Consider the following 72,089-nt stretch of genomic DNA (forward strand, 5'->3'; position numbering starts at 1 on the left):
GCTGGGCCTGAAAGCCAGGCATTTTCATCTTCCCTGGTTGGTTCTGAATCAGTTGTGCAAAATTCTTCTTGACTTTGGCTGATGAAAATCTTCTCTTCAATTAATTCCAAATGATGATCTGAACTCAATTAAAGTCAATTATAGGATCTGTTGAATTGTCATTAATTTCAATACAAATATCCTCTGAAATAATTTGTTTCTCCACTGAGTTTGTTACCAACCACTTTTTGAAACAGTTTTGCAGTTTCTCGTCACTTTCTTGGCGCTGTTTTCTTTTCTTCTTAAATTCAGCACCAGATAACTTTTGGGTTCGACTCATAATAGAATTATAATGCTCAAAAATTATCAAAGGTATATTAGTGTTATAGGGCGCTTTTTTATTCAGTATATGAGCTTTAATATTTAAGAGTTTATGTTAAGAAGCGGAATTTTAATTAATTTTCTTATCAACAGCAGCGACGCCGTAAAAATTAGTTTCATAAACTAATTTTGGTACGGCTCTGTTACCCAAGATGTTTCAGTCACTGACATTTGTTCAGTGATAGTAAGATATGTTTCTTCAGAATATAAAACTGGGTTAGAATCTACTATACATGAAAGAGTATTATCGTTTTTAAATCAAAAAAAAACTTCTGGTCAAGCATTATGTGATTTGGTGTCAAATAATTTATCAGAAAATATGATAGATGTAAAATAATGTGTTGGTTCTTTCACAGCTGGGTCATCAAATATGATTGGACAATATAATGGTTTTTCTAAATAGTCAGAAAAAGAATCTCCGATTCAACTTCATATGCGGTGTTATATACACATTTCCTTAATTTGGTTATCATGGAAGCTACGGCGGTTTTAACTCCAGCTATTTCTTTGTTTGGTCTGTTAAATAGTTGTGATGTATCTTTTAGAGATTCACACAAACGAATGGACTTATGGCGTGATATAACAACAGATTGTCGAGTGTAGAGCCTAATTGGACAAACAAGATTGTGGGCTAAAGATCATGTATTAAAAAAGATGTTTGGTTCATTTATAGAACCGTCTAATTCGTTGTATGTTACTATGATAAAAATTTTGTCAATTATTTCTTCTAATAGTGAAGATTTGATTGTAGATGTACTCAACGATGTTATTACAGTCTCTTATAAAGTTTGAAACAATTCTTACTGCACAATTATATCTGAAAATATTTCAGTAAACATCTTTATCTTTTGCAGACGGACAGCATATATATTTTGCTAGCCCAACAGATGGCAAGTTCGGCGTTAGAGTATCTAAGAAGTGAAGCCTGAAATTTTGAAGATGTTTTAACAGCTGCTAAAAGTTTTGGTTCTTGGGCTTGATTGAAATTGAAAATGATACTGATGTTGTTATTCAAGATTCTCTTCCAAATGCCTGTGTAGGTAAAAGGAAAACAATGGATGGTGAAAATAGTAACAATAATGCATAAAATACAGCTATTGACTTATATAAGTTTAATGTTCATAACACAGTTATGGATACAGTTATTTGGAAATCTGAGCAACGTTTTGCTATACATTTAGAAACATACTCAGATTTTTCTTGTTTACATCCTCATCAGTTTTCTAAAAATTACCAAAAAATGCTCTTTTTAAAATTAGTAAAGTACTTAGGTTTGAAAATTCCACGGTTTTAAGAGATGAATTTGAAGATTTTACTAAAAATTGGAATAAACTTTAATTACATTTACCTGAAATTTATGCAAGTTATAACACTAATGAAGACACTTAGCTACCAAAGTTACATTTGGAAGAAAATGAATTTGAACAAGAAAACTGCAAAACAAAAACTAGCTGTTTTGATTGTTTTCTTTGTTGTTTCAATGTTTTGTTTCAGTACAGATTCTTTCAAATCTATGTAAAAGTCGTCGCGCTAAACTAAAAATACCAAAGCAAACAACGAAGTTTAAATGCTGTATATACTATATATTAGTTTTATATTCAAAAATTTTTGACGGCCCTGAAAATTGGTTTAATCTAGGGCCCCCAAGGGTTTTAATCCGGCCCTAAATGGAATGTAGGAAAATATTACATTGGCTTATTTGACGTGTAACCCAAAATTTTAAAATAACTTCCAAAAAATAGAATTTTGGATCCTATTTTAAAATTTGAAATAATAATTTAAAAGATCGTTCTAGCAATATTTTTAGTTTCATTTTTAGGCTTCGCGTATTTGTTTTAACTTGTAATACGAGCGCGTTGTTTTTTTAAATGCATGAATAAATAAGATTAAATTGTGTCTGTCAAATATTTAAACACATAATAAAAATTCTTTTATATATAAACAAAAAACTCTTTTTAGCAATATAGAAAAGTTTAATGTTATAACATTTTAAAAACAATATAGAGTTTTTGCGTAAAGCATTTTCTATAAATAGCAGATTCAATAATGGATATATAATTATATAAATAGCAGATTCAATTTTGGATATATAATTATATAAATAGCAGATTCAATCTTGGATATATAATTATATAAATATCAGATTTAATCTTGGATATATAACTATATAAATAGCAGATTCAATTTTGGATATATAACTATATAAACATCAGATTCAATCTTGGATATATAATTATATAAATATCAGATTTAATCTTGGATATATAACTATATAAATAGCAGATTCAATCTTGGATATATAATTATATAAACATCAGATTTAATCTTGGATACATAATTATATAAATAGCAGATTCAATCTTGGATATATAATTATATAAATGGCAGATTCAATCTTGGATATATAGTTATATAAATAGCAGATTATGATTGGTTATATAATTATATAAATGGCAGATTTTGATTGGTTATGATAATTACTTAACTTTATTAATAATAGTAACTTATCTTTCTAGGAGCAAATGGAACGTCTTGATTATCATATTAAACTTGCCGGTCGTTTTAGCTGCGTAGAAATTGTTCTTTGTGTTGTTGTTTCTATTCCTTACTTCATACTTTCACAAAAAGCATATTTATTGTACCAAAAATTGGTTTTTTGGCCAGTAGTTTTAGTAAGCTGTTTTTATTATTGTTGATGTTCATTGTTTTGTTTTAGTCTTTATATAAAAACAACTTTTGTGTTTGCTTTTTTGTAGTGTCTTGTTTCTGGCATATATGGAGTTATAATAGCTAACTTCACGTATAAAGTAAATGCTTTCAAAAAAAAACGTCTTGTTGTAAGTCTTTTATTTTTTGAAAGTTATTCTTTTTAGTTCAATCTTTTTTAAAAATAAACTAAAAAATATGTTCAAGTTTTTTCAATTGACTCACAATACAAATTGTTTATTGCATCTTTTTATTGCATTATTTTATAGCACATTATTGGTTTTCTCAGATCTAATTGTGAGATTGAGTTCTGTTCAGAAACTTCTGTTCTCAATTTTACACAACAGTTTTTGATGGGCTTTAAACCAAGTGATTTGTCTGACCACAGGGTAAGAACATAAATTGCAATTTCTAGAAGCCATGTCATGACAATTTTTGCCTTTTTGACAAGTTGACCCTTTGTGCATGAAAACATCAAATTTTAAAATTTGAAGCCAATTAAAAACACTGTTATTTGGAATTTTCAAAAAACTGTGGGTATTGACAGTCTCACTTTGTTGTAAAAAATACAGACCAGCATATCTTTAGGCAGTCTTTGGACTCTAATTCATAATTTCTAGATATTGCTTCATAAACGGTGCAAAACAATTTTGAAAAAAACCTTTGTCGCCTTAATATACTTATATATAATATAATATATTATATGGTGGGCAAAATAGGCATTACGTTGAATTACGGGATCTAATATTATTTTAAGCTGTGCGGGTAGATATCGAGAACATTTAAATAATTTCTAATAGTTCTTAAACCCATCATTGCAAATTGGATTTGTTTTTAGTTAAAACCATACTTGAGCATATACTTTAACACAATATTCAGCTAGTAGTTTTAATTTATTTGATGGATTTGGTGTAGAACTATATAACTGTGATATTCTATTTGCTTTTGTTTACCATCGGGCACGGGACATCTTACCTGGGGATCTTTTACTCAAATCATCAGCGCGTTTGCCACTAATAACTGTTATTGTTATTTAATATAAGTATTTATAATCTGTGCTCAGATGTTCTAATTTAACTTCTAGAAGTTTGCTTTGTATTTTTTCATAGTTTATTATTGGTAATTTTTCATAATTTTCTAATGATTTGCCAATAGAACCAGCATGTGAGGATGGGCCAGTGGTAACAGCGTGTAATTGGATAAATAGATGTCTCAAAGGCAACTCGTTTAAATGTAGCATGCAAATAATCCACTGTGAGGGGCGTTGAAGCCTTTTCTCGAAGGTTCTAATCACGCCATTGAACTTTTCTGTGTTAGTAACAGTACCATTGCAACCAATAGCCATCAAATCATCTAGATTAATTTTTTGTAACAAGAGAAGCCCATCAATTGATGTTTCAATACTTTTGGCAGTACCTCGAACTGGCGTAGTATAACCAATATAAACTGAATCTGGTTCTATAACAATAGATATATGCTCCTCAATCACTGTTTGACTATACCTTTTTGCTCCTTTCTTCGCAATATTTAGCGTCTTGTCTTTTCTATCAAACCATTAAAGTATAAAGCAGGTAAACGAAGCTGCATTTGTAGTTTATATAATTCATTACGTTCTTTTTTCTTTTTCCGCCGTATTTTTGATTTATCGACTACTTTAATATTTAAAGATATATCGTGCAATACTGAAGAAACAATCGCAGCGGCTGCTCTGTCGGAAATACCGTAAAGGTGGCAGGTTTTTGAAAACAAAGGCAAATTTTTAACTGTATTGTTTGTCATTTTCTTTATTTGTGATATGGAAGGTAACTATCAGGCGAAGAAATATTGCCCACAGACTCATTTGAAGACGACACCAACTCCTGCTGTTCAATATTACACTACTCTTGAACTTTTTTTGGTACCTTTTTTTCTCTTGGACAACAACAAAGTTGAATTTGTTTACATTTACATGAACAAATGTCAAATAGAACTCTGTTATGCTGTATAAAATCAATTTTTTGATCAGTAGATAATCTTATTAAAGATTTGATGAGGTTTTTGTACTTTAAACCATAAGCTTTTAAAAGCTGAATTACTATATAACAATATGTCTTGTACACTCCCGAATATAGGGCGCTTATAACTTTGTCTTTGTAGTTTCCATAATGATTTATTAGTTAGTGTAGAGAAAATTATGTAATGAATGTAAGCGCACACACAACTGTATTCTTATGATACTTTTGTCGCACTAAAACCAAACTAAACAATTATGCTATAAAATGACACAATACGTACGCGACCATTTTTAAGTACGCACTTAAAGTAATAAAAACAAAACTATTTGTAAACAAGGTGAGCTCAATAACTCTATATCACTTATCAGTAACACAATAGTATGCGTTTAGTTTACAAAGTAAATTTTTAAAAAGGTGTACGCTGTAGTGGCTTCAAACCACTTTTTTAAAAGTTTATATCAAACTTCGGTATCGATGCGCGGGCTTTTACACTAAAAAAAAAATTAATAGTATTCAACAGATTTGTAACTGAACTAATAAGACCGCATATTTTCATTATTACAACTGGATTGGAAAAAAAAAATTTTTTTTACTCAGTCTAATATATATATATATATATATATATATATATATATATATATATATATATATATATATATATATATATATATATATATATATATATATACATATATATATATATATATATATATATATATATATATATATATATATATATATTTATATATATATATATATATATATATATATATATATATATATATATATATATATATATATATATATATATATATATATATATATATATATATATATATATATATATATATATATATATATACATACAGTGGCGGCGTTAGGGTTGGGCCTGGTTGGGCAATGGCCCAGGGCGCCGAATATAAAGGGGCGAAACTAATTGGTTATTTTACCCTTTGCCTTTTTTTTGAATGGGGTTAAATTGAGCTAAGGGCGCCGTAAAAATCTCGCCCAGGGCGCTGTATATAAAAATCCGCCCCTTTAAATAATGTATTTATTTAAAGGGGCGGATGCAGCATTTTTTGATGTATGAGCTTCCAGAGATAAAGCAAACGCCAAACATTTATTGGTTTATACTTATATCAAATATATTTGACTTAAGTATAAATATCCTTATAAGATGCCCCAAGTGAAAGCAACAAGTTGATAATTTTTTTTCTACCGTTTTTAAAGTTATCAATACATTTTAAATTTTATAGAATAATCTCTTAGCGCAAAAAAACTATGACCACATAAAGTTTAAAACCTCGTAAATTTGAGGTGATCACATAAATATACATCTTTAATGTTTTTTCCGTGTCTGGAAGTTAGCTAAAGTCATTGCCAAAAATAAAACAGTCAAAACATTTTTAGTTTTTTTTACAAACTTTCTGATTAAAATAAACACATTTAATAAGTGATTTTATTTAAAAATATCATTATTTATAAGTCATATTTATTTATCTCATTTTTATAGTTTTTAATTAATTTATTTACAAGTATCAACTTATATAGATAAAGAAGTATTAATTAAATATATTCATATTGAAAAAAAATAATTAAAAAATAACTAAATTGTTTTTTAAAGAAACTTAACTTTTAAAAAACATATTTCTAATGTAGTGTTGTAGTAATGTAGTGTTGCTTTAATAACTAACATTATTAAATGGTTATTATATTATCAAGTCTCTTTCTGGGATACAAACTTTTTTCAAGTCTCTCTTTGGGATACAGCTCTCTCTGGGATACAACTCTCTCTGGGATGCAACTCTCTCTGGGATACAACTCTCCCTGGAATACAACTCTCTCTGGGATACAACTCTCTCTGGGATACAACTCTCTCTGGGATACAAACTTTTTTAAATTAGTACTTAGTCGCAGCACCTTTTGCAGCAAGGACTGCTTTGATTCTCCGAAGCATACTATCATCAAGCCTTGTTAATAACTACGGTTCTAAGCTATCCCGTGCTTCTATAAGGCAATTGAACCATAGGTTTTCAATTAGATTTAGGTTTAGTGATTTACTAGGTCACCAATTCAAGATTATCACGTTTTTCTCAACATATGCTTTTGATACTTTTTGCAGTTTACTTAGAATTATTATAGAATTATCTCAACTTGAGTTGAAGTTTGAGATGTGATATTATACTATGAGAAGTTCATGATATCACTATCACGTCAAATTGAAATCACACAATGTTGTCATTCCGAACCTGAATTTTGAAATCGGACTATGACGTATCTAATAAAAAATATATTATTTTTTATCTTTTTTATGCAATTTCTAATCAAATTATACCCAGATTAAGTTTACGTATATATGGTAATTATAATTACAAAATTAAAATAAATATTATTATATTTATTCCAATGACAATTATGTTTGAATATATAACAAAATGTATTTGTTGCAATCATAATTTCAGTTTATGTTATAATTAATCTAAGAAAAATTTGATTGAAATAGTTTATACAGAAATATATATCAATTTTAATCTATGCATATAGAATTACAATCCCAGCATATTATAAATACATTGCAGTTGTAATGCAATATTAATTTATATATAACATTTTGCTATTAGTATGTTCAAACCATATATTAAAATAACAGGAGGGTATCAAAAATTGAGAGGAAAAATAAATGATTATGATTTCACGATCTTTATATTATATATGCAACTTCAAATATACTATTTCAATTCATAGAATTGTATTGCCATATTTTTACTACTTCTTCTCGTGATACAATTTATTTTAATCAGGATAAAGCCACGTCTTCTTGTAATACAATGTGTGAAAATTAAATTATATGGTTTTTTTTTTTTCCTTCTCTTGTCATAACTTTTATTTATTTAACTTTTATTTATAATTAGAGTTTTTATTAAAAATTAAATAATTTAAATAAAAATTAAAGTACAATTTCCTTGGATATTTCCACACATCCATATGGAATATGGTTGTGTTTCATAAATCTCTTGGAATTCACTAACTGTGAATTCCAAGAGATTTATGAAACACAACCATATTGCATATTATCAATAATGTTATGAAAAATTATAAACAAATCCACTGTTTATACATACATCCATCAACATAAAGACTGCAACTTTTCATCAAAAAGAATGACCAATGCAGTCATTAAGCCAGGACCACAGGAAGATCAGAAGCAGTTGCAATTTTTGCCTTATCCAATGATTGCTTTTTTTAGGTGTTCATTTGTAGATCCACAACTGAATAAAAATGCTGCTAATTTTTGATCAGCTAATGAAGTTGTTAACTTTTCACTGATTTTTAACCCACCTATCAACACATCAAAGTGATTCAGTAATCCGCTCACCTAAACATATAATTTAGTTATTACCTTTATTCAATAATATCAGAAGTTATACAAGTTATACAAGTACAAGTAACCTGTCCGAATAAAACAAAATTGTTAACAAAACACTTCAGTAACTAATTTGATGTAAGTATATGGAATTGAGATAGATAAAACAGCATTAAGAATTACCGTAAACAGCTCTGGAAACTGTTGCATCAATTCTGAAGGCAGTATTCTTTAATATTATTAAATAACACTTCGCTGCAACCTGTACAACTTTTCATCTGAAATAGACTGTGAGCTTAGTAGTACTTCACATTCCCAATTAATACATCCATAACTGTCTTGCTTTGTTCACCTGTTTCTAGTTTTTCAATTGTTTTCTTTTCTATTATTTCCCACGGTACATTAAATGACATGCACCAATCATAAGGTCTGAAATAATTCGATGTCGCTACAATTCAATTTAATGAAAATGAGATACAACTTAATTTGTAATTTGAAATAATCATTTCAGTTAAGATTACATTTAACATTTATTATAAAATTAACTTTCATAAAATGAAATATGGAAAGTGATTGTAAATATGTAAGTTACTTACCAGAAGATTTTCTTTCTGCTGCTATAGTTTCATTAGAAGGAATACACATGGTGATGACAAAGTCATCAATGCTGGTATCAACATTTTGGAATCAGCTGTAATGAAACAGTCACAATAATCACTAATTTAAAATGTAATAATAATTTAATAATTACAAAAATAATTTAATCTGCTTAAACTTGGCATGAATCAGGAATAAGTATGTAACAAATATTCAGTACTGTAGTTATTAGCAACTTTAAGCTCATCAGCAATGCTTTGAATGCATGATACTGGTAAAATGTGTTTGACTTTTTAAATTTCCTTCACTGGACCTTCACTGGTCAAAAACCATGACAGTCTCTACTATGTGAATCAAAATGTAAAACAAAATTATCAAGTTTATATATTGCAACAAAACTATCTTTTATACATAAAAGACATGTCGAGGACAGCGTCTTCAATTGATTTGGTACTGAATAAGTTAATATCATTTTCTAATTGCACTAACACATTACCAATTCCTATGTCAGAAATCTTGAGCAAATTTTTTTTTCCACAACAAATTACATGATCAGGCAAATCACTCGGCAATAAATAATCTGTTTCTATTCCATTATCTCGAATACTCAGGTAAAAACTCCTTGCTTCAAAATATTTTTCAAATCAATACTTTTTATACCATAATTTATTTTTATTTTACTCAATGTATATCACAGAAACATAACTGAATTTGTTAAACATTGTTTTCCTTGTCAAAACTCTGAAAAACTAACAACACCTTGATGTGGAGCTGCAGAAAGACAAATTATTTTTAGATAATTATGTCCAAATTGGTCCAGTAAAAAGAGAAGGTAATGACATTTTATGATTAATACATCTTTACAAAAATATAATACTAATCATTTTATTTCACTTTATAAAGTAAAAACAAAGCTTAGCCACAAACAGTTGAGTAACTGACATAAACGTGATAACCTACAAATATTCACTGTAAATTTACACAATATATAATATAATTGGTACTTGTAATAAATGATAATAATAATAACAACAATAATATTAGAATACTAATATTATATTAGTAAAAAAAAACAACAGAAAAAGACAAAAACAATAACACTAAAAATAATACAAAACAATTATATAGAGCAATATCAATATTATCAGTAACAAGGACATCAAGAATAGCAAAAAAAGGCAAAAACTTTGAGTTATAAAAGATAAGGTTAAAATGACGCGAAAATTAATTATAGAGATCAATAAGACAACAAAAACTTTGCTTATTGTTTTTATCTTGGATAAATTCTTTAACTTTTTGATGAAGAGAGCTCTACTTTTTTGTTTGATATGTTGTCTTGATTTTAGAGGGAAGATGTTTTTATGATTTAATTGATTGATATTTAATGAAACTAATGGCATACTCAAGTGTTTGCTTTATTAAAATTCAATATTAACAATATTATAAATATTAATAGCTGTTGCAACACGTTGAAAATAGTTAATTGCACAAAAGTTCTTTTATTAAATTTAGAAATTAGAATTAGAAAAAAATAATAAATTACAAAACACATTTTATTAAAATATGTTTTGTAATTTATTATTTTTTTTATTCTCTTAAAATTTTTAAGAGAATAAAAATCATAAGAGAATAAAATCGAAAGAGAATAAAAAATTAGTTTTTAAATAACTAAAGTAATAATAATAACTAAATAACATTGAAACGCAATCATAATTTAATTACAGTGTTATGTTATCATGTGATTAACATGCTAGCATATGAAATACTGAAAATATATGTAAAAAAAAACGTTAACAAATTTAAATCTTTATTTTTCGTATAAGTGCCATTTTTTGTATAGTGGAAGATCACGGTGATACCGTGATACTACAATAGCGGTATAATGCCGTTAAAGTTACGGTATAATGCTGTGAAAACGCTTTTACGGTACTATATCGTAAAATGTCGGTAAAATACCGTAAATTTCACGGTAAAGTTTTACAGTGTAGAATGTAATAAATATTTGTGATTTGGCAGTGTAATTTGGTAGTGTGAAAAAAACGATTTGGTAGTGTGAAAAAAACAGTTTAAATTGCGTATAGTAATACTTATTTATTTTTATAATTTTTTTCTTTTTTTTTATAATATTTGTATATCACAAAAATAAAAAAGCTATTTATATTTTATGATTATGAATATTATGCAGGCAATTAACCTCAAAGTTATTGCAAATAATTGTTTAACGCAAAAAGTAAAGCCGGCGTAAGTTTTGCGTTAAACAATTGCATGATAAGTTATGTAAAAACTACTCTGTTAAAGCTGTAGTTGTCTTAAGTATTGTAAACTTATCATGCAGAAAAAAGCAGCCAGGAATATTAAATTTCTACTGAAAAATTCACAAACATTCACATCTTTTAATGCATTACATATTGCAAAGACATTATAAAAATTAAAAGTTGTTTATTTATAACCAGCTGCCTTGGCAAAAACCTGCCCTCTTTACTTAATCAGTGATCTACTCTAGATGCACTAAGTATGCAAACATGTAATACAAAATCCTAAAGGAAACACTCCTATAAATACTCTGCATTAATGGACAGGAATCAACTTCAAGTAAAACAAAAAACAATCCCTTTTTGCAATGTTAAAATGTTCTCAAAACTAAATCAAAATTCTACTTCTTACGTCAAAATAAATAGAAACAATAATTGTATGATTGGTGATAATAAATTTACATGAGGTATGATAATGAATGTTGACCTTCTGTGCGTGCATTGCCTACTTAAGACACGGCCGGATATATTACATAAATAGGCTGAAAATTAGAAAGCCAGTTTTTCAAAATTATAAATTTAAGGTTTTAATTTAAAACGATTATTATAGTAAAATTGTATCTTTCCGAACATTTCAAAGTTGAAAGTTTATTAGTTTTTTCTGATTTTAAATTTTTAGATTGATTTTATTAAAAACCTTGTATTTTTTGTAAAATTTGTAAAACTGAACTTTGCATTTCAATTTTAATAATTTTTATAATCGCTAACAATAGCATTAAAATATAACATATTCCCAACGATCACAGTTTTTGTTTTTGTGGAGCTTTTATACAAAAATTAAAAAAAAAAAATAATATTAGCAGGTTTATTACAAACTTTTATACAAAATATATCTATATATCTATTCATCTATACAATCTCTCTCTCTCTAAACATAAACTACATATATATTCACATAAACTACATATCTTTTTTTTTCCTATTTCCTTTGTCCACTTTTAAAAGATAATACTGCATCTTTACGCTTTCCGTTACTTAAAATATTTTGCTCATTGTAAAAAAAAATATCCATTATTGTTCAAATAACAAGAGAAAGGCCTCATTCTAGATGATTCTCACATACAAAGCAAATTATTCAAATTATTCAATTGTATTCATTTAAAGCATAATTTCAAACTTTTCTTATGTCAAGTATATCGAAGTTAAGTAAACTTTTTATTTACTGCATCAAGCATAGCAAAACAATTTAATAACAAGATTTGTCGGTCATTTTGCGGGAGCTATGAAACCTCTTATGGATTGTAATTCAATATATTCTGTATTTACATCAATTATATCACTTTTTAGCAACAAAGATCATGATTCACATTTAACTTTTTTAAGTAATTTTTTTGCATATATATCCAATAATAAAAATAGAAACTTCTTTACTGTTTTCATTTAACTCTCATTCACATTCTTGAATATCACCCAGGAAAAAAAGTTCTTTAGAATTTCTATAAACTTTTGGAACATATGGCCTATGTAAATTATATAGAAATGGTATAAAATTTCTATAGAATGTCTATTAATTTCTATAGAAATTGCTATAAAACTTTTTTTCTATAAAATAAAAAGTAAAAAAAAAGTTCTATTGGAATTTCTATAGAAATTAAGAGAGGTTCTATAGAAATATACAGAATTCTAAAGAATTTCTAAAGACCATATGTTTCAAAAGTTTATAGAAATTCAATAAAACTTTTTTTCCTGGGCATTAACAAAAAGTTCCGATATTGAATTTAGATTCGCAACTGAGTTAAAGGTTTTAAATCCATTTTCTAAAAACCAAAGTTTTCTTTAAACAATGATATAATTTCAAAACATTCTCACAATTATTTACTTCTTGTCGTTCAACAAGAAACCTGCCACAATTAGTGATGCAAATTTTCCGGTAAAATTTGATTTAAAATTTACCGGTAAATTTTAAATGGGAGAGGGTAAATTTCCCTTAAAACAATTTTTTTTTAAATAAAAAAAAGCAAGTAAACCAGGTTTTTACCGGAAAATTTACCAGGCGGTAAATTTTCCGGTAAATTTTACCTTCGCAACACTAGCACTCACTCACTTGACGGTACTTTAAAAAATGTCGTTTTAATGGATCACTTTGGAAACTAGAGATAAGGACATAATTTTATCCTTCAAATAAAAGATCTTTAATTAAACTAAAAGTACTTTGCAAACACAACTAGTGTTTCAAAAGTCTAAGTTGTAAGGCAATATCTATCAGTGGAACTGTATTGCAAATTTTGCCACAGTTCAACCTAGTAAGCAAATGCACGCAAAATTTGTGGCTTATCATCCCCCATTACATATGCATTACCAAATTTATGATTAGAGTACTTAATATTAGAATTCGATATTACCCACCATATATTAATGAGTTTTAAAAATTCAGATATTGAATATTCATTAGAAAAATAACTTTGAATAGCTGCTGAAGTTGTTTCATTGAATGTATTTAACACTAGGTTGACATCTAGTTTATTAATATCTGAAATGTTTTTTCGCCTAGTTTTTATGCCTTTTTTAAGTTTATTAAATAAGTTTCATCTTTTTTATGTACTCTATGAAGCAAACCCCCCAAAATATATCTCCTGTTGACACATTTATATTAAAATTGTAATCAGTTAACTGAAATGGTGAAAAAATAAACTTTTTGGTACTATTGAAGTTATTCCTTATGTTTTTAAGCAAATGTTGACTGTCATACATTAAACAAATTATATTTTCTTTAAGTGATAAAGAAATTTTCTTCTGGTTTATTTGGTTTATCCATAAATGGTTTGAATATGTTGCAGTTTTGAATATGCTAGCTCATTAGTTGGATGGTTATCAGCAATCAATACGCAAATGTTAAAACTAGCAGGTCTTAATATATTTAAACTTTCTTCTATTTCATCTGTAATGAAATCTTCAGTTACACTAGTCTCTGGGATAGCTTTAACTACATAAGGGGTTGATTTTTTGAGACCAACAATCATAAACACAATTATTCCTTTGTAGAGATTACCCTTAGTATATTGTCGAAATAAACTACCAATGTGGTATTCACAAGACTGCTGTTTTGTTCAAAATGTTTTGTCCCTATTTAAGGCTCAAACATACCAACTAGAAAGCAAAGTTTTGTACACCATTTTTAGCACTGTCAGTTTCCATCAAAGTGTTACAAAGAGCATCACAACTTTTAAAACAGTTCAAAAGGTTTTCAATAGAAAAAGGAATGGAGCAATTATTTTTTCATTTGATGTATTTAAGGAGGCTTCAAAGTGAGGCAGGTAGAGGAATCGTTTTTACTGTTTGCGAAGAAACTAATTTTAATTCTTTCAACTTTTGATAATTTTTGTGGTATTTTTTGTTTAATAAGGTCATAAGGATACAAAAATAAGGGGAAAATGAGAACTAAGGTTGTCTACTGGTTTATTCTTTGTGTTTTTATATAACTGCCTTTCTTATATATAGTAAAAATTAAGTCATAATAAAGCATCATGAAAAGTTTAATTTTTTCCTTCTGATCATAATTTTTTTAAAGAATAAGTGTAAAATTCTTTCTTGACTAATACTTTTACAAGGAAACAGGTTTCAAATTGTTTGAAACAAAGCACACTTTACAAAATAAGTAATTCAAATTTTACATGAAAAGTAATCAAAAATAAACAAAAATTTGAACCAAAGATCATTTTCTTTTTTAGCCTTTAATCTAAAGATAATTATTGTTGTAGTCTAGCACGCTGTCAAACAACTGCTTCCCAGTTGTTTGACAGCGTGCCTGTTCATATTTGCATTAAAAACAATCAATCCCCAGTTTTTGAGGTTCAGATCAATGCATTTCAAGAATGCTACATGACACTGCTGGTCACAGTGACTTCAAAAGTTCACGTTATTTTCCACCGCATCAAATAGTTCATCAAAGTTCACAACACTAGAAGAGGTAGAAACGGTAGAAGAACCGTTTTTACTGCTTTTAAAGAAAATATTCTAAATTCTTTTAGCCTTTGATAACTTTTGTGCTTTGTAAATGTATTTTTTGCCGAAAGTCCAACCGCGTTTTTCAGTTCTGATAACAATAAATTTGAATGTAATTTAAAGACTTTTTAAAAAAAGATATTTTTGGTAAATACTTAATATATATCTATAACAGTTCTAAAACGAGCCTCTTATTCAAGCAGAGGATGCTTCTAAAGTTGTCTTGGAAGTTATTTCTTCAATGGAACTCCACCTTGTGCTTGGAGCGGAAATTCAAAATTTTCGAAAATATATTTTGAAAACGTTTATTTGTTTGAATTTTTTTAGTCGTTGCTTATAAACGATGGAAAGTTTGCTGGAAATAATTGCAAAAAGGTTGTCAGCCATACAGATCTTTTGAGTGAGCTAGTGACCAAACATCAAGTTGCTCCAGCCATAAATTTTGTCAGGGCTTTCAAACAATTTTGAACTGGGCTTGGTCCCACTATGCAAGATACAAAAAAAGTATTGACAACCCTAACTGTCAATACTTTTTTTGTATCTTGCATTTTTGTTTATTTTTGATTACTTTTCATGTAAAATTTGAATTACTTATTTTGTAAAGTGTGCTTTGTTTCAAACAATTTGAAACCTGTTTCCTTGTAAAAGTATTAGTCAAGAAAGAATTTTACACATATTCTTTAAAAAAATTATGATCAGAAGGAAAAAATTAAACTTTTCATGATGCTTTATTATGACTTAATTTTTACTATATATAAGAAAGGCAGTTAGGCTTGGTCCCACTATGCAAGATACAAAAAAAGTATTGACAGTTGGGGTTGTCAATACTTTTTTTGTATCTTGCATAGTGGGACCAAGCCCAGTTCAAAATTGTTTGAAAGCCCTGACAAAATTTATGGCTGGAGCAACTTGATGTTTGGTCACTAGCTCACTCAAAAGATCTGTATGGCTGACAACCTTTTTGCAATTATTTCCAGCAAACTCTCCATCGTTTATAAGCAACGACTAAAAAAAATCAAACAAAAAAACGTTTTCAAAATATATTTTCGAAAATTTTGAATTTCCGCTCCAAGCACAAGGTGGAGTTCCATTGAAGAAATAACTTCCAAGACAACTTTAGAAGCATCCTCTGCTTGAATAAGAGGCTCGTTTTAGAACTGTTATAGATATATATTAAGTATTTACCAAAAATATCTTTTTTTAAAAAGTCTTTAAATTACATTCAAATTTATTGTTATCAGAACTGAAAAACGCGGTTGGACTTTCGGCAAAAAATACATTTACAAAGCACAAAAGTTATCAAAGGCTAAAAGAATTTAGAATATTTTCTTTAAAAGCAGTAAAAACGGTTCCTCTACCGTAAAAACGGTTCCTCTACCCGCCTCACTTTGAAGCCTTGTAAGTCAGCCAAATGAATAGATAGCTGCTCCATTCTTTTTCTACTGAAAATCTTTTGAATACTCTGTGTCCTTACAATGCTTTAAAAGTTGTGATGCTCTTTGTAAAGTTTTGATAAAAAATGACAGTGCTAACTACGGTGTAAAAAGCTTTGCAATCTAGTTGGTATGTTTTTTCTCGAACATGCTCTATTGAAATAATACGAGCGACAAGCCTTGAGTTTAAATAACTTCTAATTGACAATTATTTGACATTAGTTTTCATTATTTAAATTCAAACGTGGTTAGGACAGTCTCAATAGTTTTTTAAAGACATGACAAAGTTTTAAATCTATTAACTTTGTATTCTGTTTTAAAATATTTACTTTTTTTTCATTGCTTTTATGTTTTGCCGAATAAATATATAAACACAATTAATGATTCAATATAAATACAGATTGCTGGGGCACGAAGAAGACGCAATTTTTCTTATCGCCAAGCTTCGTCATAACGTTTCTTTTGAGAAAATAAAATAAATAGTCTCAAAAAAGAATAATAAAAAAAAAAGATATCAATTAAGATTAAATAATAATTGTCAGTCAAAAGCAGAATCAATAAGGACCTGAATCTCTCCATTTAAAAAAAATATATATTTAAACATGATTTAACCTGAGCGACATTAGGTTGAAATAGAAAAACTCTAAAATAAATTGAAAAAGCTTATCTGTACCACACAGGTCCTCTAATAGATATCATAAACTCAGTCTGCAAAATCGACTGAACATATGTATTGTTTGAGTATCTGGTTAATTATCTAAGGGGTCGTCCATAAATTATGTCACGCTCTAAGGAAGGAGGGTTAATGATTTTGTGACGACTCATACGGAACTTGTAACTACAGTGTTATGATGTTGTGACGAGGCGAGCAGGAGGGGGGGGGGGGGTTAGGTGGCAAAAACAGTCAAAAATTGCATGACCTAATTTTGGGACGACCTCAATGCTTATTTATCATGAATAAAGAATTAGAAATGTTAAGTGTTATTTTTGTATTAACTTTTAAATATTAAAAAGTAATAAATGTTTAGTTGGTAGACATTGAGTATTTTCAGCTTTATAAATAGTTATTTGAAGTTCTAAAACGGCCTACAATAGACTTATTCTAACTACATGATTTTGATTATTAAGGACTTTTTTAATTTTGTTTTGGTATGCGCAATTTTTGCCTAATTCTAATAACAATGAATAAAGGAGAATTATAGCAAATTTAAACAAGTTTGATTTAACAAAGGCCTTACTTTATAAAGTAAGCCAATGTTTCCTAAGATTCTACCTTGTCTTTTCATAGCTTGGCTGTCAATACAAAGTAATTGAAGTTTTAAAAGGGTTTTATTGCGTTCATGAAAGCGATGGAAAAAAGTATACTATGTTTTGGTAATAATTTATTTGCACTTTACCATTCTGTAAGTTTTAAGAATTCCATGTTAACGGAATTAAATAACATTTTATATCACGATGAGCGTGAAATTAATTTGTGTCGTCAGCAAATAAATTAAAATCTAAAAAATTAGAAAATTTGATTAAATCATTTATATAAATTAAAAAAAGAGTGGTTCTAAAATTGACACTTTGGCACCACGCAGTTTTTATCAATATTATCAGTTTCTCCTCAGCTAAAAGAAATGTATTGTTTTCTATAAGGAAACAAATGACTTTGAAACCATTAAAATGTTTAAACCCGCAGTTCTTTAATTTATTTAAGAAAATATAGTGGAAATATGCGGGTACATAAGGACGCTTTTTAAAAAAGATACCAAAGCTTTTGTAGTGTTTGACGAAAAATCGAAATTTTTGCTAAAAATAATAATTTAGTTACTATTTTTAAAAAAAGAAAGCAAAGCCCAGCTAGTTCAAATAAATAAACTTTTTTTTCTTAAAAACGAAGCTACTCACTGTCCAAAACTACCCCTCAAAAGGAGGTAGTTTTAAACGACATTGGGGCAGTTTAGAAAAAATAACTAAAAGACATAATGTATTGATCAAATCACTTTTGAGAACCCTCAAGTTTACGCACCATCGATTTCTAAATACAATTTGCGTGAACATTATCTTCAACTTAAACGTCAAAGGGAAAAAAACTGCAAAAAATCAATTTTTTCAATTATTGCATTGTTAATGTGTCGAATACGCTACCTTTAGACGCCATAAGTGCTGAATCAGTCAACTTTTTCAAAGATAGTGTTTACAAATTGAAATTTAGTATAGATGAATGATCGAACGCGCGAGTGTATTTTCTTTCAGCAAATGCCTGGTGTAGCACTTTCTCATCAAAATATATAAATGTAATATATGCCTATATAATTGATTTCTGAAATACATAAACTCAAACTCAACTCACTCAAAAGTAATTATAAACAATAAAATGTAATTATTGTAATTATAAACAACAGTAGAATTAAGAGAATGAATAATAATAACTGAATTATTCTCATAAAGATCTCCAATCATTAAATAAAATTTTGGTATATTACATTCAACCCAACTAAAATGGAAATACTATCCAATCACCTATCAATCTTATAAATACAAAAATATTAACTTTGAAAAATAATAAAGTAAAGAGTGTAAACGTAAAATTGATCGAGATAAACATGAGTAAAAGTGTTCTAGTAATTGGAAAAATAAAATTCATAACATTTAAAAAAGTTTGAATGTGAAAATAAAATGCTTTGTGAAAAAGTTATCACTTTTACATTTTTTTATTATTTCTAAGCATTTTTATTCTGTAAGCCAAAGTACTTTTAGTAAACCCATTTACATTTGCAGCTTCTCTGAGTTTCATTGTTTCATTAAAAACATGTTTTACTGCAATTTTTAGGCTTTCTTTGTTTATATAGCTTTCAAATTTCTTATCACAGTTTTGCACCCTTTTAAAAATTTGTTTAATTTTTAATAATTTAATTTGCCAATAAGATTGCCGATTAAGTTTACGTACATGACAAATTGAAAACATTAAATGCATGACAAATTTGTTAAAGTATATTATTTTTACTGTAAAATGGATATTTAGGATTTACAAAATTACAATCGATTTTTGTAAGACATTTTAAATGTTAATTATTCCCTACAAATGTTTTATTTTGATTGGTAGCGTGTTGTTATTTCATATTCAACAAATCGTTAAAATTTATAAGGTAATAATATTTTTGAGGTTCAAGATACGCGTGGTATGTACCCCACGAATATTTTACAATGCTGCCTCAACCCCGATTTTAGAATATATTCCTCAAAATTTATGTGAGAATTTTATGTCTTGTAATTGAACATTTTATTTATAACGTACATCATATCCCTTTTGCTAAAAATGTTAAAAAAAATTCCTTGGAGAAGTAATTTCATCAGTAAATTCATACGTTTAAAAATTAAAAAAATTAGAAAAAACTGTCAAAAATCATAAAATATTTGTAAAAAAAAAGTCTGTAGTCTAAATGCCTTCTTGACAAGAGTTCTGTAATGGTTACGGAAGTATTTCCAATTGACTAATATGTTTAACTTGTTTGAAAATTTGAATTTTTTTAAATTTTCAAAATGCCCTAAACTTCTCCTGCCCGAAACTGCCTCCTTCTCCCCTTATAATCAACAGTGTCAAATGCTTTGCTAAGATCAATAAACAAATCATCGATCGATGAAAATAAACATACGTTAGATTTGTTTATTGATCTTAGCAAAATATTTGATACTGTTGATCATAAGGGGAGAATGAGGCTGTTTCGGACAGGGGTAGTTTAGGGCATTTTGAAAAATATCTGAAATGTCTGAAAAATATTTTGAACAAGATGAATTATTAGTTGATCAGTGGAACAATTTTTTTTAATATAAACTGTATTTTACAGTGTTGATAAACTGCGTAAATTTTCTCGCCTCCGCTTTTCTTCATCAGCAGTTGGCGGCTCCCTCCCAATAAACTTTTAGCAGCAAAATATTTATTTTTTCCGCCTCCAGAAGCTTCTGCCTTTCATTTAGCGGCCGCAGCTAAAGTTTTTTTCAAGAAAAATATTTTGAAGACCGACGCCAATAGAAAGACAAAAGCTATTGATGGCCGGCTCCAGAAGAAATTTTGGAGACAATATCATTTGGAGGGCGCCTCCAGTGGCATCTGCTTCCCACCTGGCTGCGGCCGCCAAATTTGAGGCGGAAATATTTCCCTCCCGCCTGCGTATGAAATGAAAAATAATATAAAATTTGTTTTTAAGATAACGAGCAATTTAAAAATTAATTAGGAACAATTGTTAAAAATTTGACATCAAAGTTTTGTTTTATATGATTTATTAAAATTTTTTGACTGTTTAATTGAAATTATAGTTTTGTCATAGTGATAGTTTATTGAATAAATGCAAATAAAATCAAATGAAATCGAAAAAAAAAATTGAATAAATTTGTAGTTTTATATTTAAAACGAGTGTTAAACATTGGAAAATTCATTTCTATGTCTGAGGCAAAAAAAAAATTTTGAAAAAATAAGTTTATAAAAAAATAATTAAAATGCCATTATATGATCATTTTAATTTTTATGATCAACTTGATACTTTGTCGCCCATTCGCCATGCTAAACTTTCTTTTTGGGAATTTTTATTTCTGTGTGTGCTTTTTTATTTTTACAATTAGTTACTGGGACTTTAAGCAGAATGCATACAATTATAACTATTTTAAAGAACAACTATAATTTAAAATATTTTTGTAATACTTTTATCATTTTTGTGTGTGTCAATGTCGCAATAGTTTTTAGTAGTTTTTAATATTCAGAAAATAAATCTTATTTTCTAAATGCTATACTTCAAATACTACATCAAATCGCGAGGTTAGAATTATTTTGTTGTTTTTCCATGTTTTTTCGAACCAAGAAAATCAAGTTCAAAATTTTTAAATGAACCTGCAGGCTAAATAACATAAAAAATGCAAGCAAAACCGATTTGTATTAATTTCCTATACAGGCTACCACAGTTTCAAAGAAATTGTTTTAAAATATTTAAAGTTCAGGTGTCTGAATTACTACACCCTGATTTGGATATAGAACAATGTAATACACACTTTTTTAAAAAAATACAGTATTATTTTGTTCTATTTCCATTTTCTGTTAAAAAACATAATACAAGCTAGTATTTTTTATATATATTGTGGCAAGATGAATGTGTGTTTTGACAATTAAAGTACTGTAATTTCTAAAGTACTGTAATATCCGTTTTATTAGAAAAAAAATAATTATTTTACACTAGCGAAAAAATTATATAAACATGCTATTTTGTTTAAAATTCAATTCAACAGAGAAGATAAGTAATATATTATCTAAAGGATGTACCAAGATGTTCACAACGAAAAAAAACTTTAGTTATAAATTCTAAGAGCATACCAAAAAAGCATACTAAAAAATATTAAAAGTAAACATCTAAAATACATTGCACAATAAAAAGATATATTAGAGAATAATCAGTTAACCAGCATTTCTGGTTAATCCATTAAAAACATAACATTTCAGTAAGAAGCCCATTTAACAACATAACATATAAAACATAAATATTTTGACAATAAAATAAATTGTTGTAAAAAACTCTTATAAAATGCAATATTTAGAGCAGGCATATACTTGAACATACTTTGAAGGACATTGGCTTTATCACTTGAAATTTGAACACCCTGATTCAAGGCAGAAAAAAATTAGTACCACTGTCATGTCTAAGATCGTAGATTGTTAATTCATGCTTTTGAACAAACATTAGAGCATGAATTTCTGTAGTATAGATGATCTGAATGCTAGATGCTTTATCTAGATATAGGGAGAAAGATTAAAATTAAAATAGCCTGAAATAGCTGAAAAATGTTTGAAATCCAATTCTTCATTTGATAGAATTGTTAAATGTTTGAAATCCAATTTCTTCAAATTGATAGAGCGAGTGCTCTATCAATTTTACTGTGGATATTATCAACCTTTCTTGTATACTAGAATTTCCTGGTCCTAAACTTTTTTTAAATTACTCTGACTTTTAGGTAACATATCACAAACCAAAAATCATCAAATATACGTGTTCATTTTTCATCACTAATATTTTTTGTGCATTTAAATTAATAAGAGTTTAACAGTCTTTCTTTTTGGTTACAGACTTGCATGAAACATTTTCTCCCATTTTATTTTTATACGGCTGATCAGATTGTCTTAGCTGCTTTCTCACATTCTGTGTCCTAGTTTTAGGTGCTGACTTTCGTTTCCTAGTCTTTCCTCAACGTAGGAGCGGGCGACGTGCTGCTGCGATTTTAGGATTATCATCATGATAACCAAGAACAGTTAAATCAGTCTCTATAAAAAAAAAATGTATATAAATGTATATGTGTGCGTGCGTGTGTGTGTGTGTGTGTGTGTGTGTGTGTGTGTGTGTGTGTGTGTGTGTGTGTGTGTGTATGTGTGTGCGTGTGTAAGCAATAACATGTTTTACCTTGTTAAGTTTTGTTGTTTTTCTATAATAAAAACATCCGCTACCATTTTGGCGTAAATAGCTTTTGATTGGATAAAACGAAGATCATTAAAATTTTAATTTTATAAACAGGATTAAGGAGGTAAAACAAAATGCAATGTCAGGTATACTAAGTTACTTTTTTTTTTAAGTGATTTATTTGTAAAAAACAAATATTTAATCCATAAAAAGAAAAAAAGTTGATCTAACTTTTTTCATTTGCAGAGATAAAACAAAATAATTTAAACATCGCGAAATACTTCAGCTAGAGGTACTTAATAGGCCGGGTGAATAAAAATGAGCAGTTGCTTTAACTCAGTAATTGCTCAGCTTTACGCGAATAGAAACTTAAGCAGTTTTGCTCAAATTTTTATTCACGTAAAGTGAATAACTGAGCAATTACTGAGTAAATTGCTACTCAGTAATTGCTCAGCTTTACGCGAATAAAAACTTAACCAAAATTGCTTGAGTTTTTATTCACGTTAAGCTGACCAATTGCTGAGTAAAAGCAATTGCTCATTTTTATTCACCCAGCTTAATGACTGCAGTCATTAAATATCTCAAAAGCATGCTATTTCTCATTGAAAATATACCATGTATGAGTAGTAGAGATATAATATTTCACATGAAATACTCACAAGCAATTTATTTTCATAAAAATAACGACATGAACTTGATAAATTCGCAACTCGTAACATCCTTGTGTGACCATACACGAACTGCATTTAAACGGTTGTTGTAACTCTAGGATACATAGCGCAATCCTGTAACTTTCTGGAAATCTCCGATAAAATTGTCAATAAGGAGTTGTCTACAAATTACGTCACTTGTGATCGAATAAAAGTCTGTTTCGGTTTGGGCCAAAATTTCAATTTGAACCGATACCGAAATTTAAGTTTTGGTACTTTTTATAAATTCGGTAAAAACCGAAATTTCGGTTCAAAAACATACCGAAATCCGATATTTATCTAATTTAAAAAAACAGTTGTTTTTTAGAATTTTCGCTTAAATATTGAGAATTTTCACAAAATAGCCTCGAAAAAATCTTGTTTTTCAGAGAAAATCTGCCAATTGTTAAATTTCGTTATTAACTTATATGGCCGACTTATGTATTAAATCTCAATTTAGGATACACGAGTAATTAATTTTAATATAATACGAGTATAAAAAACCAAAAAAATGTAAAATTGCATTTTAAAATAAGTTTTTCTCATAAAACAAATTTTGACTAGCCGAAATTTCGCTATTGGTTTTGGTAAAATATTTGCCGAATTTTGATTTCGGCACAAAATTTAAGTACCAGATGATATTATCAATGAAATTATATATTCTATTATATATAATACGTTTGAGAACCTTTGAAAAACAGGAAAGAATTAAGATGGATCTGAGTTTGATTCTCAAGAATCGTCGCCGTTTTTATAAATTGGAATTATTTTAGCAAGTTTTAATTAATCAGGAAAGTTTAAAAATAATTAAAAAATTTGCATTAATTTTATTAAGACCTGGACTTTTATTTGTCTGAAGCAAATCAAAAGCCGAACAAAGTTCTTTAGTGGAAAATTCCAAATTGTCCATAATAAAATTTGATTTTTTCAAAAAAGACTGAAATATTTTGCTACTTGGAGGATTTCTTTGGCTAAATTTTCCCCAACATTTATAAAAAAGTCATTCAGTCTCTCAGCAATTGTTTTTATTAAAAATTTTACCTTTATCTGTTATCATCCTGTAAAACTTATTAACTCGGTACACACCCTCTTTCTAATAAACAAAGAGGACCTTTTGAGAAAAAATTTTACCGCAAAAATTATAACAAACTAAACTCATATTATTACTAATGAACTATGGAGAAACTCCAAACTATGGAGATGCAGAAACTCCAAACTTTGGAGATGCAGAAACGCCAAACTATGGAGATGCAGAAACTCCAAACTAAAAGAAAATCTCATTATACCTGCAATAAAGAGTTTGAAAAATCCAGTATAATAAATATTCCAGAGAAAACAACGTAGAAGAAATTCACGAAATGTTCGCAATAAACAATGCAATAAGCAGTAGCAAAATTAAAGACTTAACCTTAACTATTTAAATATGGCGATATTTATATCGTGATAAAAATTGCAATCTTAAGCAAAAACAAAATCTTCAACCATATTTGAAAACAGAAAAGAGCATGAGCCAAGCCGTCCGGTGACGGCAAATTGTCGTGTATACGAACGTTGGGTATATATTTTATAAGGTTGTGGTCGTTTGTTATAAAGCAATTTACTTAAAAAATTTTACCAATGTGATGTTGATGCACTTTTATTATTTTTAAAGTGAATATCTTTGTAAATTTATACTAACGAAAAAAGCAACAACTGTATATATACATATATATACATATATATATATATATATATATATATATATATATATATATATATATATATATATATATATATATATATATATATATATTTTTTTTTTTTTTTTTTTTTTTTTTTACATTTCTTCAATATTTATAAAATACAAGTTAAGATATAATAATATAAACAATTACAAGTGAGGATTTTTACTATAAATAATAAAAAAAAAAAGAATGCGGAGACTCGAAGAAGACCTTAAGGTCTTGTCGTCGAGAACCGCTGCAAACTCGTTACAAATTTACGTGTTACATATTTTAAAATAAATAAAAAAAAAACTGTGTTTAACAATATTAGAAGAAAAACATAATTTAAATAAAAAATAGAAATTTTCAAATAAATTTCCTATTAAAAGTATAAAAGTATATTATCAATGGACAAAATGATTTTCTTAAGTTTCCTTTTATAAGAGGTATAAGTCCATTCATGAGAAAAGTCAAAATGTTTCAAAACTATTTTATTCCAAAGATATATATATATATATATATATATATATATATATATATATATATATATATATATATATATATATATATATATATATATATATATATATATATATATAGCAAAATATGTAGCAAAATTAAACTTTTACTACTTGCCTGATAATTGTGGTAACATATGAAACTCAGAGTTGCAATATTAAGTTATTATTGTTATTATTATTATTATTGCAATATTAAATTAGATATTAAACATTAGCATTTATTTTCATATTAAACATTAGCATTTAGCTAATTCCTGGTGCTGCGGGTAACAGTAACATATATACTATATATATATATATATATATATATATATATATATATATATATATATATATATATATATATATATATATATATATATATATATATATATATATATACATAATATATATATATATATATATATATATATATATATATATATATATATATATATATATATATATATATATATATATATATATATATATATATATAAATAGCCATTTAACTGGCGTCAGCAGTTGAATGGCTTCTTTTTTCTTTACGTAAGAATATAAAAACGGAGTCCAAAATTTAGTTTTGACAAATTGCTCATTATCGAGATTTATTCCGCCATTCGATGGGAAACATTGGTGCCTCTGTATTTCGAGTGCTTCACGTACTTTACGGTCGAATTACGGTACTGCATAGGTTTAAAACAGCATTCCTAGTATGCGTAGTTAATTTACCGTTCTTAATTTTTTGTTTATTTTTAAATTCGTTTTGAAGTATATTAAACTTTTTGAATAATCTTTCTTTTGATCTTATAAACATTATTTCGCGGGCTCTTTCAGTAACTTGTTCAACTTTTTCATAATCTTTTTCATCACGAGTAGATTTAAGATTTGCCTGAAGGTTTTTTGTTTCATTTATAAAGATAAAATACCGTTTTTTTGCATCGTTTTTTAGTCAAACCAAAATTTCAAATCGAAATCGAAAAATATATAGTATATATCCAAGTGATCCAATCCCACCTCGTATGTATGGTCTAAAATCCTATCTAAGATACATTGAGGACAGCCATGCTAGATTTTAAAACATCCAAGAAGCAGAGAAATTCAAAATAATCTTAAATAAACCACACCCTGCAATATAATACACAGTTGAGACAGAAAGCCATAACAAAACTCTGAATTTCCTCGACATAACAATAATAAATAACAGCAAAGGTAAGTATGAGTTTAAAGTCTACAGAAAAGAAGCCATTACAAATATTCATATAAAATGGCACTCGAATCATGACTCCAAAATTTTATGCACAATATTCAAAGGTTATGTTCACAGCGCATGCTCCATATGCAGTGTTACACATTTAAAAAACGAGATAAACTTTCTTATTCAAGTTTTTATTGAAAATGGGTACACCGAAAACCAACAAAAAAGTATTGCAAATCAAATTAGGAAAAAACACTCTGTAAAGAACAATAGAATTCAATCCAAGAACAATGCTCTCCCAACAGTATCATTACCGTGGATACCTTCACTATCACCAAAGTCAAGGAAAATATTTAGAAAAGTCGGATATAGAGTAGTTTTTAAATCAAATCCTAAATTAAGAACATTACTAACATGTAAAAACAAATCTAGATTGCCCCAAAATAGCCAAATTGGAACATATTTAGTTGAATGCAATTGCTCAAAAAAATATGTAGGAGAAACAAAGTTACAAATTAGAACAAGCACTCAACAATACCAAAAAAGTTTAAATGATAGCAAATATTATCAATCAGCAATTGCCACACATAGCAAGTTTTGCTCTGAAAAAATAAATTGGGAGAAAACTAAAACTCTTAAAGTTGAAATAAAAAAATTTGACCGTAAAGTACGTGAAGCACTCGAAATACAGAGGCACCAATGTTTCCCATCGAATGGCGGAATAAATCTCGATAATGAGCAATTTGTCAAAACTAAATTTTGGACTCCGTTTTTTATATTCTTACGTAAAGAAAAAAGAAGCCATTCTGACTAACTGCTGACGCCAGTTAAAAATTTTATTAAATTGTATTTTTAACGTTAACGTAAAAAAATTTTGTAACACTTATATATATATATATATATATATATATATATATATATATATATATATATATATATATATATATATATATATATATATATATATATATATATATATATATATATATATATATATATATATATATATATATATATATATATATATATATATATATTACGGAAACCCAACCCATTTATTATAAACTATCCCCATTGTATATTACTTTTGATGTGATTTGATGAATTTTGAAATTTGATATTGTAAATATTTTTTGATTTGATTTTAAATGTTTTGCTTTTTATAAATGTTTTAGTTATGTGGATATGTAATTTCAAGTTTGAGTTCAGCTCTCAGCTTGTTTAGTGCTGCAGTGTTTATAATTCAAAATTATTCTCCTAGTAAGGTATCAGCATCCATTTGCTGGTACAATGAAAAGTATGGGTTTTGCGAATGTTGGGTAAAAGATCTTGTTTTACGTATTACAGGTAACATAATTAAATAAAGAACTTATTGAGTTTTCAATTTAATTTTTTATGAAATTTGAACAATAAAAACTAGAACGTTGTTAATATTATAAAACGCCAAGCTGGTCACCAAGCTAAAATCATGCATCTGTAACTAAATTTATATCCTACAAAGCATTTTTAAAATTTTCATGTTTTTTAATTTTTGATTTTTAATTTCTTTTCATTTTAGAACAAAGTTATTGACAATATTTGATAACTTTAAACTGCTGAGAGCGTAGCCCAGGAAAAAAAGTTCTATAGAATTTCTATAAACTTTTAAAACATAGGGCTTCTATAGAACTTGTATAGAAATTGCTTTAAAACTTTTTTTTTCTATGAAAAAAAAGTTCTTTAGAATTTTTTACAGAAATTAACAGAGTTCAAGAAAAAGAGTTCTATAGAAATTCTAAAGAATTTCTATAGACAATATGTTTCAAAATTTTGATAGAAATTTTATAGAACTTTTTTTCCTGGGAGAAGGTTCTGGTATCAGCTAAGTTTTACCTAATATGTATGATTCTTATCTATCTTATTTTACTAATCAATCTATTTATGCTAAACATGGTTGCTGCACAATACCATTACTTTTATGAAACATTAAAAAACACTCCGCAGTTACTCCCATAAGTCCTAATCTAAGGTCTAGAATCTTCTAGTTTAACTATAATGCTGTTAGATTGATATAAGATTACAAAGCGGAAAAATTATTTAATGAAAGAAGCGTTGATGAAAAAGGTATATTTTATTTTTTTTATTTTTTTTAGTTTAACTAATTGACTTCCAATAAGGCCGGATACAGCCATTGATAAACTTGGGAAATACTAGAAGATATAGAAAAGAGTTACTTAGCAACAAAGCTGTTGACCAAAGACTAAGTAAACTGTAAAGTGTCTGAGTCGGGAAAAATATGAAGTATAGAAAATCTTAAAGTACTGATTTTTGCGGAATAAAACTAAATAACATGGCCTACTTAAAGTAAGTGGCCTATTATTCTACATTTTGTTCAGAAATTTTCAGACGAAAATTTCTGAACTAAGACAAAGTTTTTTCTGCCACGTCATCAGATGAATTTATTTTCAATAAAACAACTCCGCCTTACAAAGAAGGATTTTAAAAAATAAGACAAATTTGTAAACTAAAGTACCAACGTCAGATTGCCTCAAATAAAACCGAAAACCACAAGCAACCACAATTTTATAATTTTATGGTAAAACCATCCATTCAGTCAAATTGTGGAAACTAAAACGTCTTCTAAAGTTATTTGGGTGGTTCATATAAGCTTTTTCAATTTATTTTAAAGTTTTTATTTATTTCACCATAATATTAAAAATTTCAAACTTAAATTCAATTTACAAAATAAGGTTTGGTGTCACTCATTTAGCTAAAAACCTGTCGATGGAATGACACCTTAAATAAAATAAACAAATAAAATAAAATATGAAAGACAAAGTAATAATATATATAGTAAACTACAATAATACAAGTAATAAAAAAATGATATAGGAACAATATCAAAAAAATCATAATCAGAACAAAAACATTAAAGGAGTAAGACTAACAAAACGAAAAAAAGAGTGAGAATAAACGGATGAGATATGTCGAGTGAGAGAAAAAATGTACGAGAAAACACAAATTTTAATGACTTTTTATTTTTAAAAGTTAACATCTTAGATTAGTTTTTACATAAATAAATTAAGTTAAAACATCGGTTTATAGTATATAAACTTATCCTTATAAAATTTTTTATAATTTTTTATTTAATTTTTATTAATAAATTTTTTATACAATATTTCTAGGGGTTATTTATACCCTCGTTATATAAGTAATATCATTAAATATCAATAATCATTAAAAAGCAAACAAATAATAAAACTTCAATGTAATGTGTTCTTGCTTCTTAAATAAGCAAAATATGGTTTCCAAAACAACGATGTGACGAAATCACCGTCATTAAACCACCTTCATTTGGAGAACACTGGTGATACCGTATTTCCGAAGACTCTCTCACTTTTTTCTTACAATAGTCTACCTTTACTTTAAAAGAAAAATAAAGGCAAACTTTATTTTGCTTTATTATATTTGTCTACAGAATGTATTTATGTGCATTGTAGTAGCATATGTATAAATACATTAAATACATACACTACTACATATCAACCTAGTGTGGTTGAATCACGCCTAAAAATATTTTTATTATAAGGTGAGATTCAAGTCTTTATTGATTTCGTTTTTGAATGATAATTTTATTTAGTATTAAATCTTAATTAATTTACTTTTTTTTTTTTTAAAGAGGTGGTATCCAGCCATTGTTTTGGTAAAAAAATGAAAAAAAAAATGAAAAACTTGAAAAAATGTTATTTAGACAATTGAACCTTGTAGAATTCAATAGAAAAACTATTTTTTCCAAAATAATCTTAGAATATTATAAATATTCTTCTTAAATACCTTAAGGTATATTTTAATCACATAGCGACGACCATAGCAACCTTTTTATCCTTTAAGTTAGTCCCTAAAAACTAAACATGCTAAGCCTGTTACTATTCTATTTTAATGTTTTAAGTTTATATTGGTCTAAATGTCACAAATCTAAGTCACATTGCTATTTTTAAACGGTTTAACATTGTTTTGTAGTCTTTTTGAATTCAGATAATGTAGTGCTTTTAATTTTTGTATTTAACCTATTACAGTTAAAGGTTGAAAAGTAAATTACAAACAAAACTTTGAAAACAAAAAAAAGAATAATCAGACCAAGGAAAAGAAAGTTTTATGGCAATCAGCATAATAATTCCAATAACACCAATAAGCAATTTGATACAAACGCAGGAATTTTTCTACAAGTAGTAAAAAGCTGAAAAGTAATCTTGAAAAAACAATATTTGATAATGATAAATTTATATTTTTTATGCATTTTACACAAATGAAAAGTTGTTTTGAAAAGTATGCTACTTGTAATATATGTGGTACAAAGCTTTTCATGTTGCATGATCATTCAAGACGTTTGGGGTTTTCTTTGTTTTTTCAAACTTCTTGCAGTGGTTGTGCACTTAAAGAATAAGAGGAGAAGATATTTTTTTCTTCTCCTCTTATTAAAGACAATAAACCTGCTATAAATACTAGTGAAATTAATATACGTAGTGTTATGGCATTCAGGGAGATTGGCAGAAGGAGAGATGCAATGTTAACTTTTACCTCCATAGTGAGCATGCCAACACCTCTATGAAAACCTAGTTTTAACTGTATTAATAGCAAACTTTATGATGCTTATAAATCAGTTGCTGAACAAAGTATAAAAAATGCTGCTATGGAAGTTAGGAGAATACTGAAACCTGACTCTAATATGAATGATGTTATTGATTGTGGTGTTTCTATCGATGGTACCTGGCAGCGATGCGTATGTACCAGCGATGGTACCTGGCAGATATTCTTCTTTGAATGGTGTAGTAGTAGTAATGTCTCACGACAACAACAAGGTATTGGATACTGTTATATTATCTAAGTTTTTGAAGGTTGTCAAACTTGGGAAGGAAAAAAGGACACTTAAATATGAGCAGTGGAAAGTTAATCATTCCTACCAAGTAAATCGCACTAAAACAGCTGGTGGCATGGAATCAGCTGGTGCAACAGAAACATTTTGCTCTTCAGTAAGCAAATATAAGATTCGCTATTCTAAATATCTTGGTGACGGAGACACTACCTCATTTAGCACAATTATTGCTCAAAAATCTTATGGTGATAACCTTGTTCCAATAAAACTAGAATGTATTGGGCATTACCAGAAGCATACAGGGAATTGACTATGTCTTAAAAGAAAAGAATTACGACGGGTTAAACTATCTGACAGAAAAGGTATATCTGGTAAAGGTCGGCTCACGGATAATGTAATCAACAGTTTGAAAAATTATGTTGGAATGGCTATTCGGAAAAATTCAAATAGTCTTTTGGAAATGAGGAACTCCGTAATAGCTTCACTTTATCATTGCACTAATTTTACTTCTGAAGAATATCGTCATATATTTTGCACCAAGGATGAAAAAAGCTGGTATAAATGTCAGTTTGATGTAGCAACTTGTCAAGTTACATACAAAAAAAGTAAATTTACCAGTTACCATTATGGAAAAGATTAAGCCAGTATTTCAAGATCTAGCTAATGACTCAAAATGGAAATGAAGCGTTTAATCAATTAATGTGGAACTGTTCCCCTAAAACTATATTCACCTTTAAAGCTGTTGTTGAAATGGCTGTTTACTTTGCAACCATTACTTACATTGATGGCTTTGCAAAGTTATCTTCTGTATTTGATGCTCCTAATATTAAATCTGTGTGTTACTTTGAAAGTAGTGCAAGTAAAAAAAACTCCATACGGTTAAAAAATATGAACAAAAAAATGTCAGATGAAACAAAAAAAGGAAGAAAAAAAGTAATATCTGTTAGAAAAAACTATTTTTGACAAAAATTAGATAAAGAAACTGCAAATGGTTATTGTTTTAGTGGCTTTTAATGATTTATCTGAGTAGTGTACATGATTTATAATTTTAAAATTGATTTTTCTCAATTTTTGTTTTTTTTATGAGAAGCCATAGGAAAACAATGATATCTCAATAAAAAAACATTATTTTAGCTTCAAATTTTTAGGATATGTTCACTATTAATGTTTTGAGTGCCTGAATTTAAAAAAAATAAAACTTGCAAATACCATATCAAATAAGTGTTTTATCGCTAAAAATAGTTTTTTACACAATTAAGTCTACTATTTTTTATCATTTAAATTTTTTCAAAATATTTTTGGTTCAAGCACAAGCTATACTAGTATACTAGCATTTTGCAAAATTTCAACCTTTAATATTGATGTAGTCTTAAGATATTTATGTTCTCGAAACGTTAATTTTTTTACCTTTTTTTGCTGAGTCAGCAATTTTTTTTTTTTAAACTAAAATTTTTTTTGCAATACGTTTTAGATTTTTATCTATTATGCTAGTAATTCATCAAAGGTATTGATGAAAAATATAAGAGAATAAAAAAATGAAAATATAAGAGAATAGAAATAAAGGCTGGATACCAGTGAAAAATTTAAGAGAATAGAAATAAAGGCTGGATACCATCTTAACATACACTTTATTTTTTATTATTTTCTAATTTGTAACTTTTTGTTTTATCTTTTTTAAAAGAAAAGTTATAAGGTATAAATTTTATTACAAGTTATATGTTGTGTAAATTTATTATGGATTTATTATTGTGGATATAAGTCTTTATTATTAAATTGATTTTTAAAAAACTTAACAATTTTTTAAGAGAGTATATTATACTTGGTAACAAGGTACCCTTATTATATAGTATAATATAAATTTAAAAAAATAATATAAAAAAAAACAAATAAAATAAAATACAATTTTTGCAACTCAAAATACCTTAAAATTAGATTCCAGGAATTAACCCGAACGTGAAAAAAGTTTTTAAAAAAGCAGGTTGGAAATTACTGATAGGTACCAGTCTTTTAATCACCAAAAATATTTAAAACATATACTTACCACAAAAAGTAAACCTCTTCCTATAAATTCTTATCCAGGTGTGTACAAACTTGAATCGTCCTGCAAAAAAGTTATATCAATAAAGCAAAAAATTCAGCAATAGTCTGCTATTTTATGAATGCTTTGGCATTTTATGAATGCACAATTTTATGAATGCTCTGGCATTCATAAAATTGTCATGATAATTTTGGATGGAACAATAGAAAAACTCTAAAACTAGAAGTCAATAACTTTAATAGAAATGCGAGAAAGGCACTTGAAATACAACTTCATGAATGTGCCTCGAAATACAACTTCATTTAGATCGCCTCAGACGGCGATCTAAATCATAAATAAAGGAAGTATTTTTTAAAGCGAAAAGGAAAAAAAAATAGAAGGAAAATTTATTAATTTATTATTTATTTATTTCGTCATTGAAAAAAGAATACAATGCCGTTTTATATAAATAAAATTAACATGACCGGGGCTAAAAGAAGACAATATTTGCTTTATGACTACTCCCCGACGTGCTTTCATCAGCAAGCGTGTACAATCATTAAAATGTAAGCATAAAATTACTTTGTATCAAATAAAAAATAAATACAAATTTTACAAGTATGTTAAGATCAGTAACTAATCTATGATCAAAAGAATATCGTAAAAAAAAGATAAAAATAATAATAATAATAATAATAATAATAATAATAATTACACCTAAAAATTAAAAATAAGTTGATAGGAGAATTTAAGGAAAATTTAAATTAAAGACCAGTTAATAAGATAGTTGTTAAAAAAAAAAAAAATTAAAACAAACAAAAAAAAAGATAACAAAAAACAAGTTGTTTTGAAACTAATCTTCAAAAATTGTTTAGAAAAGAAAAAATAGGTGTTGTGGCTAACTGACTTCTTGCAAAGAATTTTTTTTTTACAAATTTTAAAATAACAACTTTAAACATTTTATTAATAAGTTAACATTTGTTATTAATTTAATAGTCGTTAAATACCGCAGTTACCAGTAGCAAAATAAGAAATATGTTCAGGGAAATAAGAAATATGTTCATGAAAATGTTTGCTGAGTACAAGAAAGACATAGAATTACTAATAAAACAAAAAGAAAACGTTTTAAACTCATTAGTGCAAATACAAAAATAACAAATGACAAACAACAAAAAGCAGAACGAAAAAATTGAGACTTGAAAGAGATGTATTTCATGGAAAAAAAGATTAAAAATAATATTGAATCTATCGAGAAAGATTTTTCAAAATATAGCACATAGAAACATTGAGCTTACCAACCTTAAAAAAAAAAGAGAAAATGAGGATGGGTCATGAAAAAATAATCACAGGATCGATGGAAAAAAAAAAACGAAAATGAAACTTGGACGGAAAGTGAAACAAAGGTAATCAAATTCTTTGAACAAACTTTAGGGGATTCAAATGTTTAACTAATAACATAATAATTAACAGCATTCATTCTTAAACTACTGTAATCAGGCGACAGATCAATGAATATTCCGTATATATGATCTATATTTAAGACGGATTCTGCGTTTCATGAAAAAAATAATTATTGTAAACACAAAAACAGCTTTAACTTCATGGATGAATAATGGATTATTAAAATCCTCAAAAGAAAACAAAAATTGTATGCTAAATACTTTAAAAAAAACATCTTAAAAAAAAAATGAAAGCTATAAAAAATATATTCGAAAAAATAAAATGAAACTCTAAAGAGCTTTATTATGCAAAGTTATTAGACAAAGTCAACGGAAACACCAAAAAAACTTGGAATCTAATTAAAGAAGTAATTGGTAAAAATAATTACGCAAGAAACAAAAAAATCAAATAAAAAATGTTCTGCCTAAAAAAAAACAATTAATGAAATAAATATTTATGATAAATCAGTTATTGCTGAAAAAATAAACAGTTTCTTTATTAATGCTGGTCCAAATGTGGCATCAAAAATTTTTATGAATTCAACTTTGAGTCTTATCTAAAAAAATTATATAAAGTTATGGATCTAATCTTAAACTAAATAAATTGCGTACGGCCTTTTATAATCTTAAAACTAAAAAAAGTTCTAGATTTGATAAAATGACCGTTAATGTTGTAAAATCTGTTTACGATTAAATCAGAGGTGTAACGGATATGGTTTTTTGTGTATCCGGCCGGATACGGATATGCCGGATATTTATTTTATATCCGGCCGGATATGCCGGATATGCCGGTATTATGCTGATATTGATTATCATTATTTGCCTAATCAGAATAGAATTGAGTAAAAGGATTCATTTTTAGTGAGTTATTTTGTTTACAATATCATTTAGAGTGACTATAGGCATACTCAATGACAGATGAAAGGGTGCAGCTTTCCCCGGCCCCCTAAAATTGGGACTCAGCAGGGGCACCTAACTTTTTTAATATATGTTATTACAGTTGCGGGTCTAATCTAGCCTTTCGTAAATTATGTCCCTTTTATTGTTTCATTGAATGATTATTATCTAAACTTTTTAAGCTAAATTTCTAATATTTTTAGCTGTCATATACATACTTTCATATTATGTATATATATATATATATATATATATATATATATATATATATATATATATATATATATATATATATATATATATATATATATATATATATATATATATATGCGTGTATATATATATATATATATATATATATATATATGTGTGTATATATATATATATATATATATATATATATATATAATATATATAATATATATATATATATATACACGCATATATATATATATATATATATATAATATATATATATATATACACGCATATATATATATATATATATATATATATATATATATATATATATATATATATATGTATATATATACATACATATATATATAAAATACATATATATATACATACATATATATAAATATATATATATATATATATATATATATATATATATATATATATATATATATATATATATATATATATATATATATTAGCTTATATAATTGCTCTGTTCTTTTAAGAACATTGAGCACTCTATTGTGTAGAATACTTTTTAAAGTTGTTTAAATATATATATATATATATATATATATATATATATATATATATATATATATATATATATATATATATATATATATATATATATATATATATATAATATACATATATATATATATATAAAATATATAAAGGTATATATATTATATATACATTGCAGATAAGAGAAAAAAAACTTGTACATATTTTGCTACATTTGCAAAAATAATAAAAATATTACACTGAATTTCTTAAATGCATAAAAGAATTTTGAGGAATTAATACTTCTACATAATTGGAATTTTGAAATTAAAACGTTTCTTTGAATGAATATTTTGAAATCATTTTTCGAAACAACAAATTTTTATCACATTTTATTATCTTCAAATTGAGTTTCGCAAGAAGTTTTCTTTCATTATTTTTAAACTAACGTTCTATTTGTTCTGTAATAAAAGAATAGTGTATACGATATAACGTTATTATCTATAGTATAGATAATAACGTTATATGGAAATTATCATTTATTATTATAGATTCTATACCAACAAATATTTTGGTATCAAATGTGTGTATTATAGTTAAATATTTAATATTATTTGTGAGTACGTATAGTTTTATATTTCAGGAAAATTTAATAATGCTTCTCTGAAAATTTAATAATGCTTTATCTGGTCATTATATAAAATAAATGACGCAAGTGATGCGTATGCAACCAGTAATATATGTAAAAAAACAATTAAACGTGGAACTAAGGAGGCTGGGCAAAAGTGTTTTAGTACGACACCTCTACATAACCATATTAAAATAAATCATCCAAAAGAATATCGTAAAGAAAGAAATAAAAGTGAACAGAAAAGAACAGCTCAGCTCACACCGGCAGTTTTCTCAACTGGTACAACCGAAAGTGAGGAAATCGCTTGTAAAACTTCTAAGCAGACTTCAATAGATGAGTATTTAAAGTCAAAAAAAGTATGGAACATTAATGATTCTAGATCCCAAGCTATTCATCGTAAAATTGGGTTAATGATGGCCTTAGACAACCAGCCGTTTACTTTAGTTGAAGATACAGGTTTCAATAATTTAATAAATCATCTAGAACCTAGATATTCCTTACCAAGTAGAATATATTTTTCCCAAACAATAACTCCTAAACTTTACATGGAATTAAAAAATAAAATTTCTATTAAGTTAAAAAAAAACAACCACATAAGCTTTTCTTCAGATATATGGACATGCCCGATATCTCACGAATCATTTATTTCATTGTCAGGCCACAATGAGATTTTGATTAGAAAAGAAATAAAAAAATTTTCTTTCTGAACCACTGGTAGACAGAAAATGCTGTCCATTGAAGGCTTGGATGCAAGAAGAACGATTTCCTCTATTAAAAGAAATTGCTTTAAAACATCTATGCACTCCAGCATCATCCGTATTTTCAGAAAGAATGTTCTCAGAATATGGTAACATCTATGAGAAAAAAAGATCTAGATTATTACCTAAAACAGGAGAAATGATTTTATTTATTCATCACAATGGTAGGAAAATAGATTAACTCTTTTATTTGCATTTACTCATTTAAAATTAGTTATTTGTTGAAATTTTGTTTGTTATTTTCTGTGTATTTTTTCTTTCTTATGTAATATAAGACTTGTTGCTTCATAAAATTTGTTAATTGGAGTTACGAGCCATCCATAAAGTATGTAGACACGCATGGAGTGTGGGAATACCAAAATTTCATATCCGACCATATCCGGCCGGATAAATAATATATCCGGCCGGATACCGAATACCGTATTATCCGGCATTTTGGCCGGATAATCCGGCCGGATATCATATCCGTTACACCTTTAGATATAATTAAACCGTCTTTGTTTCATATCTTTATTATTTTCTTTAAAACAGGTATTAATTTCTTTAAAACAGGTATTAACTGCACGAATCGCGAGGTTTTTAAGACTGACGATGACTCCATTATTTCTTATTACAGATCTATATCTAGTTTACCGTGTTTTTCAAAGTTGCTTGAAATAGTAATGTATAACAGGCTATTTAATCACTTATTAGAAAACGATATGTTGCATTCAAAACAGTTAAGTTTCAAAAAAAAAAAATGTTTAATTGAACATGCAGTGATTGAAATAATCAATCAAATAACAAACGCATTATGTACTAACTACTTTTCATTAGGAGTCTTCATTGATCTGTCAAAGAATTTTTTTACTATAAACCACAATATACTAATAAAAAAAACTTGAATATTATAAGGAATTGTATTTCCTGACGTCTTTGTTATTCTTCAAGACCCTTGTTATTCCAGACCCATGTTCTTCTAGTGGAACAACTGCTTTCAAGACCTCTTGCTGTCGAGACCCTTGTTTTTCTAGAGTAACAATTCTTTTTTTCCTATGTTATCTAAAAAGTTTACGACATATAAAAAGTTTAAACGAGGGGAAACATTATCAGTCTACAATAGTCATCCAAAATAAGTTTTGCTCACAAGAAATTAAAACATGGTTCAGTGCTAACAAGTTATCATTAAACGCACAAAAAACTAAATATATTTTATTTCACTCAAAGAAACAGAAGAACAAACTACCATCAATTCTACCGACACTAAGTATTGACTACAAAAAAATTGAAAGAACCCAAACAATTAAATTTCTTGGTGTGATTATTGACGAAAATGTTTTATGGACAGCTCATATAAATGCCATCAACACTAAAATATCTAAAAGTATTGGTATACTTTTTAAAGCTAGACCATTTTTATCGCAAAAAAACCTAAAACTTCTTTACTTTTCCTTTATACATAGTTATCACACATATGCCAACAAGACAAAATTAATATCTCTTTATCGACGACAAAAGCATGCTTCTAGAATAATACATCATAAAAACAAACTGACCCACGCTAAACCCCTATTAAAAGAAATGAAAGCACTAAACATTTACCAAATTAATATCTACGGTAACATTTTGTTCATGCTTAAATACAAATTAGGATTAGTTCCAAACCGATTCACAGGAAACTTCTTTCAATCTAATGTCAACAAACTTAACACAAGAGCAACTGGTAACTTTATTGTACCCCTGAAAAAAAAAAAAGTTCTCAATTTACTATTTCTTATCGTGGCCCATATTTATTCAACAAATTAATTCCGAATTATACCTCGATTTCTCTCCCAGGCATTATAACTTCTTTAAAGTCGAAACTCAAAAATCATGTTCTTAATATGGATAATTACCTAGAAATGTTCTAGTTCTGATGGTAAATCAAAATTTACGCTCAAATTAAAATAATCAGCAATCAAATACATATGGAAAATGTAAATTTTTGTTTAACAAATAAAGCTAGTATTATTATTATAAACCTCAACACTAACACAAAACATAGTTCAATTAAAAAGAAAAGAAAAAAAAGTTTGCAACAATAACATGTAAAACATTTCTTTGATGAGAATCACATTGTTTATATGTGTGCTTTACGCAATACCTCAAGGTTCTCGATGATAAGACTAATCTCAGTCTTCTACGAGTTCCCTACAACAACAAAACCCTTCTTATCAAGTCATAGCATACCTAATTATTGCTTCCTATACTTAACGGTATTTTGTAAAATGTTTTTTTTTTTTTTTGTTTAGGAAGTACAGTTTCTTTATAAAATTGCAGTGTAAAAAATTTGTAGTTAATATGTAGTTGTGAAAATTTAAAGAAAAAAAAAAAAAAATAAAGAAAAAAAAACAAAGTGGGAAAACTTCAAAACAATTAAAGTTGAAACAAAAAAGTTTGATCGAAAAGTGCGCGAAGCTCTTGAAATACAGAGGTGCCAATGTTTACCTTTACATGGCGGAATTAATTAAGATAACGGGCAGTTTTGTGAAAACTAAATTTTGGACTCAGTTTTTTTACATTTTTACGCAAGCAAGAAAGAAGCCATTCAACTGCTGATATCAGTTAATTTTAAACTGTTTCTAACGTTACAAAAAGTTTTTTGTATAATTATTACAATCTGATGATGCTGGTAACCATAATCCAGCGAAAATTTCTAATAATAAATTATTAGTTGTATTAAGAGATTTCGTATTAATTGACGCTTTCTTACTAATATAACATATACTCTTATATCTTATATCTTATATATATATATATATATATATATATATATATATATATATATATATATATATATATATATATATATATATATATATATATATATATATATATATATACTATGCATAAACAAAAAATTTGAAATTCTATTCTCCAAAATTAAAAATCTGTTAAACTAAAAAAGTGATATATTTTTTTTTTTTAACGTATCCTTAAAAAATTCTTTATATTAAAATACAATGTTTCTAGGGGTTATATATACACTCGTTATTAAAGTAATATAAAAAACCGTTGAAAAACAAACAAATAATCATTTGTTTGTTTATTTTTTAATTTGAGTGGCGTAAAATCTGGCATGTGAAACTCAATATCGATAAATGTAAAATCTTGCACATAGGTTAAACAAATGATCTTTATGCCTACTCCATGCAACCTAATAACAATAATAGCGGCGAGCTTGCATCAACTTTAATCTAACTTGATTTGGGGGTCATGATCACGCCAGACTTGATATGGCATTATAATTGAGCATATGCAACCAGTAAAGCCATCCGTGTTCTAAGCATGTTGTACCGTACATTCTGCCACATGATTCCACAACTTCTTAAAATTCTATACAAAACGTTTGTACGCTCTCATTTATAATTCGCGATAACAGCCTGCAATCCATCTTCAAGAATGGATATTGATAAAATTGAGAAAGTACAAAAGCGAGCTACATGTTTAATACCTTTATAGCGCCGACTATCATAAAAGATTGTTTGAGTCTTCTAAATTTAACCCTATCCTGCACAGCACCCAATTTTTTTTAAATTTTTGGATTTGACATTAAAACATTGTCAAATGGGATGAAATTAGATGCTTTAGTCCACCAAAAAAAAAATATTTATTTATAATTCGAAAATATTGAATGTGTAGTATAGTACACGTTGTACACTTTGGGGTACTATGAATGAATAGCCTACTTACGTAAAAGGGAAATAAAACGAATAAAAAACATCAAATATAGCTATTGAAATAAATGCCATTTTAAGTATATATATATAAATATATATATATCTCGTATATCAATATAAAAAAAATCAATAAAAATAAAACACTTTTTCCTTTTTCAATAGTAAATAGGCCTATATACAATAAAAATGACTCGCATACGGCACTAAATATATATTCATAGAGTAATTGTTACAAAAAAATGTAAAAAAAAAACATTGTAGTTATTTCCATGCTATAGCTAGCGTACAGTTATTTTGAATGGTAGGCAATAAAACATTCTGGATCATTCTTTATGCATAAAGATACCTTGCATTTTTTGAAAATGAATATAGTTTTACTCTTACAGCCAGAAAGTTTGCGTCTCTGCATCCTAAAATTTTCTCTATTTCGCATAGGGAGATGATCAATTCTATCATACCTAATATCCTGAACTACTGCAGAAGTAATTGCTCTGCCAATAAGCTGAGGAGAATCAGAATGCATCAAGGCTTGAGCTAGTTCTAATTTATACTTTACTAAAGACCTATCATTTTCACTTGCTCTATTACCATACTTAGCTTTGTACAATTGCCAAGAGTTGATTACAGCCATATCAATAAAATGAAATATAAGTCTCTTATACCATATTCTTGACTTATGAAATATTCTATATAAAGGTAACAGCATATCTGCTTTATCTAGTCCACCCATACATTGGTTATAGTTCTTGACTATAGTTGGACATAAAACAAAAACATGCTCTTTTTTTGATTTATCATATCTCTTGACTTGCGTTATTGGTTCGATGGAATGTATGTTAGAGGCAAGGAGGACAGATTTGTTATCAAACCATTTGCAAACAATTAGTTCAGAATTCTTATCTAATCTGTAATCAACCGAACCTCTGCCTTTGGTTTTCATTTCTTTGTCTGTAAGTAAACGACATTTTCCAGACCTGTTGACCTGCAATGTGCAAGTTCCTAATAAATATCTGGCTTTTAGCTCTACTAACAAGTCTGGGGAGGCAAAGTAATTATCGAAAAATACAACAACTTCTTTGGGTAAAGAGGCACATAACCTCAAAACTACTTTCCCTGATTCCCCCAAGGTGCTATTAATCTGAGTTACATTTTCTTTAAGATTGCCTGCCATTTCAAATTGATAAATATACCCACTTGTTCCTGCCCTCGCCCTCGTCTAATTTTAAAAAAAGGATCATATCCTAATTGACCACGTTTTACTTCTAAACTGTTGTCTGAAATATGCAGTACACTTAATATGGCCTCAAAACGTTTCACTGTCATAACGTCAGCAATTTGGGAAATACGCGTCTGTTGAGACCAATACATACGTCTCTGAGGAAGTTTCATAATACTCATTTGCATCAACATGCCAAAGAACTGCCTAATATCTTTATGTGTTATAGTTTTCAAATTTGTCAGCGATTTTAAATGAATATACTTGTTACTCTCTAAAACAAATAAATCAATAAGGTTAGCATCAAATAACAAATCAAATAAAAATAATGGACTTGGATTTTCATTCTCCAAAATGGGAACCAATGAAGGTGGATTGCATTCAGCAAAGTGCCGATCTCTTTTCACCCAATGCCACATTCTCTGACGTCTGTCCGATGTTATTTCAACGACTTCATCTAATTCCTCTGATTCTTCATCCGAGCTCTCAGATACTTGGTGCATTAGATCCTGAATATTATCAGGAGTAAACTCTTCATCTGAATCATCTGCAAGAGCTTCATCTTCGGATCCACTAGGATAGTCATCTAAGAAGGCGCTAATTTCGTTGACAGATAACGATTTTGGTCGCTTTTGACGTTTGCTGGGAGGTTCATTTCTGAAAAAAAAACATTATAAGTATAGTAATAAAATTTTATATTAGTAAATTCTGTAAAAAGTAGAGCAATTAAAACCGTTGGCTACACCAAGAAAATATGAATGGTTTTAGTAATTATAAGTACTAAACCTCAAATAATATAAAATGTGATTTTAATTGAGCCTAATTGCTAATAAAATTCTACGCATTTGTTGGCTGATTGGTAACCATAACTGCGCAATGTGTAGTACAATACACATTGCAAATATATGCAGTTTTTACTAATAAAAAAAAACAGAAACCTTTGAAAAACTGACCTAAGTTGTTCTTTATATATTTATTAAAGATAATTATCACTAATATTACGTAAATTTATAAATTGTACCTTTTATTTTATTATTATAACATGCTTACCTTGTCGAAGCAGCGTGATCCATCTTTAACCGGCAATATCTAATGTTATTGTTTAAGGAGCGCCAATGGAGGAAAGTTTCATCCCCATGGCAACAGAAAATAACGCCGTTTAGACAATTACGTCACTCATGTTGATATTAGAAGCATAAAAGCAATGTGTAGTTTACTACACGATGTGCAGGATAGGTTTAACTTCTTTAAAAACACTTTAAATTAGGGGAAATATGATACAAGCGTATAAAATGATTTAATGATTAGATCTAACTTTGTGATTTTTTTAGCCGTGATGGTTTGCACCTCTTTTCCATAATACCATTATTCAATGCTAAAGTTGAAAAAATACAAAGAAATAAGAAAATTTTAATTCCGCAGTTTAAAAATATTTTTGAAAAAGTTGTCAATTAACTAGTAAAGAGTTTTTGATTTAATTAATTTACATTTTTTCACAGATGATTTCACCTGCTCAAATATTTCCAGTGTTACGTTACTCCTCGAAGTATGTTTATCATTACTTATCATTTCAAGTTTGGTTACTATTTTAGCATGGTTTATTGGAGTGTTCGCTCTCCGAAGAAGAGTAAGTAATTAATTATTGTTATTAAGTAATTATTATTAAGTAATTTATTCTTAAGTTACTAATTATTGTGTAACAATAACTATTTATTATTTTATTCTTAATTTTATTTCTTAATTTTAGGACATATATGAAATTAAATTTTTTAAATTTACCTAATTTTATTCAATAAACCTCGTTTTTATAAAAACCATTTTATACTCCAATAAAAACAAGATTTTCTATATAAAAGTTCAGTCAGTTATATTTATAAAAAATGTATGTTATAAAAAAGCTCAGTGAGGTGTTTTTATAAACTAAAAAAAATGTATGTGCTACTTGGAATCTATATGCACGCATACCCATATATGGATATACTTCAAATAAAATTTTGTATTGGTTGTCAAATATAATTATTTAACTATATATTTTTTATAGCAAGAAAACAAAGTAATATTTTTTTCAAAGGTTAAAAAAATTTCAAGCGTAATCTTAAAACATGTTACTGTGGTTGTACCAGCCTCAATCATAGTAATACATTATTAGTTGACTCAAGCTCTAATTAACATTTGTCACAGTGGTCGAGGACCATGTCATAAATAAAAAAAAGTTAAATCATACTTTTTATCTGAAGCATTCATATTTAAATTCTAAATAGAATTTCTATTTTAGTTTTTTTTCAGTTCTTGAAGCTTCCCAGTAGTTATAAAATGTGTTTTAGATGTCTAAAGTACGTCATATAAAGTCTTAATGCGTGTTCTAGACCACTTATACATATTTCTTGTGACCACTTGGTTTGATTTACTTTCTAACTTTGATTTTAATTATAAAATAATTCCGGTTTCAGTTTTAAATCAATTCCCTTGAAATTAGTTTTTGTTCACTTCTTATGATTTCAATAATTTTGTTATTTATTTATATTTTATTTTTATCAATTTTTTTACCAACTCTCTAAAGAGGCGCCACCAAGAAAAGGGCGTGTGTCACACGATCCCTAATTTTTTTGTTCATTATTGGACTTTATTTTAATCGTAAATAAAGAATTTCCATAAGAACTTTTACATTTTCTACCTGCCAAAAACCTTGATAAACTCTATTGTTCTGTTATTGATTGGCTTATGGCTTATATTTGATATTTTTACAAAAAAAAAACACATTTTAAATTTTCTTTTTATTTATGGTTATAACGGAAGATTACACCCACTGAAACTTTTACGTTCAAAAAGAAGAAAGAGTTATTTCAGTTATTGTGTTTCTTAATTGACCGATCGTTTGCTCTTGCCAAAGCTTCCTTTTTAACTTAATAACTTCTATCTTTCCCATTATTATCTTACTCTTTTCTAGAACTCACGTAATCTTGGTCCGTTGATATTGTATAAATTTTTTTTGTGTTGTTTATTTTTAGATTTATGTTCTGAGATCCCAGTCACCAGTAACAAATTCTGTGCAATCAAACCCGTATATTAGTTTCTAAATGTTGTTTAAGGAATGGTACGAAAACAAAATTCTTCAGCTAAAGTTTAATATACCGTTTAATATAAAGTATAATATTTAATAAACTTTTATATAGTATAGTTCTGGAAATTGTTGTCAACTTGCTGGCGCGTGGAACGTTTTCTATTTTTTTTAATTTTTTTTTATATCAATACTGAAACTGTGTCGCTATGCTTTACACTGAATATCTTTGCATTTAAAAAATTCAATTATCTTGTTGTTTACTTCAGTAATACTTCCTTTAGTGACATTCTATAGTAATCGTTAACCATTTTGTAATTGAAGCAAACCTTTTACACAAAGTATTTTCTAATAAAAGAGTTTAAAATATTTTTTTAAATATTTATCCGGAAGTGGCTTTTAAAAAACCACAATCTTTATTCAAAAGACTTACATCTTTAAATATTGAAGTAACCAACAAGTGAAATGGACTATTTAATTGCAAAGATATCTTGAGTAAACTTTGAAATTTAAACCTACAAGGAGTAGACGATGTTTAAAACATCAAATGAACTATTTGGAAAATAAAAAGTTAGATCACATGCAATAGCAAAAAACTTATTACCATAAATGTTTTTCATGTACAATTCACATTTACTGGTATAGCTGGTAATTTTAGACTACATATAACTGGACATAATTCTTGTTACAGAATATATATATATATATATATATATATATATATATATATATATATATATATATATATATATATATATATATATATATATATATATATATTCCTGTTTACAATTAAAATTTAATCAATTACAATAGTTGATGTTATCTCTATTTTTTTGTTTAAAATTCTTGGAAATCTTTTTCATGAAACTTTAAAAAGCTTTTCATTGAGCATTTATTAAGTTTTCGCTCAGGAACATGCTAAGCCTCTTAAGGAAAGTATCATAAAAGCGTACAAAGAAGCCCCTTTTAAACTTGGTTAAATTTAAACCAGTGGAAAAAAACTGCTGAAGCAGTTAACCATTGCAAGAAGTCTTTGCTGTTCTTAACAATAAAAAACAGAAAAGAAACTTAGATTTACTTACTTTGATTTCAATTTTAAATATAATCCCGAGAAAAATCACACTTTAAGTACCCCTTCCCCAACCCCCTCAAAAAAACAAAAACAATAATAACTATATAATTAATAATAATATTTATAATAATTAATAATTTTATGGTTAAATGCCCACGACTCTAAAGGTGATTCTACAATTGCTGTGCATATATTACTAAACTCAATCATCAATCTCTTCCTTATATTCCACTATCTAAATAATTTGTTCAATCGTAATACAAATAAAGTGAGCTAAAGCTGCACCAAAAATGTTGAAAAAACTTTTTTGCGCATATATCACAATTTTTGTAGTAGAACATTTTGCGCATATGTCACGAAAGAGATACTTAAGTTATTAATATGCTTAGGAAACATTATTTCTCATATTTTAAATAAGACTTAAAAATATGTGGAACTAACCGTGATCCGTATGATACGGGTCATGGTTAGTTTCGTACCGACCCTTTCTATACTTATTCTTTATATAATCGTTTTATTTTAATAATTTTTATTAAGTGGTGGAAAATTAAAGCCTGTCGAATCTTTGTTTTAAGTCAACAATTAATTACGTAAGCACATTAATAACTTTAGTATTTATATCGTGACAAATACGCTGTTTTGATATTTATAAAAATTTTAGGCTTTTTTAGCAAAAAAACCCTGTTTGTTTGTTATAGTATATAATATTTTTATATATGTTACGTATATAACATTAACAGGACTTTAAAAATATTTTAACTTGCATTTTAGAAAACTGAAAAAAACCGACAGGATTTTAACCCTCGCGTTGTCCTTCAGAAGCGTAGCAAGCTAACCACTTCGGCCACGAAGGCTTACTAATATGCCAATTTTAACACTATTAAAAGTGTTTTAATATATTAAATAAACAAATGACGAACTAGCTTTATAAAAGGGCAAATAAATGCTATAAATAAAAATTAAGTAAATTTTACTGCAATGCAATTTTCAAATAACAGTAAACCTTTATAAAAGTAAAAATATCTATAGAACTTCAAAATGGTTTCATTTTGTATTTTAAAAAATCAAAATAGATTTTTAAAAAAATGTAGAAGCGCGAGTATTTAAACCAAGGCATTTCAATTCAAAACGTTGTGAGCTAACCACTTCAGTTACTTAAGTACAGAGTTCGAAGAAAGTTGTAACACTGTTTAATAAACAAAAGACGTTACAAGACAGCAAAAGACGTTACAAGACAGCAAATAAATACTACAAATTAAAATTAAGGAGATATTGCAACAATTTTTCAAGTAAAAGTAAAACTTTTACATAACATAATTTGAATTTTTACATAAGTGAGACAATTACATACATTCTCGTTCATATTTTCTTATAAAAAATATTTTGCGACTCTTTCTCGTTATTAACTTGGCTTTAATAACTGCCGCGTGTTCCGTCTCAATCACGCACAAATGAGTAACGGCAGCAGCGCAAGCAGGAGCAGCAGCATTAAATTTAATGTTAAAATATTATATGATAGAATAGGATTCAAATAAATAAAAAAGAAATAAAAAAAACACTCTTTGGAACCAATGGTAACTTTCAAATTCATTTTGAATCAAAAACGTATAGTTTTCTGCAAAATGACCCAAGACAGCCATCTTTTGTCAACTTTTCCTTTTGTTGCCCAAGGTCTCTTGCTTGACATTTTGCAATGTAGGAATGAGCTTGGTAATAGGAACACTTGTTTATTGCCTCTGATAACATCAATTTGTATTTTTCAATTGTTGTTGTCTGACAGATCAATGTTATTCTATCTGTTTAGTTTTTAATTCAAAAAGTATAAAACTTTACAATGTAACTTAAAACATATTTGCTTTTTGAAAACATTTTAAGTAAGATCATAGAATACAGAATGAATGAAGCAAATATAAACCGAAAAAAAAGTTAAATATGCAAAAAAAATTTTTTTGAGAAAAGTGAGACATGACCCCCAGTGCCTTGCCCTTATGAAACCTTTATTCATCTGCCTTAGAAACAATTTTAATACTCGTTCATCAGGACTACAAAAATACTGAAAGTTTCAGAGCTCTAGTTTGTCTGAAAAGTAGTGAAAAATTCATCACAAGATTCTGCTACAAAAAAGTGGGCCTATGACCCAGCCCTCTCCCTTGGTTTTCTGGTCCCTTTAAAACAACTTCAACATACACGTTCATCGGCATTAGAGAAATGCCTATCCTGTCATATTTTAATTATACATGCGTATATACATATATATATTTTTACCCATGTACACATACATGTATTTGCATTCACACAAATACATTGATACATGCATACATATATACCAACATGCATACACACATACCATCACGGTTTAATATTAAACAATCGCGGCACTTTTAATGCGTATGCGCAACTTTTATTTAAGAAAGATATCGTTTTTTCGCTTTTATTTAGTAATTTTTTTAAACCATGTCCTAAATATGTAGCTTTTAACTTTGGTATAAAGATGTATAATAGATATCCTATTATTTAAATTGATTTAAATATGGCCATGGAAAATGTATTTTTTTACAACATTTAAATTTTAGTATCTGTAAATAAGCGGGAAACTCAGACTTGATTTTATGGCTATGTATACTACTAAAACTGGATAATTAAGCGGTTAATTAAATTTTTTAGGCTTTAAAACCTAATATATTTTAAAACTAGAAGAGTTTATCTTTATATTAAAAAAAAATTAGACTTGGGTTACTTTTTTAAATTTAAAAACAGTGTACATCAGATCCTGTTATTTGGCTATAAATAAATATAAAAAAGACTTGGTCTCATATAACAAAACTAAGAAAATTATGTCGAATATGTAGAGAAAATCTTGAAAATCGTAGTGTTCTTTTAACAAACCATGTAATTAGAATAGAATTGCACTTTTTTATACGAATCGACGAGGACGACCCAAAGATGCACACACAGAAGATATGTTACAGATGCTATTCAATAATGAGAAACATAGAAAAAGGTTCAAATACTAATCTTAAATTAAGAACCTGGATTAGCAATACCAAGAAATATGAATGTCTTTGCTTCAAAGTAAATAAAGGAAGAAAACCAAAAAAAAACTGTAAAAGGAAGGCCCTTAAGTATTGCCAATGAAAAAATTTAGACTCGACAAGTAATAAATAACATGCAAGCTAAACTTTCATCTCTACCAACTTTAAATCTGAAACTACATGACATTAACCAAAACTTTTAACCCACATGTACATCTTTATGAATGTTGTAATTGTAATGGTATTATGTATAAACCAGTTATTTTAAAAAACTGTCTGCATTCGTTTTGTGCACCATATATATTACCACTTATAAATAATAAACTATTATTAAAATAAAAGAAAATGCTCTAAATGCTCAATTTCAATTTCAATTGATGGATCCTCAAACAATGTTATTGAAATGATAAATAGTATTCAAAAAGAATGTAAGCGACGTTGTGGTAGATTATTTAAAGTGTCACAACTGTCAGAACGCACGAATCATCAAAATATTTATCAGACTCCAACAATACCAATTTCCTCAACCTTGTCAAAATCATCATCACAAATAAGTCTTTCAGATATATTTGCATTAAATTCAAAAAGTGTTATCACAAAGGATGCTGATGCTGTTGTACTTCATGTTATTAAACATAAAATGTTGCAAACATTTGGCAGTAAACAACCAAGCACTTGACTGTGAAGAGTTTAACAAATATTTTGAGAAACAACGTCAAATAAAACAACTTCAGATAAGTTCTCAGGATCTTGAAGATAAAACACAAATCAAAACAGAAGCACTTGAAACTCACATATTATCTCACCCTGAAAATGTAGAATATAAGAAATTAGTATTTGAACCACACGTAATTCACTTTGAAGAGGAAAAAAAAGAAAAGGTAAACATTTTGAGTTTTATTGTTCACTAAAAATATAAATCATAAATAATACATTTTGTTCGGATCCTAATATGTTATTTCTAGTTTTTTATGTTTTTTATGTAACAAAATGTTAAAGGTAAACTAATCATATAGTTCTTAAATATAAAGTAGTATATCCATTTATTCCAAATTTAAAAAAAGTATATTTAAATAGGTATAGCCAGTATTTGTTTATATGTATATGTATATATAATATATATATGAAAAAAGGGTAAACGAAAGTGTAATTTAACATATATAACTTATTTTATTTAAAAAAATCAGATGAAAATTATCCTCGAACTATGCAACTCAATACCAAAGCTTGTAGTCAAACTTGGGTTCAACGATACTGACATACACAAAGAAAATATTGAACTTTGTCAGAACTTTAAAGTCCTATTTGATAAGTTTGGGATTTGCCACTAGCTTATTAACTTCTGAAAGCATTTCAACAAAGAAAACATTCAAAATCTCGATATGACATGTATTATTATTATATATACATTATTATTATTATATATTCACAGAAAATCAAATTGAAGGTTTTACGAAATACTACCGTGATAATTGGCCAAATGAATTAATTACACCTAAGCTTCATATGCTTGATTATCATGCCTTTTTCATTAGGAAATTAGGAAATGGGGAGTAAGACTTGGTACTTATGGAGAACAGAGTGCAGAGAGTATTCATGCTGAATTCAACAGCATGAAGAGTACCTACTGGCACGAAAGGAACACGTAAACTCAAAAGTATAATAGATAAGCACTTCATAAAAAACCATCCAACTGTAAAAAATATCAACAAAAAGCTCTGCCTAAGAAGAGAAAAATTGCTGATACTTAAAATAATTTTATGAAACATTGCAAAAGGGTTTTCATACATTGCAAACGGGTTTTCAGAATATAAATGACAGTGTTAAGGCGTTAATATTACTTCTTTCAGTATTTTTAAACCTTTAAATAAAAAGAAAGCTTATCAATTTTTAAAACCATTAAATTATAACAAAAAAAAGTAACCCAGTTATAATTTTAGTTTTAAATGATTCAGTTTCACTTTAGTTCCACATCTTTTCTCCTCCAAAAATTATTTAAATAATAGCTTTGGTAAAACCTGCCATACCAAATATATTTTTTTGACATAATTTCTTAGAGATAATTTAGCATTATCCACAAATAATTAAAGTTTGAAGTGTATACAACTTTAATAAGAAATCCCTTTTTAACCGCGATCGTTTCTGTTTACAAACGTTATAACAAAATATGACGCATGCGCGTTAAAGTCATGAAATCTTGCAGGGTTCCTTATCATAACCTTAGAAAGTATCACGTTAACTATTATTTAAAACTTTATTATGTTTTTTTTTTATCTTTGTTTTAAAAATTGAAAATAATTTTCTTTTTAAAGGAAGAAGATTGATTAAATAGTCAACAACTATTCCAGGTGTCCCAAAAATTTGAAAAAAAAAATTGTACACATCAAGTTCTTTGTCTATTCACTAATAGATGACCACTAGTACTAAAAAAGGATTTATAAGACCACTCCAAGTGCTTACTGTAGAAATTAAAAAAAAAGATTTTATTAAGTGTTCTGAGCATTTCTTGACTTAAATATTTCCGCTGCATCTAAATGAAAACTCTTTTAACAATTCTAACAGCTGTTGTTTTTCATATTTTAAAAGACATCTGTAATCTTTTTTTAAAAAAAACTGTTCGCTTTGTATTAGGATATGGGTGGTAACTGATTAACAAGTAACATATTAACAAACTTTTCTTGATCACTGTTCCAAATATTGGGAAATTTAAAAAAAAGAATATTGATGTGTTTTTAAAACATCGATAATTTCGGTACTAATTGTTTTGTTTATTTTTAGCTATTTTTAAATTATTGATTTTTGAATATACCAACTTTATCTTATTTAAAATATCGACTTTTAGATGTATCAACTTTGCAAGCGGCAATCTTTATTACCTTTTTAGAAAACGTAAACAAACTTAAACCAATCATTTTTTTCTGATAAAAAAACAACTAATCGAATTGTTACTCTTGATAAAAGAATCTTTTGGGCAGTTTAGTTTTTAAAAATTATAAAAAAATTAATACTTATTATAAATTCTTATTACAAATCGGGAAAAGTAAGATTACTAAAAAAAAAAAGTCGAACTACAATGTTAATTTAAACCCACGACGATCGCATTACCTTCTCAGTCCGATTTCTGTTTTTCCTCAACATCAACTTCCAACAAATAGAACAGTTCTACGATATTATCATTATGTTATTACAGAAAAAAGTAAAAAGTTCAAGTTTACTTAAGAAAATTTTTTATGCAAAACAAAGAGTGGGAGTTGGGATATGGTTTGCCTTGACAAAGATTTCTGTAATGAAAATATGGAGATATGCTGCCAAAAAGAAAAATTGTAAATATATGGAAATATGCTGGCTTTGGAAACTATATAACTTATAATCTATTTATAATCTCTAAAATCTATTTATAATCTCTAAAATCTATTTATAATCTCTAAAATCTATTTATAATCTCTAAAATCTATTTATAATCTCTAAAATCTATTTATAATCTCTAAAATCTATTTACAATCTATAAAATCTATTTATAATCTATAAAATCTATTTATAATCTATAAAATCTATTTATAATCTATAAAATCTATTTATAATCTATAAAATCTATTTATAATCTATAAAGGTACAAATTGTGTATAAGTTTATTAAACTAAATAAAAACGTACATTTCGATGCGAAATCCAAGTTATTTAGCCTGGAACACAGTTACCAAAAAAAAACACGAGAATCAGTTTGAAGAACTTCTTGAAAATTTGTTTGATATTTCTTAAAAAAACATCAAAAAAAAAGAAGCAAAAAAAACCCAGATAAAGATATGCCAAGATCGAATGCTGCAATGATAGAAGATTCAACTTTTCTTAAAGATGAAAGAACATTAAGGAGAGGTGTGATGAGTGAAAAGTGACTTTGATTTTCCAGAAAGCAATGAAAATCAGCTTCCAATACACACAAAGGTAAAGCGTCAAAAAACATCTAAGTCTGGCTGTTCAGAAATAGCAATAGAGTTTGACAGAGACAAGTTTCTATTAGCTATAACACGTGTTAGTGTTAGATGCGGAAGTAGCATTCGCTCACAAACAATGTTTCTAGGAGCTGTTATTAAACCTTAAGGGGGAAATGTTCATGATTTAAATATATCTAGAAGCTCAATAGCTAGAAGTAGATTCAAGTATATCAAAGATTTAGGTAAATTTTCTTTGTATTCTAAATATTTATAATAAAATAAAAAAATGATTATAAAGAGAAAAAAAAATCTTTTTAAATTTCGGAACCACCATCAGATCAACCCATTATGACAAAATGTTGGGAAAGAATTTGATTTTTCAATTTGACAGTAAGTTAGTAAAAGAAACGGAGGAAAAGTTAAAAATTACAGTTAAAAATGAAAGGGTTGCGATGTCTGTTACTAGTCCTGAATTCAATACAAAAGATGACCGCCTACTTGGAATTATAGCTGTAGATAGCACTATAAGAAAAGGTCAAGCTATTATTATTCAAAACATTTTAGAGTACTCTGAAATAGCTGATAATATAATTGGAGTCTGTACTGATACTACATCAAGTAATACAGGTAGACTAAAATGGAGCTATAATAACAGTTAGTAGAATTCTTAATAAGCGTTTGTTTTGGTTTATGTGTCGTCACCACATATATGGGGCTGTCCATTAATTACGTAAACAAAATAGGGAGAGGGGATCTGGAAACTTGTGACAGTTTTTGACAAGGGGGAGGGGGGAGGTGAAGTAAAGTTGACGTCAACAACGTTACTTTTTTAAATAAATTTAGATACTTTGTTACTAGTCATGCAAACTTACCTAGTTACTAGTCATGCTTACTGGCCCAGAAAAAAGGTATCAAAATGAGACTATTACATGCCAGGATCACTATTACGGCCTGTCACTTGCAGTCAAAGTTGCTCAGTTAGAAAAAGATCTTGGAGTTCTTATCTCAAATGATCTTAAACGTAATGCTCAAGTTTTAGCAGCTGCGGTGAATGCTAAACGCTCCTTAGAGAGACTGAAAAAAACTATTCGCAGCCGTAGTTTTTCATTGTGGAAAGAAGTGTACACTATGTATATTCGCCCTCACTTAGAGTACACTATCCAAGCGTAGTCACCTTACCAACGGACAGACATAGAAGCGCTAGAAAAAGTTTAAAACCGTGCTACAAAAAGCATTACCTAGATTAGGCCTCGAACCGTCGAGCAGCGAAAAGTCATGTTAGGTTTTACGACACTTGAAGAAAGAAGAATAAAAGGTGATTTAATTCTGATGTTCAGTTCATGCGTCGATTTGATGAAGTAAACTTTCATGTATTATTCAATCGTCCTTTGTCGTCAAAGTATATTAAGCTTGGTCATAATCAGAGACTTGTCCAGCAAAGAGTACTCAATTGCATGCCAAGAGAGAAGTTCTTTACAAACCGTGTTGAGTTTCAGTGGAATACCAAAAATAGTAATTGACGCGACTTCTGTCAACATTTTTAAAAATCGGCTAGATGAACATTTTTATTAGTTAAAAGAGAATTTTTAAACGATAATTGGAAATAAACTCTCTCCACATATGTTTCCAGTATTCTATTATGTTTTTAAAGTATGGTACTTGTACATCTGGTATGTGTGCAAATATCTTCCGAGCAAGCCTTTGTAAAATTACAAAGGTTTGCTCTGAACAAAAAGCAAATAGGAGTAAAAGTGATTACTACATGCAACACTATTGGTTTAAACTTCTTTCAGTGCATGATAGAAAGTAAAAAAAAATTAAATTCACTCAACTTGTCAAAGAACTGCAAGTCGATATTATGTTAACAATAAAAAAATTGTTCCAGTTATGCACATACCAGATGTGCAGAAGTATGTTAAGACTGTTAGTATAGAGGTACCTGATGCAGCACAACTTTGTTGGTAATTTAAACATATCGAACAGTTATGATTTTTGAAAGTCTATAAATTTATTTCGGATTGTTGTAAGTATTTTAAATTATTGACCACTAAAATTAACTAAACTAAACTTAAAAAAAAAAAAAAAAAAATTAGGTAGCTTTTGTAGTCTTTAAAATATGTATTTTAATGACATTTTTTATATTCTGCTTTTTTTTAACCGTGCTGTGCTTTAAAAATACCTGACGGATACAGAACTAAATGATCACAGGCGAGATGTTTACTCGTAACACTATTATTTTTCAAAGTTTGTGTTTGTTGGCCTAATGTAAAAACAAATAAAGATTTATGTGTGTACATAATCTACATTATATTATTTAAATGTTTATACCAGAATGGAGTAGTAGAGCTACTAAAATCTTGTTTACAATATTATAGAAGTATTTGTGCATGGAGCTGGAGAGCCGCATTACAACATTGAAATTTTAACAAAATTTCAATGTTATAATATTACTACAATAAACTACTAATATAACTACTATTTAAAAATGTTTAATTTTTTTACATTTTTATTTTAATTTTACATAAGAAGGAGGAGGGGGGGGGGGGATAAACTAACTGTTGACGTAATTTTATAGGGATGTTTCTGAAAGGTTGACAAGTCGTTGACAAGGGGGAGGGGGTAAAAATTGCCACAAAAAAAAGTTGAAGTAATTAATGGACAGCCCCTATGAACTCCATACAACTAATGCAATATAAGCTCACAAAAGTTAAATTTAAGGGTCCAAGCAAGTCTATGTACTTAGCTTTCCAAAGACACTGGGAAACTTCTCATGAATCTGTAAATTCAAGAACTCCAGAATTGAAAAAATCTGATCGAAACAGGTTGGAAATAGGTAGCAGGCTTGACATTTTGGCGCTAGCAGCCAAAGATTATGCAAAGTATTCGTTGGAGAATAAAATTTTTCCAAGAAATGACTATAGTTATCTTGGCGTTGAGTCTGATAAGCTTAATGAATTGAAAATTCATCAACCCGGAACTTGTCACGAAGCAAGATTCGTGGCTGATGCTTTGTATATTCTTACACTAGAAATGACATCCACTATTATAACCTTTCCACCTGATGAAAATAAAAATGAAATTGAAACGTGGGCCTTTATTGTTGCTGTTTGTTATACTCCATGGTACCTCAAGTCTAGAAGTGCTCAACATGGTGTACTTAATGATTTTAATGCATTTAAAGCACCATATGTTCTCAAGGATGAATTTAATGCCAATGTTGGCAATGCTTAGATTAAAAGTTTTTATAAGCACTCGTGGTATCTCTCTCCAGTAGAAGTTGTTTTTTCACTAGTTGACTCTCACTTGGAAATGTTTGTAAAGTATCAGATTTTAAAGACATTAATTTTTTTTCCAGTTCCAGAGCTAGAAAAAATGAATATGGAAAAACCTAATCCTGTTTTAATCTTACCAAACAGCTAGCTTTCAGAGCTTGTTACTGCTGATAGCTGGTTTATATTTATAAACCTAAGAATCGTATATCAAGTCAAAGACTTGGTTCATTCTCATCCCAACTTCTCAAAAACTGAATCATATAGTGTTTTTAAAAATTTCGTTAAAGGACTTAGTGTAACTAACGACTGCGCTGAAAGGAACATTGGATTAATAAATGATTTTTTTAAATATTCTCAAAAAGAAGAACAGCGTCGAAATATATTATTGATAGCAAGTGAGGAGAGAAAAAAAGTAACAAAGAAAGTAAATAAAAACGAACTTATGTAAATTTAAAGCTTTTTATATGATTATGTATAATAAGATATATTGGTTAATAAAAGAATTATACTGTCAGTTAATGATAATAATGAGATATATTTATGAATTAAATATTTATACTGTCAGTTATTTAATTTTGATCTTTTCTAGCTAAAAAAAGGAAGATTTACGAATTTTACAGTAAGCACTTAAAATGATCTGAGTGCAATTTTTTAGTTTGTATATATCTTCTACCTTTATATAGACAAGGAATTTTGGGTATACATGAGAAGTTTTTTTTTAGAAGGCTTCAACACCGTGTGCGAATTTTTTTGACTGAAGACCAATTAAAGGCGGATTAGTAAAAGATGTAGCTTAACTAAGATTAAATATACAAGTAGGATAGTTTGAACAAATTCTTGATATATTATTTCAAAATTGTCAAGGTTAATTAAACAACTTTTTAATATTTTTTATGATATTAAAAAGTGCTTTTAAAGTTAAATACGTTTGTATTTTCAACTGAGATTTTTTAATTTAAAAGAAATTATAAGGTAAAAAAAAAAAAAAAAAATTTTGTACTAAATAGAAAAAAAAATGTTTACATAAACTAAATTTTAGTTTATGTATTTAACATAGTTTAGTTTCTTTATTATTTTTTAGAGTGTGAAATAATGCAAAGTTCTTTAAAAAGTTTGCCAGTGCTAGGCATTGTTTCTTTGAAATGGAGAAAATAAGAAACAGTCAATATTAAGAAACAGCTAATACTAAGAAATAGTCAATACTAAGAAACAGTCAATACTAAGAAACAGTCAATACTAAGAAGCAGTAAATACTAAGAAACAGTCAATAATAAGAAACAATCAATACTAAGAAACAGGCAACACTAAGCTATAGCACCATCTTATCGTGTTGAATACTTTTTAAATAACTAATTTAGCGGTTATAAAATAGGTACCACCTGATCCATGATCTAATTTTCCAAAGCATTTTTTAATTGGATTGGAAGAAAACCAACCTAAAATTACATACTCATTTCCAATTGATAAAAGATGGCGAGACAAATCAATTAGACCATTACAATTATGTGAAAATGAACTGCTTGTATCTCTTGTAAGCTGGCGAACTCGTTTACAAAATGTTGATTTTATATTTTCAGCCATTGCTGCAATAACAACCAACTTTTTTTAAGTTAACGCAATTTGAAGATCTGGTTACATTAAGGAACTCATCCCTATATCTAAGATACACACCTGGACATTTAACAGACACTATTTTTCAAAACTCTATAATCAACTCCAAAAAATTAATAGTACACTTTTTTGGTTTATTTTCGGATGAGTTTTTAAACCTGCAACTGTCTCATCACTAAATACCTGTAAACAAGTATTTAGTGATGACTTTTTGCCATTATATTGGTATAGGATTCATTAATGATTTAGTCGACTTAGATAAGTTTAATAATCTTTTATTTTTCAAGTGTATATGAGTTAACTAAATCTCAAAGTAATTTCATATTATATAGAATTTTGACCATAAATGAAAGTACAGTATAAGCTTATTTCTCTGCATAATAAACAGATAATTTTCAAGATATTTTCCACTTTGATATAATAAAGCAGCTTTTACATGCATTTTATCTATCAATAAAACATAACTTCTTTTTTTCCACAAGATTTGACAGCACAGAACTTAAACAAACTAAATCACCTTGAGAATTTATTTTTGAAGTTATATGAGTTATTACGAGTTAATACTTGGTAACTGATAATCACAACACAAATAATTGCAAGTGGAACGACTTGTTGCAATATTCAAATACCTTGGTTATTATATCAGGAGAATAAGCAGTACAGCTAACAGAATGATCTCCCATTTCCTTTAGATGCTCAAATAATATTTGAGTTTTATGATTCTTATCTTTAACTTTTAGATATCTAAAAACTTTATTTAAAGCTGACTTTGTATTAAATGAAGTTATTCTGTATTCTGTTATTCGAAAGAGGTTCAACAGTAGATTTTAAACTATAGTGAAATGCTCCAACATTAAGCTTTTTTAAATATCAGCAAAAATAGTTGAACTCCACAACTAAATACTTTAGACTGGATAAAAATAGAACTTTTTTGGTAGTAAGTAATGATATCATTTTTAGTTGATAAGTGTTTTTCAATATCGTTAAACTTTAAACTATCAATTATTTATACTCCTCTAATTCATCTTTTTTATACCTGTTTTTACAGAAGATAAAGTTTTTCTTATTTTTTACGTTGAAGAGGATTGACAACTTTCAGAGATATTTGGAAACACTGATGGAGGATTAATTGGTTTCAGTTTAACACAATTTAAAGTAAACTCAGCATCATCGGGCCAATTTTAATTACAAACAACGTTATGCTTTGTTAAAGTCCAGTTGTGAGCGAAGGATACTCATAAACCACTTTTTTTTTCAGATACTTTACGAAAAAATTTGTGTTGAGATTATTCACAATCTAAAGACTTATAAATTGAGCAGCAGTCTGTTACACAACATTTTAAAGGCATTTATATAGGTTATTTAAAACCAGCCTTCAGTCAAAATATCTGTAAAGAAGGCCTTGATTAGAATTCAATAAAATTGAAGTTGTTGCAGTGTAAATTATGCATTTCTTCGAAAAAAAGTTTTCTTTCAAGTAACTGTACAGCTTGCAAGAGGTAATGCCTATTTTCTGATTTGTTTTTATTATTTTATTTATTTTATTGCTTAACTACTTTATTACTTTAAATATTATTTTCCTTTGTTTAATATATAATTTTATACATAATTGTTTTATATACAATTTTAATGGTTTGATTTTGTAATTTTTTGATCTTTGTTTTTTTACACAGATATAATGGCTTGTAGATATACCGCGGAAGAGGCCGTTGAACAGATAATGAATGATGAATTAGAAGAGTTGAAATCATGTAATTCTTTTAATAGTATTGGTTTTAGTAATTATACAACATCATCTTGTGCAGAGTTAGACTCTTATTCAGATCAAGATTATTGTGGAAAGACTATTTTTAAAGCGGCTGTTCCTAATCTTGATTCTCAATCACGAGGACACGCTTTTACAAGAGGTGAAAATACCAGAAGTCTCCAAGCAAGAGGTGGAATGTAAACTAGGGGAGGTTACAGAAATTTGCCATTAATTAAACTTCTCGATTTGGTTACTTTAAATAACGACACAATAAGTGAGGATCACGATAGTAACGATTGGAAAGAAGATCCACCAAATATCAAAAGTTTTATTTTCAGCGAAATACCTGGATTGAAACTGGATGTTCCTGAGAGTGCACTTCCAATGTTTTTCTTTAATTTGTTACCAACAGATGACTTACTGAATACTTTGTTACATAAAACAAACGAATATGCTGTCAGATTTTTTTTTTTTTTTTTTTTTTTTTTGTTCTTTATTACAATATTTAACACAATATTTACAAACATATCAATAAGAAAAATTACATGTAAAGAAATCGTTAAAAATGAATAAAAATAAAGAATAAAGATAAAGAACGCGGATACTCAAAGAAGACCATACAGGTCTTGTCACCGAGAACCGCTGTTGAAGAACTTTGAACTTGGTAAATATAGATAAAATAAATAAATACAAATTTTAAACTTTTCCGTTCGTGATGCAAATTATTTACGAATATTACGAATTAAAATAAAAATTAAAGTAAACAAGTAAATAATAAATGACTACTGTACAAATAATGTCAGTGCAACTTTTAACAAAATTCAAATAATGGTGTTTAAATATAGTTTCTCACATAAACTTTAAATAAATATTGTATAAAAGTAAAATATAAATGAGTGATGACAAAACTGAGTACAATAAAAAGTATATAAAAATATTTTCAATTGAGAAAATTACTTTTTTTAGTTTTCTTTTGAACATAAAATAACTCCAATCATGAGAAACATCAAAATTTTTTAAAATTATTTGGTTCCATAAAAAAGCTCCACGAAAAGAAATGCAAAATTTACAAAGAAATGCAAATTTACCCATAAAAGTAAATTAAAGTGGCTTTAATTTACTTTTATGGGTACTACCCCATGCAAAATTAGCATAATTAATATGACAGTGTATAAAAGAGTAATATAGTTGAGTTAATGAATGTTTGTTTAAAACACTTCTTGCTTTATATAAAACTCCAATGCTTTTTGCAATTTTGTTACATAAATGTCCGATGTGATTCTTCCATGATAGATTTTCATCTACAATGATACCTAAGAAATTTGTGAAAATTACTCTTTTTATTTGAATATTATCAACATGAAGAAGAGGCAAATTACTTGGAAGTAAATGTTTTTTAAATTGTGGATGAAAGAAAATCCATTTAGTTTTATCAATGTTGAGTGAAAGTTTATTTGACTTGAACCAGTATGATATTTTTGTTAGTTCAATGTTCATATCATAAAAAAGTTTATTGATGTTATTATTAGATAGGAATAGGTTTGTATCATCAGCAAACATTATAGTTGTTAATTTTGAGACTTCATGGAGATCGTTAACATAAATCAGAAATAATAAGGGCCCTAATATAGATCCCTGTGGAACACCACAGGTTATATTTAGATAATCTTGTGAAGAAGATCCGTTGACATAGACAAATTGTTTGCGATGTTTTAAATAGCTTTTTAGTAGTTATAAAGCATAACCGGTGATACCATAATGTTCAAGTTTTTTAAACAGTATTTCATGGTCAATTGTGTCGAAAGCCTTAGATAGGTCTATAAAGACGCCTAAAGTAAACTCTGACTTTTCGAATGAATCAGTTATACTACGAGTAAGATGAATTATTGCATGTTCAGTAGAGTTACTTCTTTTAAAACCGTATTGATTTTTGTAAAGTATATTATTAACATCAAGATGATTAGATACTTGGTTGAACAGAATTCTTTCTAAAATTTTTGAAAAAACAGAGAGAATAGATATTGGTCGATAATTACTGACATTTGATGGTTCACCTCCTTTAAATATAGGCTTTATTTTGGCTATTTTCAATTGATCGGGGAAAATTCCTTGATTTATAGAACATCTAAAAACTTTAAGAAGAATACATTTTATGATATCGCATGAATCTATGATTATATTACAATTTATATCATCACGACCAACTGCTTTATTAGTTTTAAGCATTTTAAAAGCACTTTCAAATTCTGAAGAAGATACTTCAAATTTATCTAAACTAGAGATTAATGGAAACACGTAATCATTTATTGGATTAATCATATTTGGAATATTTTTGGCTAAATTAGGGCCAACAGACACGAAATATTTATTTAATTCTCTTGCAATTTGTTTGGGTTTATATAAAAATACGCCATCAACTTTTATAGTGTTAGGCACAGAGCATAATTTTAATTTACTATTTCCAGTAATTTGACTTATAATTTGCCATGTGCATTTTGAATTATGTTTATATTTTTCTAGTAAATCATAGTAATATCTTTTTTTAAATTATTTTCTTTGACTTTCAAACATTTTAGCGTAATTTTTATAAATAGCTTTATTTTCTGGTGTTGGTTTTTTTAAGTACTTTATATACAGATTTTGCTTTATTTTTGAGGATTTCCTAAGATCTGTATTGACCCATGGTGACTTTAAACTTTTATTGGTTATAATAAATTCACGTTTTGGAAAATTTGCATCATATATTTCATAGAAAGTTTGAAAGAATGTATCGTATACTTCATTAGCTTCAAATGAACTGTTAATATGGTTCCAATTTATCAAAGATAATTGATCCTTAAATGATGCTAGATTTGCATCGGTGAAAAAACGTTTAATAATGACTTTTTTATGTTGCTGTATTAATTTGTTGTCAATATTGACAGAGAAAAAAATAGGGAAGTGGTCAGAAACGTCACCTTTTATTATACCTTTTTTAAGAGTTTCATTAAAGATATCGGTTGTTATAATGTTATCAATTAAGGTAGCTGAAGTTGAGGTTACTCTAGTAGGTTTGTTAATTAGCGGAATTGCTTCATGTTCGAATAAGTCGTCGTAAAATTTTTTAATGTTGTTATTAACGTGATATTCAAAACAATTTAAATTTACGTCACCAATTATATAATTTAGTTTTTTTTCCTTGAAACTATTTTTTTTAATATCATTACACAAAAATGCATTAAAACTTTCAATATGGCCAGATGGTGGGCAATAACAGCAGCTTATAAGTATGTTTTTAGAACTATTGGTTAAAAGTTCAATTGTTAAAATTTCTTTATTGTCATCAGAAATACTTATCTCAGGCCTAATAAAAAACCTCAAATTTTCCGTTATATAAAAAAGTACACCACCTCCGCGTATTATTACATTTAGACCATCACGACATTGATCTTTATTGAGCCATTGGAAAAATGTCAATCTCGATGAGATAAAAAAATTTATTGGAATCCTTTTCAGAATGGGTTTAATTGGTCTACCATCTTACAAAAAATACTTGAGTAAAGATACTCTGTACAAAAACAAATATTTCTCCTCCCTGATAATCAGAGAACGATTTGAGTCAATATTACCTTATTTTAACTTCGATGAAAAGCCTAAGTTTGAGAATGATAGACTGAGCAAACTGAGAATGATTATGAATTATTTGAACAAAGTAATGCTCAAATTGATAACATTAGATAAAGACCTTTCAGTTGATGAGTCAATGATGCTTTGACGTGGACGCTTAATATTTCGTGAATATTAAGAATAAGCGCCATAAGTATGGAATAAAATTCTAAGAACTCTGCACCCACGACGAATTAGTCCTTACTGTAGAAGAGTGTGGAAGGCAAGGTTTGAATGGTTAAAATAATTTGGGACAGGCCTCAGCAACAGTATTAAAACTATTGAAACCTTATACAAATAAGGGCTGTCATGTGTTTATAGACAATTACTATAATTCAGTTTCTCTGACAAAATTTCTATCTACTCAAGCAACTTACATTACGGGAACTCTCAGGAAAGACAGAAAATGGAACCCAGAGGCAGTTAAAAATGCAAAATTAAAGAAAGGAAAGGTGATTTGGAGATCACAAAATGACGTTACAGTTTGTAAATGGAAAGACAAAAGAGATGTGCTTACCATATCCAACGCACACCTTCCACAAATGGTAAAAATTACCAAGCGCCATGGAAAAGAAAAATACAAACCAAATATATAAAAGAAAAATACAAACCAAAATAAAAATGTTGTCTCAGACTACAATAACTTAACGTCTGGCATTGATCGAAGTAACCAGATGTTATCCTATCACTCTGGTCGCCAAAAACCTTAAAGATGGCACAAAAAAGCAGGAGTTCTTATCCTGGAAATGATGTTAAACTTTTTTTTCTACCTTTATACCAAATAATAAAGAATTTCTCCATCTTGTTCAGTTTTGAGTGAATATTATAAAAAGTTTGATTAGAGAATACAAATTAAAAATCTGCTAGAGGCCCTGTGGCCAGTGTCCATTATCCATTATTGATAATTTCACAGAGTGGAAAAAAATAAAACCTAAAAAGAAATGTAAGCAGTGTATAAAAATCAAGATAGGAGAGAATCAAGATATGCTATGAGATATGCAAGGAGAGTTTTGTTTGACGAGTCTTCCGTACGTGTTAAAAGCAAAGAGGAATTTTAGGAAGGAATATTAAAATGCTTTTGGATTAGTAAAAATAAATAAAGAACTTATGGAGAATATTAAAAATGGCAGAAAAATCCGAAGCCAAAAATGAAAGTATTCCCTTTATCTTGGAAAAATAGTAATAGTTAGTAGTAGTAGACCATGAGTAATAGAATGAAGAGAATCAAAAAAAATGATAAAAGTTTTACATACACAATTAAGAGATCACACAATAAATCGTGTTACATGTCAAATGTGAAAATCAAACCAAGAAATGGTAACACTCCATACAGTTTAGACTCTTACTTTTACTGTAGTGATAATAATTCTGACTATAAATATGTAGCAGATATAAAAAAAACAACTTTCTACCTCCGCTGTTTTGTTACCTGAAAATATTTAAAAAACAGCTCTCACGGCAATAGGTGTGATACTTTTAGTTAGGCAACACACTGCAATTATGGGATGTGTTATTGCTAATTCAGGAGGCAATATTTCTAATTTTGCACTATCTTCTTTAACTTCGTTTAGAGTTGCAGAGGAATTTGTTACTAAAGATAAGAGAGGAGAAAAGATAAGAAAACATGTTATTGATTACGTTAAATCTTCATCATTTCCAATAGTTTTCCAATCTAGAGGAAAGTTTGTTAAGGAGTTTATAAATGGAAAAGATTATCAGCTTAAAAGAGTTGCTGTTTCCATCAGGATAGATGGAAAAGCTGAGCTTCTTTGGATTTCTCATTTAAACAGATGCATTTTTGTTACTACTTCTATATATACTGGTAACAAAAAAGGTGTGTGCATTAGGTTAGCCGCAGAGCTTGACAGACCTCTACTTATCTTAGCTTGCAAGCATCACGTCTATGAAAGGCATTCACTCAATAGATAAGAGTAGGAGAACAATTGTCAATTTTATAAAAAAAGTTCTCTATATCTAAAAAATTCAAAATGTATATATATAAATATATATCTTTACCAGAGTCTGATCCACTAGACATCCATCTTGGCATCTTAAAAATTGAAAAATCGTTTGAAAGGGATTAGGCCTTTGCAATTCAATTTATACTTTAATACTATGAGAAGTTAATAATATAGATTGTGTTCTAACATAATATCTAGTTACACTGACAAACATGTATATATATATATATATATATATATATATATATATATATATATATATATATATATATATATATATATATATATATATATATATATGTATATATATATATATATATATATATATATAAATATATATACAGGGTGGTCCATAATTAGTGTCCCATCTTAAAGACTCAATTCCTTTAAAACTAGGAATGGAAAACACATAAAACTTTTTGATAAACAATTTATTAACAATATCAAATAAAATTTAAAGATTTTTTTCGAAATGTCGACCATCGGCTTTCACACAAGCTTCAAGACGCTTTGGAAAGTCATCTACGGTGGCACGCAAGTAGGCGGGTGAAAGCGAATCCCATGTTTTTTGAAGCGCTTTCTTCAGAGAATCAATCGTTTTATGCGGTTTTTTGCACGCTTCAGCTTCCAGAACACTCCACACTGAGTAATCCATTGGATTGCAGTCGGGACTACTTGGAGGTCACTCATTGTGCTTGATGAAATCGGGGGTGTTTCGGCCGAGCCAATCTTGCACAATTTTGGCTTTGTGGGCTGGAGCACTATCCTGCATGAATGTCCAACAATGTCTACGAAGCTCCTTTTGACTCCATGGAAGTATTTCTTTGATCAAAACGTCATTCAGATAGTTTTGGGCTTTTACTTTAACGCCTTGTTGAACAAAAATCAATGGTGTCTTCTTGGTGGCACTGATACCCGCGAACACCATTACTGAAAGAGAATGTGCTGCCTTTTGTATTGTGATATTAGGCTTTGAGGAAGCGTAGACACGATCATTCTGCACATTGTGATGTTGTTGAACTGAAAAAATCTTCTCGTCTGTGAAAACGATGTTGAGATGAGCGTTGTTGGCGAAACGGGCGAGGAGATCCTTGCAGCGATCCTTGCGCTTCTGCTTTGATGCCTGAGACAAAAGCTGTGCAGGATTTTTCTTGTAAGCTGTCAAATTTAGATAATCCTTGGTAATTCTTCCAAGAGAACTTCGAGAAATTTGGAGCTGTTTGGCCATTTGTCGCATACTGCGTTCTGGGTTGCGGCGCACCCGTTCACGAACTTGCTTGATTTTTGCATCAGTCACCACGGAGCGCTTTCTTCCTTTGCGTGGACGATCTGACATTGTTCTCAATGCTTTGAAGCGTTGAATTGTTCTATAAACAAGCTTTCGCGGCACTTTGAGTCTAGTCTGGATGTCGCGTGCTGAAACTCCTTTCTCATGAAAATCAATAATACTTTGCCGATATGGTGATGGTCTTGTCATTGCTAAAAAAACAAGTAAAGTGAGTGAAGGCAGCAGTAAATAGATCAAAATATATAATAATATCAAAAACCAAAGCAAAATTAATAGTTTTCTATCCCTAGTTTTCAAGGAATTGCTTTTTTAAGATGGGACACTAATTATGGGCCACCCTGTATATATATATATATATATATAAATATATATATATATATATATATATATATATATATATATATATATATATATATATATATATATATATATATATATATATATATATATATTGTTTACTTGTTTTTTATTGTATAGTATTTGACCTAAAAATGAACCAAAACTAATATTGAAAACACTTGTAACACATTAATGTGTTATGTGCTCTATTTATTTATCATATTGAAAACTTAAAAATGTCTCTAAATAAATATCAACTAAGAAACTTACTTAGTGAGATGTTTTTTGTGTGAAAATTTCAAGATTTATTGTTGCAAGTTTGGATTATAAACTCTTTTAAAAAAGCAAAGCTAAAAATAAATATTCACAATAATATAAACCTTTGGATTTTTATTTGAAAACTGAACGCTTGGCTTTTAGAAAATGATTATATGTAATCAGTTACAGTAATGAAACAACCCAATAATCATTTTTAACGATCGACACCAACGTTAAGGTACGTTATGGTAACATAAGGAATTTGTTCACCAGATTGCTAAAAGAGTGTGCCTACCCTTTAATAATGAGAATTTTCATTCCATACAGCAAATAAAAGTAACCAAGCTTGTTTGGTTACTTTTAATTATGCACTTGTTTGTGCAATATCATCAACATTCGTGTGCTGATCGTCTGATTTCGTAACCGGATTTTTAACCGCAAATAAACTAGAGTAAAATAGTTAGCATTTTAAATGTAAATTCATAAATCAAAATTGGAATTACACAGAACAAATTTACATGTAGAGGATTTTCTAAATGTAAGTTTCCAAAATTTCCTCTACCATCCATGTTTATTTTTGACATTAAAAAATTAGCAACGTTGCGACATAACATATTCAGTGGTTTTTACCAGCTCTGTCCCACCAATTTTCTTTAGCAAATGTAACTAAATTAAGCTAAATTGCATCTAAAATATAAAAATAAATATTTAGTAATTAAACCTCTTGATTATTGCAAAGATTAATACCTAATGTTACACAATCATACTAGCGTTTACAAAATGAATTTAAACTGTTTATAAAACTCACGAAAAAAGTTCTTGCATGAAGAACTTCATAAAGAGAGACCAGCGACTGGGATTTTTTAACTATGTCAATGTCGCCATCAATATTTTCTAAAACATTTATTGATTTGTTGGCAATTAGGAAGGTAGATTGTCGTGATAAGAGCTTTTTAACTTCCGTGAATTAAAATGGCGCACTCGACACTCGTTTATTATTTATTTATCAGTCGTTTTGCTTTCAGTTACTGTAAGAAAGTGAACCTTGAAAACGCATTTATGTCTAATTTAATTATTTAGCCAATAAAAAATAATCTTTTATTGGCTAAATAATTAAAAAAAGTTTATTATTTCGTTTTAATTATGCCTATTTAAACCGCGTGACTTAAGTTATTATGTGAGTATTCTGACCAATGGCTATATTACTATATTATAATATAATAAACAGTTATTAAACGTCGAGCAAACTTTTAGAATAACAACCTATGTTAGTCAATATTGTAAACGTTTGATCGACGTTTAATAAACAGATATATTAAAAGATTTAAAGCGTAGATTTTAAATCTATAAATGTTTATGTTTAATTAAGGTCGATTAAAGGTCTACAATATTGACCAATGTAAATCAATATTCTAAACGTATATATATAAAAGTTTGAAATATACATTTCAAATCAAGCGTCGATTTTTAGTCGATTACAGGTCACTAAACGTTTTATTTAATTTTCGACTGATTTCGACTAAGCATTTCTGAACCAATCTGAAGCAATCTGTGTTTACAGGGTTAGATCAAGAAAATTTACTGAATAAAATATCTGAATTAGTTTCTAAATGCAGACATGAAAATAAATTTCTTTTAAAGAATTATAAAAACAAATGACTAGTTTAAAATTATCCTAATTCTAAAGAATTCTTTCCATGATTTTTAATTATCTAATGTAGTTGATCCAACTTCTTGGTTGCAAAATAACTACAGTTATTGCATAAGTAATTATAACAATTCGCAACTTCATGTGAAATAATTTTTCAATGATTTGAATTTTTTGATGTTCAGACATTCTTCCTGATACACCTACTGATGGGGAAACATGCTGTTTATCATATTCGACCGTCCCGGCACTTTTGTTTTCTACTTGACACCACACCGAAAAAAAGTGCTGTTTTCTAATATAACGTAGATCAAACAAACATGTAAATTAAAATTAAATTTTTGTTTTATAACCATTGGTCATAAATATTGAATTTGATTTTTTTTTTATCTATTACCGAATTTCAAAATAACGCATTTGTTTTTTTTTACGAATTTTCCTATTATATAGTAAAAATCATATTATAATTTTCCAAACTGAATATATGGTATTCAAATTTAAAAATAGATGTTCTTATAAATGTCAAAGCATAATGAAATTATGCTTAAGGAAGAATTTAAAGCAAAAGCTTTAAATTCTTGAAATCAAGAATTATCTAAAAATTTTAGTGTTATATTTTAGAGACTCATTATCCCACAAAAACGACATGGTTATATGATAAAAATCCAATGTACAATTTTTTAAAACTGCTACGTTGTTTTATTTACAAGTTTTTATTGAAAACCTAATATTATTACATCTTTAATGACCATCTAAAGGAATCCATAACAACACGACTCTAGAAAAATGAATTCAGAAACATAGTCTGACTTTATGCTTATATTAAAAAGTCACCACTTTGAGCAAGTCTCCTCACGAAAGCGCAACAAGCAATAAAATAAATTTATTTTGGACCGCATATCTGTAGCTTTGTCTGGTTTTACTTGCAGTAATTACTTATGTAAAGATTTCTAAAACTTTAGGAACATTGTTGTGCAAAAAGAGTTGCTATTCAGTTTCGGGCAACAAACAAGCTCTTTTTTCATCAAAAATGTTACCTGCCTCTGAAATAGTCTTATTTTTTATGTTTCTTAACTTTTAAATAGTTAAAAAGTATAGGATGCCTAATTCAGTAAATACTTCATACCAGCGTCCAGAGCTTAGAGTTTCAGGAGAAAAAGTTAAAAGTTGAAGCTGGAAACTTGGAGATGGTGTGTTTTAGGCGACATGAAAAAGCTACAGTTAAGCAAGAAAATGCTTATGATCTTATACAATAGAGAAACAGCTTTATCAGCGATACGATATTTATAAGTGAAAATGCAATATAATATTATATGTGTATGTATATATAAATATATATATATATATATATATATATATATATATATATATATATATATATATATATATATATATATATATATATATATATATATATATATATATATATATATATATATATATATATATATATAAATTATGTTAGTAGGCAACTCCAGTTACTTACGGGACATTTTGATTTTTGTAGAGTCACATTTTTAGATTCATATTTTTTGTTTTAACAGATATGATGTTTATATATTGATCAGATGATTATATATAAATCATGTCAAAATCATTTATTTGTTTTCTGGTGTATTGAAATTCTGTTCAATTATAAATTTAGGATTTATAGTTGATTATATGCTGTGTCACTTATGGGACGCAAATAAGCATTGCATTAAACCTGTTGTTTTCAGTTGAATATTTCGAGCCAAATATTTAACCTACAAAAATTGGCTACTTAAGTTAAATTAAGGAGTTTATTAT

At 27.8% G+C, this 72,089-nt stretch overlaps 2 protein-coding genes and 1 long non-coding RNA gene across 4 annotated transcripts; 1 reads left to right on the forward strand and 2 right to left on the reverse strand.

Moving 5' to 3' along the window:
* The first annotated feature begins 2,864 nt into the window (after nt 1-2,864).
* On the forward strand, nt 2,865-47,104 carry LOC136079634 (uncharacterized). 2 transcript variants are annotated; one of them, XM_065795714.1, is made up of 6 exons: nt 2,865-3,032; nt 3,117-3,197; nt 3,336-3,455; nt 28,396-28,567; nt 44,936-45,063; nt 46,445-47,104. In XM_065795714.1, the coding sequence occupies exons 1-6, from the start codon at nt 2,883-2,885 to the stop codon at nt 46,511-46,513; spliced, it is 720 nt and encodes a 239-aa protein (XP_065651786.1). In that variant the 5' UTR covers nt 2,865-2,882; the 3' UTR covers nt 46,514-47,104. The 2 variants fall into 2 exon arrangements, with proteins under 2 accessions (XP_065651786.1, XP_065651787.1); XM_065795715.1 differs by lacking the exon at nt 3,336-3,455.
* LOC136079021 (uncharacterized) lies at nt 8,183-9,445 on the reverse strand. The gene is made up of 3 exons (XR_010637868.1): nt 9,021-9,445; nt 8,608-8,872; nt 8,183-8,436 (listed from the first exon to the last, which is right to left on the reverse strand). It is a non-coding gene; the product is annotated as an uncharacterized LOC136079021 (long non-coding RNA).
* Nucleotides 47,105-67,450: 20,346 nt separating the features above from the next.
* Nucleotides 67,451-68,245, reverse strand: LOC136079259 (uncharacterized). Its single transcript, XM_065794985.1, has one exon. It carries the CDS (start codon nt 68,243-68,245, stop codon nt 67,451-67,453), a length of 795 nt encoding a protein of 264 aa, XP_065651057.1.
* Nucleotides 68,246-72,089: the final 3,844 nt, after the last annotated feature.

The sequence above is a fragment of the Hydra vulgaris genome, chromosome 04 (assembly GCF_038396675.1).
Source record: "Hydra vulgaris chromosome 04, alternate assembly HydraT2T_AEP".
NCBI classification, from domain to species: domain Eukaryota; kingdom Metazoa; phylum Cnidaria; class Hydrozoa; order Anthoathecata; family Hydridae; genus Hydra; species Hydra vulgaris.

What these genes read in the sequence shown, in the direction of transcription:
- LOC136079634 (XM_065795714.1), top strand. Translation starts at nt 2,883, where the DNA reads ATGGAACGTCTTGATTATCATATTAAACTTGCCGGTCGTTTTAGCTGC. An exon ending in GTGATTTGTCTGACCACAGG is followed by an intron (nt 3,456 to 28,395) that starts GTAAGAACATAA and finishes TAAATGTTTTAG; the next exon opens with TTATGTGGATATGTAATTTC. An exon ending in TCTTGTTTTACGTATTACAG is followed by an intron (nt 28,568 to 44,935) that starts GTAACATAATTA and finishes ATTTTTTCACAG; the next exon opens with ATGATTTCACCTGCTCAAAT.
- LOC136079259 (XM_065794985.1), bottom strand. Translation starts at nt 68,245, where the DNA reads ATGACAAGACCATCACCATATCGGCAAAGTATTATTGATTTTCATGAG.